The sequence below is a fragment of the Apteryx rowi genome, unplaced genomic scaffold, assembly GCF_003343035.1.
Source record: "Apteryx rowi isolate R43461 unplaced genomic scaffold, aptRow1 scaffold_207, whole genome shotgun sequence".
Taxonomy (NCBI): domain Eukaryota; kingdom Metazoa; phylum Chordata; class Aves; order Apterygiformes; family Apterygidae; genus Apteryx; species Apteryx rowi.
Genome location: NW_020448386.1, coordinates 974269 through 1046357, shown reverse-complemented (window position 1 = coordinate 1046357; position 72089 = coordinate 974269). Strand labels below are relative to the sequence as shown.

General features: G+C 37.8%; 1 protein-coding gene across 1 annotated transcript; it reads right to left on the bottom strand.

Annotated features, from left to right (window-relative positions):
- Positions 1-13506: 13506 nt before the first annotated feature.
- TMC1 (transmembrane channel like 1) lies at positions 13507-70737 on the bottom strand. Its single transcript, XM_026064034.1, has 19 exons — positions 70689-70737; positions 69619-69681; positions 69116-69491; positions 64658-64798; positions 55269-55359; positions 53599-53680; positions 45085-45191; positions 43754-43852; positions 39252-39394; positions 35669-35813; positions 33448-33642; positions 27817-27996; positions 27442-27594; positions 26000-26128; positions 20987-21054; positions 17874-18113; positions 15441-15566; positions 13638-13714; positions 13507-13535 (listed from the first exon to the last, which is right to left on the bottom strand). The coding sequence occupies exons 1-19, from the start codon at positions 70735-70737 to the stop codon at positions 13507-13509; spliced, it is 2493 nt and encodes an 830-aa protein (XP_025919819.1).
- Between the last annotated feature and the right edge of the window lie 1352 nt (positions 70738-72089).

The following is a 72089-nucleotide window of genomic DNA, read 5'->3' as shown; positions in this document are numbered from 1 at the left end:
CATTTTAAAGTGTCAATAAGTCAAACATTCCACCCTGTTCTTCTAATTTGTCAGTCATCTTCTAGAAGGTCCAGTTCCTAAGCTTTATAGGTCTTCCCTATATCCTTATATACTTCTTTAAATACCTGTCCTAGGAGGCTATAGTTCCACGTATATATTGATAAGTTAGCATTAAGGAAAAAAATTACAGAGAACAAATTCAGCAGTACAGACAGATTCAGAGATTCCATAGTTAAGATTAGACTTGAAAGAAATGCAAGTACACAATGCATAAAAGCCACAGTGGGGCATGCAAAGTTCTGTAATCTTTACAGTGATACTCTGTAGTTGCCAAAGATTTATGAAAAAGCTGTTTTAGACCCTCTGTTGCTAGGTTAAAGTCACTAATTTATTTATTTTTAAGTCATGTCTAAGTTTTTTGCATACTTTTCTCCTTGTCAGTACCTGAGAAATAGCTGTGTAACAGTGGAGTCATCCACAGTTAACCTGCTAATGGGCAGTATGCCATTCAGCTGAATCATTGATGTGGATATTAATGAGAATTTCAAGAAGGCAGTGAACAATGGCTCATCTGTGAAATATGATTCTACAGCTGTGACACTTGTGACAGATTGGCCTTGTTTTCCCCAGTAAATACATTTTTTTCCTCTGCCATAATGCAATGCAAACACTTGTTTAACAAAAACATATCAACCCATGAAGAAATATTGTCTGTCAAARGAATATCTGCAGGATTTATATAAAAGAAATCCTCCTAGCCTCTAGGAGGCGATGACACAATATTACTTAAAACTCACCTTGTCTGTCAGTGAAATAAGAAGCACAAACAGAAAATAGCTCTACAGCTCCTGCCAATAAGAAGGTTCCTGGTTTTTAACTCAGGATTGAAATAGTCTTTATTYAATTATCTGTCTGGGGGAAAATCATGCTTCTTATGCCACAATCTCATACAAATTAGGTGTAGAGCTACAGTAGCCTTGAGTTAAAATAGCGAACAAACAAATTTTTCATTTACTCTTTGTTTAAATCCCTCTGCAAACACACTTGCCAACTTCTAGGAGATTTGCAAAATGCCCTAGAAGTTATCCTACTGGTTAAGGCTGCAGTCTGTAACCTGAAGGCGCTCTGCTGCCTGCAGGTATTCCCAGTAAGGTGCCCTGAGCTCTCAGTAGTAGAGCAGACTCAATCAAGTGCTTTGGAAAGAAATCCAGAAAAACGTGCATACTGAGCACCAAGCCTCACTGCCAACAACTACAAAATAGTCGAGAGAGTTGTGGCAGCTAAACACAGCACAGACGAGAGGTCAGTTTCCCACATCTGCAGGGGATAGCCCCTACAACCACTAGGCTCCAGAGTCAACCAGGCTCACCCTCTGGCCTGAAGGCTCACTCACTGCAAGTGGAATCAGAGAAACGCAGAAAGAGCCATTCCCAGAGCCCTCTGCTGCATCCGCATTTCCTGCAGAGAGGGAACAAGCTGGGGAAAGCCTGCTCACATGCCAAAGATTTGAAACTGGTGCCATGCACAACAAAATCCTTACACCATCAGGGCCCTAGGACAGAAAAAGGTTAAGTGTCAACCTGACCTTTTATATGATGTTAGTCATTTCAAAGCTTAAGTGCTTAAACCAGGTGGGGTTTAAGCCTGAATCGGAGTTACTCCCAGTAGATCTTGGGTGACTTGGTGCTTGGTACAGTCAAGTCTTAAGCAGGTCTGCACATGCCCTAGTAGACATCTAGGTGACAGCGTATCTCTGGTGGTAGAAAGATACAGTCTTAGAAACTTTGATAATATCAGGCAGGGCAGCAAGAAAGTGAATTTTTTAACTCTAAAATTTTGAATACATGCAATGAAAGGGGAAGTTAAATGCCTATGCTCTTTTGCAGATCCACCTACTGCTCCTCTGTTTTGTATCTCTCAGACACTAGTGTAGCTGATACAGGAAATTTATTCACTAATTCTTTGGCCATCCTGCTGAGAGGTCTCAACAAATCACTTCAGATGGTCCTGTATTTGTTTAGACTTACCCTAGCAAGAGAAGCAGAACTACAAGGACAGTTTTGAGCAGAAGAACCTCCTGCAGCCTTACAAGGGGTGTAAGAAAAGTTCACCACCTGTGCAGAGACGGTACCATCACTTGAAACATAGGAAGAGGGATTCTGCTATATATCTTTGGCACATCATAAAACACCACAGAGCTGTAGCCTCAATAAGTAATAAACTATTCCTAGCAAAGAACACTGTAAAGAAAATTATCCTTATAGTATTCTTTTCACCCTTCCCAGGAATTAGCTTTCCTCATTTCTTGCTGCAAGATTCCTATACCATTTTAGTTTAGTCTGTGGCTCTTAGGAGACCAGAAAGCATTTATTCTACATTGCACAGTGGCAGCTAGAGTTAAGGCAATATTTGTCTTCTCCTGAGTAATGCTGGAGGTTGTCTAGAGGGAGTATTATTTACCACTGCATAAGTATTTGCTGTAGTTAACTGAAATACAAAGTGCGGATTATATATGCCACATTGCTGTCCATGGAAGCTGGCTGCACCTCTGCCTTACGTTGTATTGAAAATAAGATTCTTCCCACACCTTAATACTTATCTTTTGTGTTAGGGAAAGGAAAGATATGGTCCGATCAGTCATGGTGTGGAGAAATGCCAGCAAGTACCTGCAACCTCCTGCGATGGATTTCTTGGACTTTGAACATGTATTGGACTTAACTCTACAGGCGGGTTTTGTGCAAAAGAGCAGCTTTTGCCTTTGCCCTGTTTGGTCATACCTCTTAAAAGTGTGGCTTTCTCTTCAGTCAAACCTCTGCATGTAATCTCTCTTTCCTGTTGTATTTGGACTATTACAGATGCTCCATGAGATGGAAAACTGCTGAATTCTTTGCAGCACTCCATTCATAATCTACAATGAGAGACTAGCCGTTTACAGTTTGTCCAAAAAACTGTGCTGCACGAAACTGTCTATTGAATTATTCTGGACATGATTTGTTGTCTGAATAGTGCCACATATCTATGGATTGAGCCTGAAAAATGTAAAACCCTGCTGCATTGGTCAGTTACTTTAGACAAGACTCACTTTGATGAGCCTGCAGCTTGACCTCTCTGTGTTTTTATCAGTAATGCTTCAATCTAGATTTTTCAATGAACATTCATTGTCACGTTTGAAATGAGAGAATAAATGGAATATTTTGACCTGCACTATACCTGTTGATCAGACTATGTGATTCAGCGATGTTGGTTTTTGAAAATAGAGACCAGCAAACATACTCCCAAGTGATTATATTTCTAGTTATTTTATCTGAGATACACCCAAATGTTGGACAGACTTTTTTTTCATCAAATTTTCCCATGAGATATTTCACACAACCTTTCAAATTCTTTATTTCCATCCTTTTGTGAGAGTCACAGTACAGCAAAGCTTATATTGTGGGTATTATTCCAAAATATCACATCAACAAACTTCTGGCATTCCCATTAATTCCCATTGAGCTGAAGCCCTACGAGCATCCTTAGTTCAGTCAGCTTTTAAAGGATCAAATAGTACTGTTCTGTTTTGTTTTGTTTTGTTTTTTCCTTTCCTAATGCAGCTACTCACATGGGCACATGGCAATATGTTATGTTGTTGTGACATCTGCTGGAGAAAAGATCAAGGCACATGCTTTTTTCTTTTTTTTTTCCTCTCTGAGACAACGGAAAAGGAAAAAAACAGGACTTGACTGTAAGCTTTATAAGTATTATTTCCTTTGCAGTAGAATAAAAGACAGATTAATTCATATCTGGTGACATGTACCAAAGTGAAGTTATTGGCTAAGTACTCACACACCTAGATGCTCACTTTACTAGCAACTCTCAAAGATCCCCATCAGATTTGGACCAACTCCATAGGGGGATCCTCACAAACAGATTAGAAGGCTGCACTACCTCAGAGAGCAATCAGAAAGTCTGACAAGGAAAAATAGCTGAAAAGGAAGCAGACAGGCAGATAAAGACAGTAGTGATAAAAATGTAGATTTTTTTCATGAGTTAACTTTAGCATCAATTCAAAAGTTATTAAAGTGGGTACACAACTCTAAGAGATGCCTCTGAAGTCAGTGAAACTGCCTATTTCTTAAGTTTATGCTTAAATGCTGGATAATGAGCTATGTAGCTACAGTCTATAGTGACAGAGTGGATAGGGTAGAAGCTAAGCTATCAGCCCAGTCCTGAGGTAGCAAGGAATAAAAGCAAAGAGCAGGATTTTCGGGAGAGGGCAGAAGGTTAAAAAAAAAGACAAGGAAGAATTCGGGGTACAATTTCATTAAGTTCAGATACTGGCAAGAAAAATGTGATATATTTATTTTTGTTGAGTTAAAGCCAACAACCTACTGAGATAAATTATCTCCTAAGTAAAACACTTTGGAATACAGAAGTACAAAAGGGGTTGTATCAATTTAATTTCATTTAGCTTTAAGGAATCTTCTGATAAATAAAGAAGCTGAAGGTGGGATTCAAAGAGATACAGGGTGCCCTGAAGAAARCATTTGGAGTCATGTTGGAGACAGCATATAATCTATAAAAGAAAATCTATAGATTTTATAGCCTGAGTTGCACAGGTAAATGCAGAAGTTGGTCCCCACTGCCTAAATAACCCTACATATAACCAGTGGCTTTTTTGGAAATGGTCTGCAGAACTGCAGATCTGGGAGTAGCTCAGGACCGCCTCTGCAGAGAGAGATTTCCCCTGCCTTTGGACACCATGCTTGGAGGCAGCATCCTGTACCACCCATGTAGGCAGCCTCTGCTGGAGGGAAGGTTTCTTGAACCACATGAGACACGAGGAAGAGATGACTAGGGAAATGGTTTGGGTCACAGAGAGCCCATGGATGCATAGCGTGAGCTGAGGGGAAGCGTGAAGGTACCTTCCCTGCCCCTGCATGGGACCAGTGCTGTGGCAGGATGGGACGGTGGAAAGGGGAGGGAAGCCTCTCTCTACACAGGAAGGAGACGGTGCAGCAGTCTCAGAAGGAAGAGGTCCTGCCCCTGCCGGGTCTGGATGGGGCTGGTCCCGCAGCGCATGGCAGGACCACCTTGCTGTGACAAGGGCTGTGGGACCACAGCCGGGACTGTCGCCAGAGCTGAGGATTTAGGATAGCATGCCCATGGTGCTGCTGAACGAAGGGAAAGCACGTTAGTTCTTCCCTGTTCACCCTAGTATCAGTCTGTCCTTCTCTGTGCCTGGATCTGGAGAGAAAGGCAAGAGTCCTCTCACTAGATTTGCATTCAAGGTCAGGTGTAAAGCATAACCAAACAAGGTCTAGAGGCAGCTCTGCACCAACATCAATGTGTTTGTGTTTTCACCAAATGGAGCTGACAGAAGGCAACCCTGAAATAAACAATAAAAATTCCTTTTGGCTTCCCTGTATATCACTTACTTTAAGTTATAGTTCTTTGACTAGGGCAGAGGAGAATGATTACCTAGAGAGTACGTTCTGATGCTCCATTTGCTAAATTCTCAGATGAGGTTCTTTCGATGATGTAAAGCAGGGTTTGGAAGGTGGGTGCCATGAGCCGGAGAGCAGGATCCCCCGTGCCAGTGCCCATGCCCTGCCTGGCATTGCTCTGGTCAGGTCTGCAACGTGCTCTGACGGGGAGGGGATGGCTGGGGAGAGGGACCCTGCCACCAGAGCAAACCTCAAACACAGACAATACAGAAAACCCCTGGGAGACACCCCTGAAGTGGGAGGGGAATCAGAGATTAATCCATAATGGGCTTTGTTTTCCTTGCTGTAACCGATTTCCCATTTTCTGTGCTGTCACAAAACCCTCTACACTGTTAGAAACTTTTTTTTTATTTTTATCCTTAGTCTTGCACGGTAATGAAAGTAACGGCATGTTATTCAGGCAGCCAGTGGGCACTCAGCTCCTCTGAAAACTGCTATTTGCAGCAATGTGTCACTGTGCCCCCAGAGTATTTCACTTCAAATGCATGTTATGCCGCACTCCTGTGTGCGGGGGAAGGACAGGAGATTTGCTTTCCCTTGCGCAGCAAAGGTCATTTGGGGACAGCAAATGCCAAGTGCTAAGAAGCCTGCCTCAGCAGACAAAATCAGTGAAAACACAGCTTGTGATCCGAGACTACCCATCTGCGTGATGCTAATCCAGCACATGAGAGCAGCAGTGGCACAGGCAGAACTATCAGTCTGCTCCTGCATGCTACCTAGGAGCAAGGCTGATCTCAACAAAGAGAAACTACTTATTTAAAAAAAAAAAAAATCATATTTTTAATCTGTTTGCAGCTGGAACGGATTCAAGGTCCACCAGTGTGTGTGTCCATCAGAGATACTCTGAAGGTGCCACACTACTGCTGTAAACTGGGGACAAGAATATGCCTTTAGTGTGGGATAACAGATTTTATAGGCTTTCTTCATTAGTTGTTTACAAGCAATAACAAGACTTACAAGCTGTTTTGAAAAATATTCTGAACATTTTAAATACAATTCCTTCAAGTGAATGAATGTAGCATGCAGACTTTCTAAAATTATCTTTTATGGAAGGTACCTGAAGCTGTGGCTCTGTCTGTGCTGCATACATCACAGTGAATTTTAAAAAAGCAGAAAGGAACATTCTTCAAAACTAAAGTACAACACTGAGAGTACATTGGCTTCATCCTTCCTGCAAAAAGAGAAAGAGAAGGAAAGATAAAGGCTTTGAAATACCACATTTAACTCCAGCTGGTAAGAGAAGAGCCCCATATTGATTATGATGAAATTGTGCTTCATACTTGCACACTGTAAGGACTGAAGTATTACTTTATATAAGACAGATATATCTTACTGGTGGGTTTTGGTGTCTTGCTGAAGATCTGTCCTTCATACTTTGAGAAACTCTGAAAAGTACCAGATTTTTTTCCTATAATGTTATATTTTACTTTTTTTCTGTTTTCCCTTCATTTTTCCATTTTTTTTTTAATCTAGTTGAAAAACAGAGACACTTCCCTTATCAGAGTGCCAAGAAACGGTTTTACTTGTTCGTTATTCATTTGACTCTCTTATGGCAAAAGGCAAAACCAGCTTTTAGTTTGTGGAGCCAATCACTTGTGGTGGGCACAAGTAGACCTTTGTAGTCAGAAAGTTCAGTGTTAAATTAACAGTTTTAGTGAATAGTATTGTCTGCAAACTGCTCTAAGAATTATGCAATTTAAATATCTGTAGTATAAATATTTTGTTTCCTGATTAGAGACTATTGGATATTCTTTTGGGATATTTGGATATTGGATATTGGATTTTATTTATTTATTTATTTATTTAATCCCAAAAGACAGAAGATTACATTCTGGTTCTACTTTTATGGAGGTTCTTCACAATGGTTTAAAAACTTGAAAAGCCAAAAGCTTTTCCCACAGTCATGTATCACAGGCCAGGGCACAATTAAAGAAGCAAAAAGGTAATTGATAATCACAGCTTATTGCAAACCTATCAGTTATTATATGATAGCAGTACACAGATGATAAGAATAGATTTAAGTCAGAAATTCAACCACAAGCTTTGAACATACACTCCTTTCTTGTGTAGGTTCAAAATTAAATAGCCAATGTTTTTTAAAATGTAAGAACCTATAATATTAACCACATGGAATAGTACACAGAAACGTGCAAAACATTTTCCAAATATCAAGAAAAAAAAATCAGATAAAGTGTGTAATACTGTTTTTTTTATTATTTTGCTAACACTTCAGCAGATGTGGTTCACAGCTTTCTACGACTATGCACTGCAGCTGAGATGTTATGTCTCAAGAGAAAGAAAAAAAAATTTGATGTGACATATGAGCTCTGCTCTTCAGATTTTCATGCTAAGCAGGACAAAAGATTCCCACCCCTGATGTGTGGATCAGTACATGTCGGTGTTCCCCAGACAGGCAGGGGGCTGATATTTATTCCTGTCTTGAATTATTATTGTCATAGCTAAAGATCTTTCAGCCCTTTACAAGAACYTAAAATCTTCTAATAATGTAAATATGAGCAAATACTCCATGGTGAACTTTGAGACCAAAATACAGCACAACTGTGTCCTAACCTTAGGTGCATTTTTGCTTGCAAGAGGTCAATAGGATCTGTAACCTTCATATAGACCCTTTTATCCTAAAGGACTTGCTGGCCTCCAAGGCATTCTTTAATTTAGGGAAACATTATCTTTCACAGTTTTTTATAATCACTGGGTATGGATGCACGTGAGATAATAATGAACTTCTCTGCAGAAAGTAAGGGAACACTATTTGTGCCGCCATATTTTTATAAGCCCTTTTTTTGACTACTCAGTGATTATAAGGAATTAATACAGACAGGTTATATGGCACAGACCGTCCAAAGCTCAGAGTGAACTCACATAGCCTCATTCTTCAACAAAGGACATACACAGAGCAGATGTTACCTGCTTTGGGAGTTAATCTCCAGCCACAATTTTAACAGCCTGTTTTTTCACAGAGAACTAGGAACTGAAGCAAAGCACTCAACACAGATAACAACTGTATCTAGTTTTCCAGTGAGCATTTTATGATTTGTTTATCAGTGTAAGGTAATTAAATAATTCTTTGGATTTAAATCTCTTTCAGCTTCACAGCTGTTCTAAATTTCCATGGATTTTCTTGCAGAATGCATGTTATTTTCAGCTGCTGGCTACCACTAGCGATAGTGTTGAAAAAGATATGTTATAAAAAGACCTGTCTCCCAGTTTCTGTGAATTTGGTCAAGGCCTGACTTTATTTTCATTCTTGCGCTTCCACTCCTTCTGAGAGCATTTCAGAGTCCCGGGGTATGATTTTGTCATTGAGTAAAAATATTTAATTCAGCATCAGAAAAAAAGATGAATAGGAGAAGGGAGATATGCTCAATAACTATAATTTTTCAGTAATTGCAATTTTCACAGATCAGTGTGAAATTGAATTTTTGACAGGGACTTCAAAATATTTTGAAGGCCCCTTTGTGGCAGTACACGAATATAGTGAAATGCACTTTTATTATGCAGAAAGTTACATGAAATGCTCAGCCAAATATTGTGAAGACAGCATGTAAATTGTGCAGAGGAAGCCATGGGACATGGGAAGATGCACTGAGCCCATTTGATGGTAGGGCTCTGAGACATTCCCAAAACAATTTGCAGGTCTTAGGCAACAGCACAGAAGAAAGAAAATGATACATGTGTCACTGCCGAGAACAAAATATATTCTGTCTCTATAAGCAAGATCATCTGGCATGATCTGAAACACAGTAAGCATTATTCCTGCTGTCAAGATTGTTTGTTACTTGTTCAGCACTGTTCAGGACTTAAATAAAGGCATAGATGGGTAGGTCCTGGGATGGAGGTTGCATGAGGTGTTTTTTTAAAGAAAGCAGAGAGAGAAAAGATTTGAACTGAAAGATTCACAATACAGAAGCAATGGGAAAAGGCTATACAGAAAGGAAACGTGAGTGGAAATCTGATCACACAAAATTATTGTAACAATCCTGAAACCAGTTTTGCCAAGAAAAAAGCAGGTTTTCTTAAAGATGGATTTAGTATAGAACATTTAATATTATAGCATTAGATCTTCTCTGCTAAATTCCTGTTATTTTATCAGTAAGACGGCAGACAATTAAACAGAACTAAGGTAGCATTGAAAGCACAGGCTCGTGAAAAACAGTGCCAAAAGATCTTTACTTAAAAGCACCAAGGAATATGAATAAATATTTCATTTTCAGTCACAGCAGTTTGATGCTGATCTCAAGACATGCACAACATCTAGTCTTATTGTTATTCATGTTAGCTATTACATGCTCATCAATGCATGTACAGATGCATTCTGAGAACACATTTATTGTTGAAAATCCATACAACATATAGACCTAGCAGAAAGTTTTTCAGAATAATTTCAACTGGCGTTTTTATTGTTGTCTCTCTCTTCCATTCACTGATGTAAAACAATCATGCAGAACAGAATATGAAGCCCACTAATAATGGAAAAGCCTTTTATACCAACAGAAAATTTCCACTCCTAATAGAAACAGAAATCTTTATTAAGATCAGTGTATATGGCATAAACACCCCTCTACACTTCCGGGAAGTAGGCTGCACCTAAACCAGTTTACAACTCCAATTTATTCCAATACCTTTGAAAAATGCAATTCTATTTGATCTCCTCTTGAAGGATCATCAGGACATAAAGCATCTCTGAAATCAGTTTATTCATCTGTTGTATATATCAGCACGCAATCTGCAGGTTTGATTGCAAAGTAGCTTTTTTCCTTTTTCTAAGGAATATCCCGTGTTTTCTCATCTAAAGTTTTCTCATTTTGAAATCTCTCTTCCAGATAACAAAAGATGAGCTAAAATCTCTATACAAACCAATGACAGAAAAATCACAGCTCGTAGGAATCMTAATCTTATTTTAAAAGCACAGATGAGACGAAGATTTAGAGCATTGGGGCCCATGTTTAACTTTGAAATCACTGAGAATACTTACAGTCTTATAGGTTTATGGGTTAAAAACATGCACACTTTAAAAATTAGTCTTGTTAGAAAAAGGTTTGAACCTTCCACTTAAAACACAGATTGAATTACTGCACTGTTTTCAATACATCTGAAGTCCATGGATTAGAAATCTTATCTGAGAAAGAAACAAATTATGTTACAGTGAGCCATACTTCATCTAATTTAACAGTATAAGACCCACTGCACCCCAAATGCGGTCGTGCCTTGGGATCCAGTCTTGGTGTGTTTGTCCCCTCATCTAGTAGCAATTTGCTTCCAGTCTATTCTCTAGAAAAGACCCTCTCTTGTTATCATTGTGATTCACTTATCTCTTGATTTGGTTAACGTTGCTCCATGTTTTCATGCAGAACAGCCGTGCTCATGCTGACTAAATGTCTGTTTGATCTAATATCTTATCTCCAGCTGATAGCAGATGCTTATGGAAGCAGTACAAGAGTCAAGTCAAGTATAAAGGGAACTTTCCCTTCCTTCATCCAGCAGCAGCTGACAACTGATTTAAAGACTTATTCTACTGGAATTTGCACCTGGATCATTGTGTACTATGGGGATTTTTTATAATCCTTTTCTGACTCCTTTTATATCTTTATATCCATGACTTCCTGTGTCAACAGGATCCACAGTTTTATTATATGTAAGTTGATTAGTGATGTCACAGGTTTGCCTTATATTGAGATATGGTTAAAGTTTTTTTGACTGTAGAAAATATACCTGTATTACACAAAAGGCCCCCCATGAAATTATATTCATTTTTTTAACAAGAGTCTATTGACTAATTTTGTTGTTATTATTCTTATGGGTCTTAAAATAAATGTCATGGCCCAAACTCTGGATAATGGAATAAAATCAGAACACAAAAATAAATCTACCTTATAGGAATAGGTAGTAACAGYTTGCATATACACTTGTGTCCATTCTGTGTTTGTACAAGACCTATGACACTAAAGTCCTATTCCACCCTGGACTCTGTGGAAGTCATTACAATGTAAGCATACAATAATAAGTTCACAGAGCTGTTGTGTTTAATTATACAGCACATGTTCTTATGCAAACTAAATGTCTTTATGCAATGACACAATCTTCGTGAGTATCTGGGGAAAATATTACAAAAACAGTCTTACCTCTCTTCCCCAAATACTTTTTTTGCATAGGAAATATTCCTTCCTCTCTTTGATTTTTCAAATTTATTTTTAGTCTTTCAGAATGTCATAAAATTCATTATTACTGTATTGACTAAAAGTGGTACTGTAATAGGAGTGAAGTTTTCTTCATTGCAACTGCCAGAATATTCCTTGTCCTTTACCTCTTTATTACTTTCCCAAAGACTTCAGAGGTAACCATCTGCCTTTTGAAAAAATCCCAGTTTCCCATGCAATCTGAACTCTTTGGGTAAGCATGTTGGACCAGCAGAAGACAAGCTATATGCTTTGTTTAAGTAAAAATGACTGATACACGTTGTGAGAAGTTATGTTTCCAGTCAACTGGACTTTTAAGCCTAAGAAAAAAGATACTGGAGAAACACTTTCAGGGTTTTAGGCAAAATAACCAACTAAATAAAAAATAATTTTTGTTCCTCTAATAAATATCTGTAACTTTAGGAACATATTGACACAGAAAACACATTTTTGCAATGCCTTCAAATGCAAGCAGACAGATGCAATGGTTCCTACTGAACTTAAATATTGAAGCCTCCTATTCTGCAAATGCTGAAGCATGAGTAACTTCTACGCACATAAGGATTTACAGTGAACGCAAAAGAGTTCTGCACTTATGGGAGTGTTTTGGGGGTTAAAACCACTCTTTGCTCCCTCAGCGTCCTTCATCGTATTACAGAGCATTTTTTCTCAAGGAGAGGGAAGAAGAGCCCCCTCATCGGTAGTTTGGAGGGCCCCTGGGCACTCCTGGCTGTGCCCCCGGAAAGCATGGGTTTCCAGGTGGATAGCCTGGTGCTCCGTACCCTCGGGGCCCCGGAGGCCGTGTCACAGCCACATGTGGGGGAGGAAGGTTTCCTCCTCTGCTCTGGGGGGGAAAGTGCCCATTTGGGGCCAGACCCGGATGCTGGAGGGACTGCAAGGAGCTTGCTTCCTGCTGCTGGCTTGTCTTCTTTGATTCATTGTCTCCTTGTCCTTTCTTGTTATCTGAAACATATTTGGAGAACAGCATTAAAGGATGAAAATGCAAAACAGAAATTCTTTCCTAGACAGATTCTGCTGCATCCTACCCTCTCCCAAATAGGAAGGCAGCAGACATGCTTTCCACAAGGTTCTTCCGAAGATGATCATTTCTAATGCATTTCTAAGCCTTTCTCTCTCAGTCACGAGCTTCTAAGTGTTTTGTGGCACACATGGAGAGGAAAGCCTAGCAATGTTCAGGAGTAAGGAAACAGTCTGTGAAGTTCTTCAGGATGGTTGAAACCTGCCTGGCCAAGCGAGGCTTTCTGATAAGGACTGCTACCATACTGTGTTCTCAGTGCATCTTCTCCTGTTGAACCTTGGCTTACAGGCCATACACTGTCCTGAATGGTCCTGGATCGAAGAAATATAATAGGAGGATACAATATTTGAACCATACTGATTTGCAATATGTAAGAGGGATCACTGACTTTCAGATCAGACTTTAGGCAACTTTTTTGGACTGGGACCTCACAATATGCTACAGCTGCACTACAGTTTTATTACTTCGGTAAAAAGTTTTGCATGGAATGATGTTACAGTATTTCTTAAAAAAGACACAGAAAGAAAAACGGACTGGCGATTAGGCTAATAATTGTAAGACAGTATTGTGACTGTCATTGAAGGTATTATTTCAAGTGAAGCAATAAAGGCAGCAAAGACAACTATAGTCTGACATACAAATATTCCTCAACCTGAAGAATTCAAAACAGTCCTTACCTTGATTTGGAGTGGATTCATCTTGCTTGTTGTTTTCTTTTTTCTTTGGCTGTGGTGGTTCTGTCTCAAATGGGTTTTCCTCTTGTTCATTTGATTTTTGTGCTTTTTGTTTATTTCTTCTTTTGTTTTCTTCTGCTTGCTAGAGGTGGAGAGAGAGAGAGAGAGGTCACATTTCAGTGAGTTGAATGGTTTCTCTAATATTTAGTAGAAACAAAAATAAACAGTTCTCTATTCCTTACACTTTGTAGTTTCTTTTTAAGCTCCAAGTTAGCTTCCTTGTAGGATTTGGATGTAGCATTGAGATAATAAATACTCAGGCTAAATGTAAAGAAAAAGAATATATCTCGTTAGGTAACGATTTAAATATAAAGAATTTTACAACATTCCTGTAGCAATAACTACAATTGTGTGAATACGAAAATTGTATCCTTTCCTCATTTATACTGCCTTATCAGTAGTAATATTTTGATAATTAACAATGCGCTTCCTCACAGTGTGAAGAAGGCACTCTTATTTTGGGGAAAAAAAGGCTGAAAGAAATTGTTCCATCTATTAATATCTCACATGCAGTATTATGGTAGTTAAGGAAGATGCTCCATAAAGCTATGCCTCGCTATGAAGTGTGTTCTAGACAATAACTTGTGAAAGTTAATTAACTTGTATGACATATTTAAAAATGACTACACGATATTTATAAAAGCTTTTTAACTTACACAATAGGCAAACTCATGTACTGCCAAGAAAACAACCTAAAGCATAGGTTTTAATTTTTGCTCTAAATTACAATATCTTTCTACCAAATAGAAACATGACTGCATAATGAAATTTTCATTTGTCAATGTATTGTATTACTTTTGCGATAACTCTATGAAATTAGCATTTTTTCACCATCCTGATTTAATTAGAGACATCCTTATGTGATGTCTTTTACTGATGTAAGCAGTAAATAATCAATCTGAATATGTTGTTTTCTCTGCTTTGCCTGATTTTGCCTGGAATTTTCTTTTCTTTTTTTTCAATCTTTGCCTTGAGCAATTCCAAAGATAAGAATAGTACTCAAGACAATCAGTGGAAGCTGAGACCATGTATTTCAGAGGACAGTCTGTGCTCTTTATTTTTCTAGCCAAGGGTTAAACAGAACATGATTTTAAGTGAATCTTGACCAAATTCCATCTCAATATTTCAGTTTGCTCACATAACATTGTTCTGTAATTTCTGTTGTATTCTATAATCTTCTGTTGGCAGTGCTGCAATGCAGGGTTAAATCCCAGCTCATTTCCACCAAGAATTAACTTTTAGTTCAGCAGTATACTAAGTTATCCTGTATATGCATATATAGGCATCATCATCAATCATCAGTTTGCAATGATTTTATCTTGAAGGACTTTATACAGTCTCTGAGAAATGTTATTCAATGATCATTATTCTTTAACAGCTTCTGAAATATAGAAAATTCCTACTAGCCCTATTCCACAAAGCAGCTTTGGACATGAGGGATTTCAGACAGATAGTTGAGATAGGAACGTCTCCATATATTATGTCCCCCACCCTTTCTCACACTCCAGGCCCAATGGCATAGAGTGTTCTTTTTATCAAGGAAAGTCTCAGGCACTCAGGATCAGACTTACTGAGAGTTACTGAGAAATAACTGTTTCATAGGGGGTCACAGTTCTAAGAGCCTTCTATTGAAATATTTAAGGATTTATGATGTGTTGTTCTGCCTACTAAATAGGCTGAGCAAAGTCATTGCACTTCAGATTCCTTACAGGCTTTTGCATTTTAATAGTTTGGCTATTATGGTAGCAACAAAAAAATTAATAAAAAAGCAATAACAAAAACAAAAATAAAGCCATTGAACAAAAAAGAGATTGCCCTTTGTGCACAGGCACATTGATCAAATAAAAGGCTCATGAATTCTTCAAGTCCCTCACCATGGGGCAATCAGTATTGTTTTTAATTAGATACCCAGGCAGCGAAGACAGAATGAAAAGAACTTAATAGACTTTAGACTAGGCAAGCATTGAGTTAATATTCTAATACGTACACCATCAGCAAAATGAAAGGTAGGATGAGTCCAGGGTTAGAGGCATACCCAAATACCTTCCCAAACCAAGAAGGGAAGTCATGCTCCAGAGTTTCTGATATGACTTCAAACATTCTAGTTTTCCCACTATTAAATAGAAAAGGTGACAATGTATCACATACAAATATTCTGACAGTGGCAGTGCAGTAGTTTGAATACTTAGATGAATCACATCACAACAAACTTGGGGCAAGAACAACAAACTGTATAAGTCAGCATTATTTAAATCTTAAAACTGTACAACTGTCATTATTTAAAGCAGTATTTATGCATTTTAAAGAGAACAATGGATACCAATATTTTTAATTGCTAACAGGTTCTGCCTGCAGTTTCCAACAGGTGTTTGTTCTATCACCAAGATTAGTACTCCAAGGATCAGTGTACTGATCTGTGAACGCCATATCACCATCAAAGTGTAGAGGGTTATTTGTGCTCAGATCCCATCTTCATGTGATTGATAAGAGAAATACAGTCCACTAGCAAATAGTGCCTATTCAGCAGTGCACAGGGATAAATTCTCCTCTCTCTTTGCTCTGTATCAATCCTATGGAGGTCAATGGCTGTGTTTTAGGACATTTTGGTTATTCTTCTAGCAAACTAAAAACTTTCATGCTAAATTGTCCCATGACCAACTTATCTAAAGTATTTTTTCACTCGATCTTTAACACACAAGTTTTTCTTGCAGAACCATTTTAATAGATGTTCCAAATGTTCCTGCCTTTTTATTTTGCTTTTGGCTGTGCCTCACAAGGTAGAGTTTGACACTGTTTACCTGAATGCTGCCAGCTACATGGCTTTTTATATGCATTGAGATCAATTGGGGCAGGTTTACTTGTTTAAAAGAATTGCCACTAAATTCACCAAATTGCCTCCAGATATTCCAGCCATTGAGGTTCTCTATCTCCTATTTTTAGTTCTTGTAAAACACTTCTTCCAATCAGATCTTTTTCTTAATTTAATGATCTCAACCTTTATGCTCATCCTGCAAATATAACAAGATTACAGGCAGAATTCTTCCTTCAGATCAGCTCTTCCTCTCCACTTCCTCTCCACCATTGGTAGATGTGAAATACCACTCTATGTCCTCTTTTTTGTCTCACCAGCACACACAAGACTTCTGTTCCAACTTTGCTAGTCCTGTCCTGGCTCTCCTGCTCCTGGCAGATCTAGAAATCTCTGCTGAGTTGTATATGTTGACTTTAAATTCAGGATTAAAAAAAAGAATTGGAATTTTCATAACGGATAAGCCATTGATTTACCAACAGGATTTTTTTTTTTTTTTAATATATAGCCACACGTTGCTGGTATTTATCTGCTCAACAGTAGTATTACCTATATAAAGGTTGAATCAAGCTTCTTTAGTTTATAGCCCTTCCCCATTAAAAGCTGTATCAAGGATTTTACATTTTTGATTAAGAAGAAAATAACTTTGCATTTGATAGAGAAAAAGTTACAGGTTAAGTTTAAGGCCTAAGTTAATGTGTCAAGACTTCTGCTGCTTTACAAAGTGTACTGGGGATTATGCAGAGATCATTTTATCCATGACAGTAATGTATTATTCAAGACCTTCACTGGAATCAGGAAGCCTCTTTTATTGTTCTACTGTTCTTGCCCTACTGATACTTTGTTCAAAAGCAAGGACTGAAGCCTTTTAAAAATCTGAATTTTATGTATTAACTGCTGTTGTGTACTCATTAAAGTTGTATCTCATGCTAAGAGGTAAGCAGAGACACTGAGAATGGTCCTGGATTTTCCAGCGGTAGCGTGCACAGAAGGAGGCACTGTGGCAGCGCCTCAGCTAGCTCGTATGCAAGGCACGTGTTTGCCCAGGTACAGAAGGCCTGTTTTTTCAGAAGAGACTAGCAAATGTGGAGGTCTTGAAACCTGAGAAACAGATTCAGCATCACAGAGGTAATACTTCAGCTGCATGAAATGAAATACTGTGCCACTGCAGAAATTCAGAGCAACCAGACCRAAGCGCCTCCTTGGCGCACCACCACTCACCAATGCTCCAGTATTCCTCTCCTGGCAAGGCATGTGCAGATATTTCCTGTAACCATCACTCTCAAGCCAATAGACAAGAGATGCCTAATAGGTCACTGCCCTACTCCCTAAGAATTACGTAACGACAAAATTTTTCATTAAAACCAAAACAAACAAAAAAATTTTTATCTTCTACGTTTCAGGAAAAACTTTAAAAAAACTAGCCAGTTTTCTAGGATTTCACCTTCAAGCATTATGCATGATTTAAAAATGACACATAATTAAATATTCAGCCTATCAGATACTAAAACTTCTTAAGGAAGCTCCTTTTCATTATTGGATCATTCACTGTGATGCTATGAGGCAGTTCATTTCATTGGTAACAAAACACGGACATAAAATACRAAAGACCTGAAAGGACCACAGTCAAAAGATGGTGGGATGGAGACAATAGTGTACACAGCAGGCAGCGTGGACAGAAAGAGAATGAAGAGCAGCATGGCCATGTAGAAGTTGTTGGATCTGGAAGCCTTGAAGACCCTCTCCTGGGGGACATTGCAGCACATCACTGCCCAGCACTGCAGGTACATGGAAGTATGGAGGCGGAAAACRTTGATCGCTGGTAGGCATGGAGCATAAAAAGATCCCATCCTAGAAACCAACCAAACAAAATATCACCAGTTTGTTGCAGAATTTCTGCCTTGCTACATAGGCCATCCATTCCCTTCTTCCATGTTCTTGTTTTACAGCCACACACACTGTGCATGCAGAAATCTAGTTCATAAAACATTTACATCTTTTTACTGGTCTTGTCTCTCCAGTGTTTTCTTAAAAAGAACTCTAGGCATATGGAGAAAACTCTCTATATGAAATTTTCAAAGTTCCAAAGCCCTTTTTCTCTGTAAATAAAATGACCACTTAATGAAATATTATCCACTTTTACTGTGACTCTTTAATTCAGGTAACATCTCACTTCTATTGTGTACAGAAAGATAACCCAAACTTAGATAATTATCAAAATAATCTTTTTCTTTATTATTGTCTTATATATATTAGCACCATTTTAGGAAGGATATTTTTGCTAAGTTGACATTTATTTTACTTCTGTTACCATGGTTATTTAGTGTCTCATTCCAAMGAACTGTTTATTGATTTGCCAAAATTGTGTGTTTTCCTTATTATCTACAGTTCCATGGTTATGACACTGAAACAGCTGAGACCATTTTATTTTTATCTGACCTTGTTTGTTGTGCCATGCTGACTGAAGAGCAATCATTTTCATCAGCCTGGCGAAATGATACAGAATGTAAGGAAACAGGAATCGACTTCTTTCTTGACCACTGGCCAGTCACCAGGGCTGAGCTACTTTGCCTCTGAGTGCCTCAGTTCTTCTATTTATAAAATGGGAAATAGATCTACTTCTCTACAGGGTTGGAAAGACCTTCAAAGTACAGTGATATCATTACAGAATGAATATATGATATTAATATCTCTTCTTCCTCATTTCATACATCTTTAATGAAAAGAGATAGTAAAGACTTTGGTAGTCTATGGGTGAAGGCAGAGAGCACTTCATCGCCCTGTTTCTTATGCTCACAGAAAACATTGCAAAACACTCAGCTTTGGCAAGTTGAAACTCTGAGTAATTCATGGCTGCTATCATAAGATCCAGGTATAACATTTATTATAAGGTAGAAATATTCTTGCCAATGCCACATTAATATGGAGAAAACTTTCAAATGACTTGCAGTCCACTCACTTTGTGAAAAAAAAGAAGAAAGGAAATTTCCTAAACACATGGTCTCTCTCTCATACAGAAATATAAATGCACACACATACATGCTTCTCAAATCCTTTCTAACTCTGTGATACAGCCAACTCACCAGGTGCACCTTAAACTTGTTATTCTGTTTCAGATGAGCACAAGCATGTGCAGTGGAATATGTAAAACCATATAAAACAGAAACAAATTTATCCTATTTATAATACCATAGTTTCTGAAGTATATATTTACTATAATTCAGTCACCTTTTTTTTTTTTACTATTCTATTACTATGTTTACTCCAGAACTTTTTTTAAAAAAACACCACAGCTCTAGTGCCTTACGTGGCCCAGCAAATATCAATTGGCATGTAAATGTGATCCCAGCTCTGCAATTAGTCGTAACATAGACAGTACAGTAAAATAGATGATAGATAGATAGTAAGATAGATGCTGTATTTATATAGCATCACTAAGACACAAGTCACAGATTCTGTGATGGAACATATATATTGGAACATTGTGCCATGGAAGTGCACAAAGTCTGTATGTGTAATGAAGTATAAAATGATAGCTGCTACGTATAGAAGTTTTCTTAGACAGCAATCAGGAATCTCCTCCCTCATCCAGTCCCCAACTTCTTTCACCTACAGAGTGATTTCTAAAGTGTTAATTACAGCAGCAGAAAGTGTGAGCGTGATCAATTGTGTATAAAGTGTGCAAGCACAGGTTACACTGCAGCCTCATCATTTTGACAAACAGCAGCCTGAGAAATGCTTCCTGTTAGAAACTAGGACGCCACTCTTAAGGCAGACAGGAACATATTGATGGTAAAGCTAAGCTGATTATTCAACTCGAAGTGTCATGTGCAGTGCAGGTCCCATGTACTTTAGCAGCAGGCTGGACTCACTCTGCCCATGCTTCAATGGCACGTGGCAGATACGTGGCAATGGCTGATGACACTCTCGTCCTACCAATGCATCCTTCATCTGAGCAAGCCAGTGGGCTTGTAATGCTTCTTGGGCATTACAGACCTGGGGGCTTGCACCAAGCAAAAAGTCTAATCAGCAGAGTTCTATTAAAGTTAAATAAATTGGGTCTAAATGATAATCAGTTCAGAGAAGCAGTCAATATTGCTTGAGGAGGACAGTTCCTGAGAAAGACAGAGCATTTCACATGAGGAGTCGACAATTTGCTTTCTCAGCAAATCCAACTAATATAAAGACCAGAAATGTGATGAAACTTAGATCACTCATGCAGCAGGGTTGAGCGCTAATACTGCAGTGAGAGCATTTCATGAACAGACACACACACACACACACACACACACACACACACACACACGTATATACAAATTTGTTTTAAGGCTTTTTTTCACAGGGTACATGGGAAAAAGAGTATAAGATATTTTGAAAGACTGAAATTCAAAGCAAAACAATACAGGCCGGCTGCTTGATGTGCTGTCACAAAGGACCGCAGTCACGAACCCAGCTTTATACTGTTTGGTCTTACCTGCTCATTGCAAAATACTGATGCRTCTGACCCCACAGTCTTAGCCCAGAACTGGTTTTGGAACAATTCCACTGATTTCAGTGTGCCTCASTTTGATATATATTGTATTACACTTCTATCAGACTAGAGTAATGAGGCAGGATCAGCATTTCAGAAGAACCTTTTACAAATACTGCTAATTCTTGCACCCCTGCTAGGAATGCTGACCCATAAGAGACCATTAGGACACAACACCCTTTGACACACCTACCAGATCATGCCTTGGTTAAAGATTAGTCCCAACACATTCCCACTTATATCAAACTCTGAATATGACGGCTGAAAGAAATAACACAAATGCTTTCATTAGGCTTGCACAGAGCATTTTAAGATGAGTTACAGTAGATTAAAGCTGTCACTTCCAACAGCACAAACATACCGGCATTGTCTTGTCAAGACTCTTGTTGCATATTATCAGTGAAACATGAAACAAATTAATATGACTCAAAGACAGCAGGCAGACTTTAATACAGCTTGCAGCATTTTATTGAAGATCCTTTCGAGCTGTTTGTACAGAGTAAGGTGCTAAAAGAGAATAAAAATAATTCTGGGTACTGGGTAAATTTTGAAATAATAATTTGTCAGCTTCCAATTGAAGTGGCTAATAGAGATTGTGGTGGTCATCTAGTCTGCTCTCCAATAAAGTACAAGCCACGAGGCTTCCCTGAACTAATTCCTGTTTGAACTATAACATATCTTTCATATTTTAAATTTAACAATTGTGCTGTTGAAGAATCCATTTTAAGCATTGATAGATGGTGCCAATGGTTAACTGGCTTTCCTGTTTAACATGTATGTCTTATTTTGTTCAATTTTTACTTCAAAACCCAGTCATTGGGTCTCATTATTGCTTTGTCTGCTAAATTGAAGAGCACCATGTTGCAAATTTTTCTTTCCAGATACATAGTGCAGATACATAGACTGTCATCAAATTATTCCTTAGTCTTCTCTGAACTATTCATCTCATTCTGTTTTTCTAAACCCTAAATCACTTCCACAAATCTTCTCTTACCCTGTTTACTAGTGTCGCTCTAATTCATGAACACTTTTCAATTGCAAACACTGAATACACTGCACTTGAGCAAGGACTGAGATGCACAAGCATTCATTTGTCTGCACACGGTTGCGTGTGTGCACACCTGAACAAAACTTTCTGGTAGGAAATAAAAGCTGTAAATTTTTGGTTCACACCAAAATGTTTGATTCAAGCATATTATCCATAGGGTTTCACCTTGTCACAAGATTTTGTTTAATCAGCTCTCTCATAATTGTCAGTATACTACACCACAGCTGGTGACTTGCATGAGTCACTGTAGTGGGTGGGCAAGAAGATCATGAATGATATATACCATCCAGGTAATAATTACTGATGACTGATAGAGGGAGTAAGGGCATGAGGTACAAAAATAACTATTCCCTTGAGGTTGAACCAAGTCAAAGATATTCTATTAAAAGGGCCAAATTAAAGTCACTCTTTTGGATTGTACTGTTGGAATGTCTGCAGTCCCTGTGCTCTTTCTACATAGTTTTCTGTGCATGTACAGATATTTATGTGTATGTTTGCATCAAACTGCTATATTTATGTTGTGTGTATTTATGAATTTTCTTCCATACAAGGAAAGATGAAATAGACTGGTAGTCCTTGACCAGGCAATAGTTGACTAAAGGGAGCTATACAGAGGGGTAGAATATCATAAATGATGTGGAGAAGGTAAATAGCATCAAACGGACCTGAATAATGTGTCACTTTTTCATAACATAGGAGCTAGCAGTATCAGATGAAACTATCTGAAATGAATTTTTAAACAAACAAAAGGAAGTACCTTTTTACACTGCATGCAAATTAATTTGTGGAATTCATTGCCAAAGGAGGTTTTGGTTGTCAAAAATATTTAAGGGTTTAAAAAAAGTCTGAAAATGAATGAACAAAAGCTACTTTTGTACTACTTTTGTAGCTTTTGTCACAGCTACTAACCACAATGGCACAGGTACAGACTCTTGCTTAGGAAGATTTTAAGATCAGAGCCTGCTAGAGATTCAATGGTTTTCAGTCTGCACTTCCACTGCTGGCTGCTGGCTGAGAGAGGATACTGGACCTGAGGAATCCAGTATAGCCACTCTTACATACTGCCAAACAAAAATTTCATTGTTTTATTAATAATAAATTGGATTCCATAGTACCAATGGAAAATATCAGTTGAGTTTGCTAAATATGTATTGCTGATCAGGGCATAAACTGTCAAGTGAACACAGGGTGATTTTCAAATTTAACTCTGTCAACAAAAAGAAAAATCTGGACTTGACTCATCCATGGATTCCTAGTTCCTTATAGTCTCTGACAATGTAAAGACTTAGAAAAAATTGCATTTCAAATGTTCCTTTAAATCAATTTCTAGCGCTTTTTGCACAGAAAGAGCAGCACAAAGATTCCAGGCTACAGCACCGACTCTGAATCCTTAAATCAGGAATCTCTGAGCCTTTTAAATGAAACAGATCTAATTSTATTCTTTCTGTACAACTAATATATTCCTAGCACCCCCTACCAACAAATGCATTGTTGATGCTCTGAGAACAATAATATAGCATGGAAACGAGTCATCCCCTCACTGATGGATAAATACGCTGCAGCTCCCATTAGCAGTGCTTGAACCCTTCTCAGGTGGGCTGTGAGGTTCACTGTCCCTCCTTCCTGACAGTCAAGAGCCGCTCCCTATACTATCACTCTCTATCTGTAGGCAGCTGGCTGGCTGGAAAGAAGGATGGTATCTATGCAGCTCTTTAGCCCAGTACTTCAATTAAAACACTCCGCTTTATAGGCTTTGCTCTATCGATTCAATTACCATAGCATATTCCTTTAATATAACTACTGACAAAAGAGCAAACAGCAAGAATTAAGCCTGAAGTGTTAATGGGCAAACTGGTGTTTCTCCAACTGGCAACCCCAATTCAAGCCATACTGTCCTACAGCGCACTGCATGGCTCTCAGCTCTGGGAAGCTGGAAGCATCGCACAGATCATGCAGTTAGTAGCCCCATTCAGTTGCTCTGGATATCCTAGGGCATCTCGAAGAGCACTAGACACTGTATTTCAGCAGCTGAACTCTACCCTTAGTGAATGCTTTAAACCTTGTGAGTAAGGTTTGTACCTTACTGTAAAATTCAGGATGCTAACTTTTGTGCTACCCTGAAAAGAGTGAGGGGAAAATACCAACTGAGTTTCTGTGGCAGCATGCTCTGTCTCTCTGCCAAGTCAAATGCACAATGGGCAATAGCACTTTGCAACACATAAGGATATCACTTTAAATGTATGAGTAATCCCATTGGAAATTTGCATGCTCCAGTAGCTTGCTGACTGGAGTATTGAAGAGAAATATCCTTTGACCCCTTAGAGCCTCCCTATTGCATAGCTTGCTAGCTTTGAGCACCCCCTTACCCAAAGACATCTTCACTGAGTTCTTCATTATGGATACACCAAAGGGTACAGTGAAAGAGAAGGTTCCCTGTAGCCTACTCCTCTCAGATACATCAACACAGACCAAACCATAACTAAATCTGAAAGCTTTTTCTAAAGCCTACATGGACATTTGTAATTCCTGCATTTCTCAGCTATGCAGTAAAACTTAAAGGTTGTCAACTTTGGCTTTGGATGCCAGCAATATGGAGATCGTACTCTGCTCTGCATCACCTTCAACATCCTTCTCCAAAAACAAATACTGCTACCCCTCATCTTTCTCAGTCATAAAGAGCAGCTGATTCAGAGTAAATGGCAACAGAGAAGCAACTTCAGGAAGCTCAAAAGGCAACAAAAGGAAAGCGAAGCCACCTTAAGTAAATGGTCTGTCCTACAGTCATCAGAATGACTTTCAGGCTTGCATCCATTTAGGCTCTTTCATTGATCTTGGATATCTTACTAGGGAAAATGTCCAGACTACCACTTCAGCATCTTTGGAAAATATGAAATCTGAGCTATTTCTGGTCAGATGTAGCCTTGGCTACAGAGATTCGTGCATTCTCCACATCCAGACTCAGCTATTACAATGCCTGCAGTACATATGAAAATATGAGAAAGCTCCAGAGGCAATTTAAGTATATGAAAATACATTGTTCCAGAGCTCTACAAACTGTGCTGGCTCTCTGCCCATACTATGTTCAAATTCCAACATTTGATATTGGTATTGCAAAGGATATGACTTGTTTGTCCACAAGCTGTCTGGCTGGTTGTTTCTCCCCAGCCCTATACCAGCCCTGGTTGAGACTCCCTGTCTCAATTAACAGTGAGAAAGCTGAACCTTGCTATAACAGCTGAAATTTCATAGTGGTTCAACAGTAACAGTGAGATTGTAATACCAGAAACCACAAAAACAACAAAATTTGTCCCTGAGTACTAATCATTTCCCTAAAGATGGCTCTCAGTAAAAGAAGAAAAGCATGTACTTGTGAAGGTAAAACTCTGAGGAAGCGAGGACAAATAAAAGGATGTCAGGACAGCTATGACAGCTGTTCACACACACATAATAGAGAGAGCTTCATGTGACTTAGCTCTTTTCCATAACAGTTAGTATGTACAAGATAGGCTTCAGGAGGGGCTTCACAAACTTTCCTGGTACCCTGGTAAGTGCCTCACAGGTGAAAACTGCAGCCATCAGTGCAGCTATCTTAGCTGGCTAATTTAAACCTAGCTCAGATCTGCTTAAAAGAAAGAAAGTCTCTCCAGAGTGAGGAGCTGGCATACCCACATGCTTATGCTATGGGACTCATTAACTTTGTTTCAGCTMAACTAATTCCAGCAGAAAATATAACTAATAAAATTTCTAGAGCAACTTCTTTCATATTTTTCCCCACAAACACTGGCTGCCTTAGTATGTTAGAAACCATTTAAGAGCCTGACTGAAAGTCCACAAAAATAAATGAGAACCTCTCCATTGTTTTCTGTAGAACTGAGGATGAGGCTTTAAAATGGAAACAAGTCAAAAATGTGTACCCAGTTTGCTTACACAATCAAATGAATAAAAACATATTTCCTAAGGTTACCAAAGCCTATGGAACAAGGTAGATATAAAGACAAAAGTGAGAAAAGCTAACACTTAATGTTGTTCTGGGATTTTGAAGGTGTCATGTCTAGTCAACTATAAACTCTGGAGGCTTGATAGGAAAATGTAATTCAGTACAAAAATGTCAAGTGATAATCTGACGAAGACATTTAATATAGCAAATCAGATACTTACAAATCCATACTCTAAGTCCCAGCACCAGCAGTAATTGAAAAACCTAACGAAGACAGCTCTCAAGAAATCACCAATTAGAATCGTGATATATGTTGTCATCGTGTCAGAGACTGTCAATCGCACAAACTCCTGTTAAAGCAATATTGTCTTTTAAGAATATGTTTAGGCAATTAATAATTATAATAATAATGAAATAACAGACTAGATCCCTAAATGTGCTTACCCCAATTCAACAAAGAAAAGACTCTCTGCTCCTCCTCTACATTAATCAATTCTGAGAGATGCCAGGAGAAAAACTACCTCTCATTTGTTGCTCTAATTTGTATTCATATTTTCTCGGTCAAGACTTCCAGAGTATAATCAGGTTGGGAAAAACTTCCACCCAAAACTGCTGCTAAAACGGAATTCTTTGCTGATATCTTAAATCCCTTTTGATCCCTATAACATCGGGAAGATTCATGAAAAAAAAGGGCTTACTTCCTATAGGAGTACCAACTCTCATGAGAGAGATATGGAGAGGAAGTATGGAGAGGAAAGAAGAAATTCCTGACAAAAATCCCCATTTCTCTAATATCCTTTCACTAAACCCCAGTAAACCCTACTGTATCAGGCCTTATCCCCAATTGTGCAGAAGACTCTTATTCTCTCTGATCTCAAGGAGAAAGTTAACACAGTGATGAGCTTTTGGTGTTCGTCGCTTGTCACTCAGTGCTAGYTGGAAGACCAGAGAGGCTGTTTTCTCCTGCCTGTCTGCTCCCAACCAGTGCCTTCTCCAGGACTGGAGATAACCAGATAGGGAGACTGAGAGAGTGATGGAGCAACAGCAAAAGGTTGTGATTTAATAGTTTATTCAGTCTYAGGAACAAAACAACAACAACAAGAATGAGGTATGATCGAACAGAGGAATAGGAGATGTTGGGAAAGTCTTTGGAAATGGCTTATTATATGAATAGGTCAAAAAGTATGGATGTCCAATTGAATCAAATAAAATGTCTGGGCAGATTTACCATTACACCACTGCTGTTGTATTGCAGCACGCTACTTGGCTAAAGATAGAGATACCTTCTCAAATGCACACTGCTGGCAAGATCTGATTTTATGTATATTTCCCTGCTGAGCTACTCATTTTTTCTCTTTGATATAGGCCTATTTTAGTCAGAAATTGATCTTGTCTGATCAACATTCTAATATCAGATGCTGTCAGCTATCAGGAGAAACAAATGAGTTTTTACTAGACAGGGTTCAAAGAAACTAAAATAACTTTTTCTCAGCTTTGTAGCTAAGGAAAACATAGGACCTTGTCATTATCTTGTCCCATATCTTCATTTCACCACATCTTTTTCTGCCTTAATGGCACCCAAAAACTAAAATAGAGAGGGATTTTATATGATATCTTGTAACAGATTATGATCTATTTTCAAATATTAGCTCAGTTGCATTACCTGCCCTACCATTGTTTCCCAGCATGGCCCTCTGGGGACATCTGCAGGGTCCACCTGTATTGGAGGAGCAGTCGAATTTTCTGGAATAGTACCATTGTATAGACTAGCTTCCCATATTGTCATGTTATATTTGACTATCTTCTCTTCTTCCAACTGAAAAATAAATAAATAAGAAAACAACATTATGAGCTTGTGTTACCAATTCTCAACCCTTTCTACCCCAAGACTCCCATTTCCAGCTCAGGCATGGACATGTTTCACAATATAAGAGAAGAAATTATCTGCTTGACAAGTCTGCAACATGGCTGGAAATCCATGTCATTGCCCTGCTACATGCTAAAAATGGTGAAAGGAGGTCCACTGTAAATAGCTTGCCTTGAGATTGATTTCATCCATCAGGGCAATAATGAAAGTGTAGAGATTGCCAAGGAAAAGAGCAAAGATGCGTCCCAGCTGCCATCTTAGAGCTATTCGAGGGTGGTAGTTTTCCAGAGAACTGATTACATCAAAAAGTGTTGGACAGAACATTCCTAAAAGTGACATCACCATGTTCACCTAGGTAAAAAGAAAAAAAAGAAATGTACCGTGAAATGTTAGAGGCATGTTCTTTGATTATTGATTTGAGAGAAAAGTATTTATTTCCACTACTACTTTTTAGTTGGTATTTGATTTAATGAGAAACAAAATCAGTTTGGGGAGTCACAGGATGTTTTCACAAAAAAAAGAAAGGGGTAAAAAATCAGTAGTAGTCTACCATAGATGGATATATGAGGTCTTTTTTTTATACTGTACTAAATTAAATTTATCTGATATCTCACCCCAAATTAATTCTATGTGTCTTTGCTGCATAGGCAGATTTAAGTCAATCCTTCTTCTGCCTGCCTGTTGTTCTTTGAAGCCTCTAACAACATTAACTCATCAGCATAGCAGTATGGAAATGGAATGAGTTTACCAAATGCAAACTTAGAAAAAAAGAATAGCTAGCTTTCATAAAAAAGTTTGAAATTCAACATGGATTATACATCCAACAGAGAACAAGGCATTCCAAGGATCTAACATTCCTAAGTGGTTGCTAAAATTTATTTCACATCTGCTTGAAACTTTTGGTGAAATAGTGTAAAGTCTAATTAATTGTGTCTGCCAAAAATGAAAATAACTGAAAAGGTGTAAAAGTGCAGTTTTTCAATTTCAAATAAAATTTCATTACAAAAAGTGTATTTTCAAGGGATTAAAAAAACCCCAATCAACAGAAAACACTGTTTCAAGCTAAATGACACAGGTTAGTGGAAAACACAGAGATGTTTATTTAAGATGACTCATATATGAAACAAGTAAGAAGAAAAGGGTTGATTTAGTCACAAAAAACATAATTGTTCACAGCACTCTAATCTTCCAATTGCTACGAAACTAGCATATCTTAGCCATTCTAGAATCCTTCTTGCTAAAACTGATACAAATTTTAATGCATTTCGAACTTCCTACTATCACGAGAGTTAAGACTGGATCTCGGTTCTCAGAAGTCATGTGACAGCAGTAAGGCACTRTGCCAACAGATAAATTCATCCGGTTCCAAATTTGCACATTCTCACTCTTACAAAACTTTTTCTGTTGGACTGGTGATTTTAATTAAAAGAAATAAATGTCTTTCCTTTTCCTGTTTTTCMATTATTTTTTTTAATGAGTTCTATCTAGAGCTAATTACTGGATTTTTGTATTTATAGGCAATCAGTAGTACATTCTGAACATGTCTTGTGGCACTGTGTAAGAAATAGTCATAGGCAGATTTTTAATGATCACAGGAATTCATTGATGTTTCCTATGTATTTAGACAGTGTTATTTGTCACTGGGATTAGTTTGTTAAAATAACAATAAGTTACTATTCTTTCATAACAGTCAAAAAGAAAGAAACGAACAAAAACATGTAGCTGCCATCACCTGCAGTATTTGGCTTTATAACTGAAAAGGTAGGATTTATATTTAAAGCTCCTGTAACCTTGACCTTATTGTTTTAACAGCTGATGGGTTTCATACCTTAATCTGTTTAAAAAATTTTTTTCTCTTTTATGGAAATTGTGGATCTTTTTGTTTTTTGGTACCTCTAGAAGACAGTATTAAGCACTAGAATATTAAGCTCTAGATGAAATGTTAGTGCTTAATACATTGGTTATTTTTTCATAACAGTAAAGTATGCAAACATTTTTATCTTAAAATCTTCAAAATATCTAACATATTGTTTCTAACATACTTTGTCTCAGTCTCCACTAAGCCAAACAATTAATGCCCAATATAGCGGCAGATGGCAAATACAGACTTTCCTGCTGGAGCCAGCTACAGCCAACATGACCAATCATGAATCCCTAAAATATAAACTTATTGTAACAGGCTGCATATCCCAGTTATCAACTGAAATACTCAGTCCTGTTGTGATCCTGGTGAGTCTCAAATCAAAATCTTTGCTAAGTCTGGTCTGTYGTATCCTCTTGTGGCATTGAGTACCAGGGGGCAAATACAAACATAACATAGGAATAGACATTCTGGTTCACACCAGAGGTTGGTCTAGCCTGACAGGTGTCTAGAGCACAGCAAGAACAGGGCAAACACATTGCTTTCCTTTTTTGTTTGTTTGTTTTTTAACCTGAATCCTACTTGACTCATTTGATGTCACTTAGTTCTAGTGCTAGAAGACTTAGTGATGTGCATTTTGGAAGAAAAGGTATGTCCTACAGTAAGTTTTAAATATAGCACCTGCTAACCTTACTGAAAGTTTCCTTGCTGCATTATTTCAAAGGCAGGACAGAAGTCACTAGTTTTCTTTGTCCTTAACATTCAGTATTTTCTATATTTTTATTATGTTCTCACTTTTTTACTGCTTATCTAAAGCATGCATGTTCCTTTGCTTTCTATATTAGTATTTTTCTATGCCTTGATTATTCATGTTCCTCATCTTGGGAACACTTCTAATTCTGGAGAAAAAAATATTATTGGGATGGGAGGTGAAACAAGGCACAGAAACTTGCCAAGCTGAAAAGTGGSGAATGATTGTAACCAAAAGTGCAAGGTTTTACTGAGAAAAATGTAACCTATTGAATTTTCAAAATCCAAAAATTTTGATGGGTTATGTGTTTCAAAAGCATAAGCATTTCTCATACAAGATTCATAGATATATTTTCATATTTTTTTTTAGTTTGTTGTAAAGGATTTTGTTGGACAGACAAGAAAAGCAAAAGTACATCTTCCAATGAATTTTAGCCACATCAAGGGTGATTTCAGAAAGGGGCCAATTTATATTCTGGATTTTTTGTCAACTCCAAGCTCAGGTGCTGGAGCCAGATTTTCTTCTGCTGCTTATATCGGGGACACTGCCAGTGTTCTGTGTGACTTAAAAATTATAGAATGATATGCCAGAAGAGGGGCAACATGCCAGCATGCATGCCGGATAGAGTTATACTYGATAGGCAACATCATCTTTTATTCAGTATCTGCTGAGTGAATCTCAGAAACACTCTCTGCCCCATGGAGATGACATTTCTCAGTAAGAAGGGAACAACAATCAAGAGGCACCCACTAATTAGCGAAAACTGTGGTTCCAAACACATTTTTTTATTCTTTTATCTCTCTGAGAGATTAACTACTGTAGAGACCAAGCCCCTGCATGACACTTTGAAAGCTAGAAAATTACAGCTTATACAAGCCTTTCTGTTTTTCCAGCTGCTGTGAATTTGATAAGAAATGCTGCAACTGAAGTCACGTCTAAACACCAGCCCCCCCAGCACGTTAAACTGTGCCAACACAATATTAAACACGGAACACTGTCTGCTTGTTGGTTAAATGGTAAGTTCATTAAGAGTAAGCAGTTTAGTTAAAATAAATCATTTCTTCCACCAACAATGATTGTGGTTTGTTTAGTATCTGCTGCAGGAGGCAGTAATAGAGATCTGTTTTTCTAGTAAATACAGTTTCATTTTAAAAAGTAATTAGAGTAGAATTTATATTTCATAATAATAAAAGTTGTCTGATGATTTCTAGAATTAAAACTGAGCATTGGTTTAACAACTTCAGTATAAATGCACTGATCTACTTCATCTCCACTGCTAGGAACTCTAAGATAAATAGCAGGATATTTTTGGCAAAAATTCTATGGAGTCATTTAAGCTTGCAAGATATGAAATGTGAAATCTATATATTTTTGCACCTAGAAATTTTTTTTATGTATATCACCTACCTTCGCCTTTCCCAAATGATTTGTGATTTGTCCACAATTACCCACCAGGCCACAGCCATGCATGGGGAGAGATGCAAAGCCTGATGAAATCCCGTAAGAGCCCTGGTCTGCCTTTTTCCCATAATTTCCTTTCCCCATCGTGGGCTGTTTCATATAAGCCATGACCCCACAGGACTAGGTACTGCTGCGATGGAGAGGAAGTTAAGTCTCACTGAACCTGAGACTAGTTTTGTGTAGTTTTGCAGGAGTGTGCCAGAGGAGAATAACCAGAGAGAAATATGGCATATGTAAGACATGTACTTCAACTGTATGTAAGAGGTATACTTTCATTTGCTCTAAACAGTACATCAAGTGTTAATGGTCTTTTTTTGATTAAAATCTCAGTGTTTCTTCATGATACAAACATAATCTGGATTTAGATCAATCTAGAAAATAAGAAAAAAATGTTWAAATGGCTATTAGGTAGAAGGCAAAATCATTTATTTAATTAATCATTAGCCTCCAATCAAGAGCAATATTGTGTACCTCACTAGCGTGTTCATTACCTGCCAATAGGTAGCTCTAGTCAAACCCTGGCAAAGCTGCCTTATCCACCCTTCTTCAGAAAGACATGCTCTATATCTTAGCTCTGTGATACAGAGCCTCCTTAGCAGGATTTTTTTGTAAAGCATACAAACAAAAAATCCCCTGAAATGTAAACATGCATATGTTTAACTGCTTTGCAGATTGCAACATAAGCTAATATAACARCTTTTGGTAGCACAGTTCTCGTTATCACAGATCTGTTACCACACCTTTTGAACAAAAGAAAACTGAATTCCTCCTGAATTGCCTTCATTTGAGAGTCTGTTGTCACACTTAGAGCTCATGTTGCTGACTTCTGTTTCCCATTAGAGAAAAATGAAGTAATTTTTTTCAAGTAATTTCATCCAATGTCAACAGCCTCATTTCCAAAGACAGATTGCTAGTGTTTTTTATGTTAGTTTCTCGTTTGGTTTTTGATGTTCAAAATTAGGGAGTGACCTTCCTTATTCCACCATTATTCCATCCCAGCAGCTTTGGCAGGTTGGCATCCTTTTGCCTTACCTTAAATCAGGTATCTATTTTACCTACTAGTTCAGAATATGAGCTTTAAATAATGAACAGCTAGTTTCACAACATACACAACCGTGTGTTTGTTAAGAAAGTAAAATCTGCCCAGGTTTCCGTATGGCAATGCTGACTTCAGGTGCTTACTGCAAATCATCGTAACACAATTTCTTTCACTATATACCTCCATTAGGCAGGGCTAGATCTGTCCAAGAGGCGGTCACCCTAAAAATGACATTGGATTMTTGAATTGGGCTGTTGGAGCAGGAAGGTATAAGTTTCACCCTGTTGCTGCACTGCAAAGTTATGTTCATGAGGCCCCAGACAACTTTGGGCACAACCACACACCAGTCAGTTTGCCTGTACCAGACTCAAGAGGAAATCAAGAGGACAATAGGCTCTTTGGAGGGATCTTGTGAATCCACAGAGCAGCTGAAAAACCATCTTAGTAGTACAGAGAAGAAAAGGCAAAAGCATCAAATGAAAACTAAATATCAAGGGACATTTGAAAGAAACAACAAAAGAGTAATCATTCTAATGAAGCAGGAAGCAGGGAGACATGAAGAATTGCTTTGTTAGACATTTGCCACCCACACCCAAAGTATTTAAATTCCAGGAGAAAAAAAAGGCAACATGCAGAGCATAGGAACACAGTTTCAAACCACATCTATTATAAAAATGTGCTAGCACGAACTTCATTTCTTTCCCACCACCCGTAGTTCTCCAGACCTTCCAGGGCAAATTTCTGGGATCTTCTCACAACAAAAAAGATGAGGTAGCCACTCCCAGCAAGTGTGCACAGGGCCAAGAAGTTAGCAAGAACCCTCAGAAATCGAGTCAAGTGAATATTTTCTTCTTTTCGGCTCTCCTGCTCCTCCACAATAGCTTCCTGCGCTTGTTAGAAACAAAAGAGTGTTATTAGCAGCACTTTCAGAGTCAGTCTCAACAATGTCTCTTTAGCTGTTAGAAGTCAGTTAAATAAATTGTGAAGATGCCAATGCACGCCTGGTCACCATGTGTGGAGAACAGCTTATATTGTCTCAGAAAATCTCTTTTGGACCCTGGTGGACCCTGGGGTTTTGGCTCCCCAGAGTTTGTTTTGCCTCCAGTGACCATGTCTCCATGGAGTCTTGTTACACCTGCACTCGTGCGCCAAAAAGCAACCAACGCTTTCTSTCAGCTTGTGAGGTGCTGTAAGGCTGAGTGACCCAGAAGGATAAATGTGTGACTAGCTGCCACAAAAGGAACTGTCACACTTAAAAATATGTGCATCTGTGAGAAATGGCAAAATGTTTCATTTTTAGAGTAAGCAGTTCAGGAGGAATAAAGACAGGAATCCCAAACAAGGCAAAAAGTGCATAGCTATATACTGCAGAATAAAATGTTTGCCCCACATTTACCCTTGGCCAGGACTGATAAATATCAGGACTGTGGTGTAACTTTAATGTCTAGCTCCCACTTGGCCAGCAAAAAGAGCTTTTGCTCTGAGATGTCCTTGTGAAAAGGGGGTTTAATTACAGCTTCTCACTTCAGAGAGGGAGATCGGTTGCCCAGTGGAGAAGCTAAACTCCTGCACTGTAATTATTATTATGTAAGTCTCTGCTTTTCTTACCACTTTTGTTTGTTACATAAATGAAAGGCAACTGCAGCAGCTCTTGAGCAAAACTCCCATGGCCTCACTCAGGCCCAAACTTCACACTTTCTCTCTCTGGTTCCTTGCTTGTTTGCAAAGATCATGGTAAAGCTGTGTGGGTTTATTTCTCAAGAATAAGTCTATCTCAACCAGTTTATATTATTCCCCATATAGCTTTCAGCAACTAACCCTAATAGCTGTGCAGGGAAAGCTCACAGACCTCGAGTTTTTCCAATCAGTATTTCTTCAATATTTGTTTTCCTGGGACCTTTTCTTTCCACTGTCTTTGACTGAATTTGTTGTTTTCTGCCTGCAGTTGGGAAGGTGGGCAGGGTGAGGTGGTATACCGGCTCTAACATCACTAATGCAGAACAGAAGGGTGAGGTGGGCAACTGGAAAACGCAACTACTGTTTGGTCCTCCAGCCCCCGTGTCGTATGTTGTCAGTGTGACCACAAGTCACACTCACTCATTGCCTCGTAACACCCTGCTGGAGTATTCCCTGTACATTATTATACTGAAAATTACAGTTTCCTTTAGAAATTGCTTTGGCATGTCCCAGTGACTCTGGTGTAGTAGCATTTTCTTCAACCTTCAACAAGTAATGTACCTTCTCTCCACCATTTTCACTGTGGTGCACCTCATATCCTGTCCCAGATCCCTCACAGAGTTACTGAGAAAATCATCATAGCCTAAAACTGAAAACAAGCCTGAGAATGCCTTGTATTGCATTGCAGACTGAGCTATGTTTCATAATTCATCTGAAAATAAAGCTTTCTCTTATGCAAGGAAGGCAACCTTTTTTTCTCATTGAAGTGAAAGTATAGACTCAAAATTCTGAAGCAAATTCTTTTGATAGGATGAATAGCCCTTTTTAGACAATGATATTGCTATCAAATGATATCTCATCAGAATAGAAAGAGAAGATGATAATGACAGCTTGGCAAAATGTCACCAGCATTAAAAAAGAAAACTGATATAAGCATCATAGATACCGGAAGCCACCAAAGATGAAGACAAGGAAAACATTATTTTACAGTAGAAACATTTTGCTAATACTGCAGTCACAGAGGACACAAAGGATGCTTCTTCCCCCACAACCAAAACAAAAGAGTTGTGACGGCAAGACACAAAGACCCCATCCCACAAAGGTATATAGCTTCCCAGTTCAAATTTAAGCACCTAAATCCCAGACACACTTGATATTTGACATTAGTTCTGTCTGGTTCGCATCACTGTGAAAGACAAATCAGTTTACCTCTCCTTAATAAGCTCTATTTTACCTTAAAGCTTGTTGTGATGGAAGCAAACTTATTATCTGCTGTCTCAGGATTGCCTATCAGGTAGTCCCAGCTTGTGAACATTTTCCAGCTGAAATTAAAACTAGTATCATCCCCACCACCATCTTCATTTGCATTTCTTGCCATTCTACAAAAGCCAGAAAGACACAAAAAAGCCCTGTTAGAACTAGTTTTGCTATCTGAGCTTAATTTTCAAATTGCTCCTAAAATTCTAACTTTGTTCTTAAAGAGCTACATTATTATTGCTGTCAGTCATGTTATACTAAATCCAGAAAGTTCAGTTTGAAACCAGAATGGAGAAAGATGGAGAAAGGATTTTCATTTTTTTAGACAATTCATGTCATCATTGCACACATTTTTGTGTGCTTCTTTCATCAGCATTGCAGAGGAACTCTGCTGGATGAGAAAGTCAATAGAAAACAAGATGTCAAGAAGATCTCTCAAATAGAAAGCTGTAGAACATCCTGAACTGCTGTAGATTTGATTAAAGACTTCACAAAGAGAAAAAAAATAAGTCTAAAATAACTAGCCAGAACAAAAGCTGGTCATACTAAACCAAGAATTCCCTAATACAGCTATCTATCTTGCTTTTCATCTCCTATGCACTTATAAATAAGATTTATAACAATATCCACAAACACGGAATTATTTCCTCAGTGATTTGACTTCATCTGGACTACTAGATTCTCTATTTCAAGGTGTAATAACATGCATTATACATACACACACACACACACATACAAACACACAAAACATACATGTATTATATTTTTTTTATATATATATATATATAAAAAACAATAATTCATGCAATAACAGTTGTCCTATTTCTGCATAATTTATCTCTTAATTCAACTCATTAAGGACAAAGGTGGAATATATTGGTAGAGTATAAACCATTTAGCCCTGGGTTCTTCATTGCTTTCTTGCTTAGGAAAATCCACTGCTTTTTTAAAGTTGACTAATGCAGCAGAGTTACGTTATTAAAACCAATATGTTCTATCATCAGGTTTCTAACATCACAGTGAAATATATATTCTCAAATACAGTCAGAGAACAATAAATAAATAATACTGAGCTGGCATAAACCCATGCCACTATTTTTGTTGTTATGGCCTAAATACGGTGGGACAAGGATCGTGAAAGGGTGTTGGGAGGATCTGCCCCACTGCTGCTTTCTAGACTAAGATAATTCCTTCTCAAGAGTTTCTAAAAGATAGCAAACAATCCAGCGGTAAGAAAATCTATTTCCTAGAAAAAAACAGGCCAAAACAATCGTTTACAAGTTGGTCAACAACAGGAATTTGGATATTTAACTGCATATTTGTGTTTACTATTGCCATTCAGCATGCCAGTATAACTGGCTGTTAGCGTATATAAATAGTATAACTTAGGTAATTTTTAGGATGAGACTAGATGTATTAGGTACATGTTCAGTGTTCAGATTCTCCAGAACACYGCTCCATCTTAAATTGTTTCATAAGTCATACCTTCTATCTTTTTTAGATGTAAAGATGCCCTTTTTATTCCTAAATACTCAAGAAAATGCTCTCCAAAATCATATTTCACAACTTCTGATCTGAACAATATGGAATCTAAATGTTGCCCTCAGTTAAATAGAATTAATTCCAACTAATGTGTTTATATTAACAATTACTGAGGAGCAAGCAGAGAAAGGAGTTAAAACCTTCTTCAAAACTTTCTTCATTTCAGTTTCTCAAAACATCTCTATGATGAGCCAAGAACACAAGGTGCCTGAAGGAGTTGCACAGGTCCCTCCCTTGGAATTAAAACAAACTGATAACTTTGAGACCAGAAATATTTCCACTTTATATTATGCACTGGTAGGGTTGCAGAGAGGGGCCTTAAATCTAAATGTTTTCCCCAAACATAGTAAAATTCCTCGTACTTCTTCCTCCCTCTTGCATGGGGTTATGCCCTTTCCCAGGTCCCAGTCACATGCAGAGCAATGCTAGCACCCCCAGTACACCACCTTTTAGCCTGTGTGCCAACTGTGCTGCTTTCTGGGGAAATGGCAACAAGCAGAAGATTGTAACAACCACTCTTGAGATTAGCTAAATATAGATCAGCACTAGACTCATGCGGCCAGGTAGAAAGTCAGTACATACAGTGTATGTTTTCCCAAGGGTATTTCCTTTGTTTGGGCCTTAGGGACTCTCTGCTGGAAGGACTTTTTTCTTTTTTTCCTGGTCTGGGTGGCAGTCGCTGAAATTTAATTCTCTGAGACTAAGATAATTCTAACCTTCACAGCTAGGCTATCGAAGAAATATTTTAAAAGATGCTCGCCAGCTAAACCAATGACTTTTTCACTGAAGTAGGTTGTTCTTTCTCCAGATATACACATGTGTAATTGAAGAAATTATTCTTCTTCCAAAATGCCTCTCACCCTATGCAGGAAACCATGAATTATTTGAAAAATGGAACATGAATTTATCCAATGCTCATGAAAGTGAAAAATACTGGCTTCAGCACAATACAGTTCAAACAGATTATCTGCAATTTTCTACTCTATATTCACAAGTGTCCTTGAATCTTAACCTGCAATGTTCTGAATTTTTTCACCCTAGGCATATTCTAAAGCCACCTTACTACCAAACTGCATTTATTGTGGTAGGTGGTTGTCTCACTTGAATCAAGGATATTAAAGATTATACTCAGTAGTGACATATCTCCTTTGAAATTAGCAGAATTACCACAGTTTATTCCAACAGTGAAACTAGCTATAAAGTATGACTGAATAAGTATTCTTTTTATTTCTGATCCTAGGACAAAATTGAAGTCCAGAATGCAAGATTGAAAAGGCCAGTGTCTCACAAATTGTACTGCTGAAGCCCTGTTTCACTTACCCATATGCTTCCTACTGTTTTTAATGTTATGTTATTAACATTATATTAAATATAGTTTTCCTTGGGAAAGTACTGTTGGAGATTATTTTGTCTGCCACAGGACACTAAGCCTTTACTATGACCAATAGCATTAATTCTTCTACACCACTGTGCAAATATGAGCTAACTGCTATAGTCTTGCTGAGAATCATTTACTGCTGCCTGTGAGTTATACACAGAATTATTTGCCATATGTTTCTTCCTTTCCTGTCGTCTTCCTTCTTAAAAGAATTTAACTCCAATAAGGTATTGTTAAAGGAAGAACAACTGAATTTCCTCGATGTAAGCTGACATTCTGCTCAATGGAGAGTACTACGAAAAGACRGGCCAACAGCTCTGTTCCTTACCTTATGTATTCATTTTACACATTTAAGTTGCAGGAGGGTTGTGCTATGTTATTTCAGTAAAGATTTTTCCCACTTCTGTGAGACTGTGACATGCTTGCTGGTGCAAGAAAAAATATATACATAGGCCTAAGGAATCTCATGAGACTTTGACGTAAACTAGCCTTTCCTTGCAATATAGTTCTATTGACCTTGCATTTGTCCTGTTCTTAAAATTATCATACTCCACGCATTAAAAAAAAAAATCTCAGTAATTCAACACTGGAATTATCTCTTTTTTAACACATCTTTACTCCAGAGCCAAAGAGAACTTACGTTCGAATGACAATCATAAAGCTGTAGCCAATAGTCCCAACKCCAACAAGGAAATATGAAAGAGGCATTCTGAACTTTAGCCATCCAATTGTCCTCTGGTTATTGTAATAGCCATAAAAGAGCACAGAATATTGTGCAAAACCCTGAAAAGTCAACAAAAATTAAGTAACATCACCAGTCTGTAAAATATGCAGATAAACAGAAATTGTATCAATAGCAATGAACTGAAACATGCATTTCCATGCATTTGAGGCAGTTATAAGCATACTATAATAAATTTTGAAATATATAAAAAAATCTCCTTTTGAAGTTTTTAAAAATACTTTGAATATTTCATGTTTATTTTCAGATCTCTTATCCTTAAAACTTTTCTTGGGCATTACAGTTTAATGAGTCAAAACTTTTTTATCCACATACCTCTTGTTGAAAAGAAAACTTTTTCATCCACGTACTTTTTGTTGTAAAGACAGAAACACTTTGTTTTACAAAATTTGTTTCACGAAGCATAAAAGTATGAGAAATATGAAAGTATGAAAGTAATTTCAACAAAAATGTCAGATTAGTAATTTATTTTCCACATTTGTAAAATTTCCTTGCATGTCCTGTTTGGTATAACATTCTCATACACTTTCTACCCACACTACTCTGTCAAGAAATGTTATTTGCTGTTCACARGTGATATACATTATTCAACAGGTAGCTGCATTTTATTGAATGATTATTATGTATGCACAGGATTTTTTAAGCCTATCTTCCAAAGCTATAAAAAGTGCAATGTGAGTGTATCATCTTTTTCAGAAATTCAAATTTATTCCCTTTTTTAAAAATCTTAATGTGAATGACCTTTTCTTTGGGTCAGATTGTTGATTTTGCAAAATAATTTACTGGTGTACAGTCAACTACAGGTAATTTCTGGGTTCTAAAAGTAATCAGAATAGTTAAAGCTTACTGATAATCTTCAGGTTACAGCAAGAATTCACCACCTTGGAAGGACACCATATTCAGAAACCTTTACAAGGACAGCTCAGGTTATGCACAGCAGTGGCAAAGCTCTTGCTGGACATAATGAATTCAAGTCAAATGCAGAGTTCAGTGAAAATGTAATTGGTGGATAGATTGAGCATTATTTTGACACTAATACAGTGAGCTTAGGATTTCTTGAGTTAAAACAGCCATTCACTTCTCTTCTGCTGCTAGTATTTCTTAAAATAAATCCTTTAGATTGTCATGCCATTAGACTAATATCCTTGTATATTATCAAAGACATGCATATGATTTATTGTAGCTCTTACTATATCTGAAAAAAGTCTTGGTGTTATCTGCAAAACCTCATCTGCAATTCTYGTTAAGGTGAAAATAAATTATTAATATATGATAAATAACAGGAGTATTCAAAATGTCTTGGTTTGATAATAAATATATTTCATTTTCATTAATATCGGACTAACTTTTAGAGATGTRCAAGGATATAACAGATAATAGTATTTGCTTCTCTGATAAGGGAAATATTATTATAGAACAATTTTATTACTAATTACTAGTAGAACACCTACACTGATCAGGGCACACTCAGATGCAATAGCTTGCCTTTTGCATCTTTATGTTTATTACAGCATCTTATAATTCTGTGTTAGCCTGTGTTTCTGTACAGCCAGTGCAGTTCTGGAAAGCCTTTTGGATCCCTCAAAGTATTAAAATATCTTTTAAGTCACTGTGCTCTGTCAAGTCAGAGATAATCCCTCTACTGTGCATAATTCAGTATGTTGTTTCCTGGCCTTTGCCTACAGCACTTCACCATGAAACTTGAAATATTTTTAGCTGTGTAAAGGTAAGCATACATGGAAGATCATTTTCACTCCTTCCTCAGTCTAACATAAAAGAAGAGTGAAATAATAATATTGGTCAAAAACATTATTATAATGAGCCTTGAGAGTCTGATTCCTTTAGATTTGGACTATTGTCTGATCTGTAGAATATACAGTGTTAAAATTGAATTCCAGGTAGAATATGCATGAATCCAAAACTACTTCTCTTTGCCATGTCAATAAAATGAGTGCAATATTAAGGACAACAAAGCAAAGAACATTTTGAGCTCATCTTTTGTTCCCCATTTTGAAGATTGGTGGGTATTTTTAGAATGTGAAATGATGTTTGGTGATATGTATTCAGTCACTTATAACTTACTTTGTAGCATACAAAAGTTGCTATCAGATAAACAATAATATTTCCTACTATGTTTAACTAAAGATGTCATTGCCTTTGGAGAATGTTTGTCAATCTGACATGCCTCAAGAAAGTTCTTTTGAATCTGAACACTTCAGGGGATTTATCTCTTTCATTGCCCTATTCTACATTTTTATTGCCATCAGATTTGCTCCCTGTGTTAACTGCTGCTGTTATTTGCTAGACTTTCTTCTTCAGAGCTGTCAGACCCTGTTTCTCTCATTTATTATAAAATTCCCTTCTCCTTCCACCATCTGTCTTCATTCATCTCTTTTTTCTCCAATCCATTTCTTTCAATACTTTCTTCTCATTCTCTGTATAAACCTATTCACCTTTCTACTGTCTTTACAAAAGCTCTAAGTTACTATATGATTAATTTTTCTCCAATATCTCCCTGTTGTTTTAACCTCTCATTTTAAAATGTCATCATCATTATCTAATTTCCCAGACACATCTCTAAATGTATTCTTTCCGTCACTTAAATATAACTCCTGATGAACCAAATGCAATGTTGTTTTATGTAATAGTCATTGCAAAATGTTATTCAGATGGCTCTTTAGAAAGGCCAAGAGCCCTTCTACCCTTAGTAAGCAAAGGGGGCTCACCATTTTATGTGACCAAATAGAGCAGAAGTTGTCTGATCACTTTATATACATTTACAGTCAAAAGACAGATAAACATACCACTTTATACTTGTTATATATTTTTTTTAATTCAGTGGTTTACAGTGAGTAAGCCTGAAAGAATTGCCTGTAAATGAGAAAATTAGCGTATTCAGTTCAGTTTTCTCCTACATTCTGTAGTCTTCCAACCAGATTCCTCATCTGCTGATAGATGAAGATGGAAAATAGAGCCAAGAAAAGCTAAATAAAGGACGAAAATCTGGAGTCATTTGAGGCTCTACATAAGAGTATTGAGCTACAAACAGAGGGACCTTATCTGGGCTTTTGTCCAAGATCTGTATGTCACAAGATTAGGGACCTCTACACACACTAACCGTAGTCAAAAATGGCAATAATAATGGGAGGCATAGCCACTATACCCTTTCTATGTTTTTTCAGGAGGGATAAGAGTTTTCTGTACATTGTCAGAAAAAGAGGTAGGAAAATCTGCCTCTGCCCCCTCCGAGTTGCTGACGTAGACCCTGTGCTGTTCCCTCCACCAGCACGGTGGAGTTGGACCTCATGGGCGGCAAATCCAAACGGAGAGGATACTTTTAGAAGAGCCCTTCTGCTGACAGCTGAAGCGGCTGAGGTGTAAGCTGGAGGAACCTGTGTCTGAGTTTATTTGTCCCCAAAATGGGTCTGCTTCCAACATCATATCTTTGCCTGCTGCTGTTAAAACAACTCAAGWGCTGAAAGATATGTATATGCACAGCTCATTGAAAGTCTTGGTACTCCTTATAGAAAGGAAAGAGTGCAGCAGATTGAGGGAGAAATCACACACCTAAATGGATGCTGCTTCTATTATCTGAAGGAAAATTGTAACTAGATGTGAGGAAGAGTACTTTTTGATGACAGCAACTGCAGGCCATAAAAAACTCTAACAGCCTTCTAACAAAGATACTGTAACACCAATTTTATTGTCAGCTGGCTTTATACAAAATTGTATCATCTTTGTATAAAGAGACCAACTACAGAGACATGCCATTGTGAAAAATTAGACAAAAATATGTTTTCACAGAGTAAAAGTAGTATGACATACTTAAGAAAGTACCATTAAGGAAGTATAGGAGGTGTAGTTCCCCAGGGTAGAATGGGCATCACATCAACAGTAAAGAATTAGAGCATGTGTCTCAATACATCTAAAATAGCTGCATATGCCACAAGACTGAGAAAAGCTAAAAATAATATTCTTTGTTTTAAAAAAAAGACCYACAGAGCATGTTTTGTTTTGTTTTACTTTTCTTCTTTTTTCTAATTCATACTGCTTCCTTGGATTTGGAACCTTAACTCACATAAACACAAAGGGCCACTTTCACCTGTAAGGAATGGATGGCAACCAGAGATGTGAATCCAGCCTAAAGACTTTTTCCCGTACATCTTTTTATTGCTAAAAATACTAAAATGTGCACGTGGACACTAGACTTCAGTATGATATGTTTTACCTGAAGGAAACATCTATCTTCAGAATCATGAAAAAATTAGGTAAATTATTTCTATTTCTATTTTTTCCTGAAATATTTCATACAAAATCTCTGAATATTAAATAATGAAGCAAAAGTCGACAATAAGCAAAGAGTATTGTGAATATGCAGTGTTGCAAGAATATGTACTTACACTAAAATCCCAGAGAGTAGCAAAGTTCATAGCACTTGCTTCTTCAGCTCTTGGGACAGTTTTTCTAGGTAAAGAGCCATATGGCTTTCCCATCAAAGCCTGGAACCAAGAAATGAGAGAAATTTACATTTTAAAGCAAAATACTAATAAAGGGAAGGAATATAGATCTGACAATTGTTAGGAAGACTTATTTTGTGCAACTTAACTGTTTAGTGAGTATGACCTACTTCTCCACTTCTTTCCATTCCTCCTCACGTTAATAATTGGAACTATGTTAAAAGTATGCAGTAATGGTAAGGTTTTTTAATTTAAAGTGATGTTCTGCTAGCTTCAATGGATGGTCATGCTGTGCCTCTTACATTCAGAGGCAACAAAGAGGTCTGAACTCCTCTGAGGAGTGAGCTTGTCTTACAGACCAATGGATTCATTTTTCTCCCATTATCGATTTTGCTGCTTTGTTAATAGAACTGTATGGGCAGATGCTACGGATTTAGGTTCTGGATGATGACAGTCAGGATGCTGAAAGTCTTCTTCTTGCTGGTGAGACACTTGCCCAGTATATGTCCTCACTGGGCCCTCGCAAGGCCTCACCCTGGAAATAGTTGGCATTTTCTCAGTTTTTGTTTCAGTGGAAGATAGAGCTGTTAAAATGCAGTACTAGGAAACTGTTGGAAACTCTTATCTGATCTTTTCACATCTGCTCACTAGGAGATAAGGAAAGAGGATATGAAACAGTGAAATCATGGAGATGGCACAACACTTTTAATTTCATACAAGTCCTCTTTTTAGGAAGACGCTCTAGCGGCCCAAAGGTACTAGATAAATATTACATTGCACAAAAGTGATTTTTGCTTGAATTACAGCATTTTTAACAGTGAAGCAAACAGCTCAAAATACAAGGGGCTTCTCTCATGCCTTATCCATATGTGCATGTTAAAGCTGCTGAAAAGGACCCGTGCTGCCTAACAAGCCTGGAATATATCTTCATAATGTACATTATGTCAAGATATACTCAGCTGCTGCTTAATCTCAGTCCCTCTGCTTGGTTCTCCACATACAAAAACACAACACTGGCTCCATCCCAAACCACGTGAAGTCATTTGGGGAAGATATTTTACCTGCAGATATTTTTAAGTCATGTCTATTTCAAGAGACCTCTCTAGAATCAAATGTCCATGAAGAAAGTACACCTTTACAGCCTTTGTACAACTTCATAGCTCTTAATGCATAAAGATGTTACAAAATTAGTTGATAGTCCAGTTTTATGAAATCTTACAGCAAAGACAGAAATTCATATAACAATTTTCAATGATAATTTAAAGCATTCTCACCTCAGGAACCATTACAAGTCCAAAGGTGAGTCCAAAGAGAATCATGTTTATTCCGTACATCCAGCGTAAGAATATGAAATAAGAAGCTACTGATGAGCCAAAGTGACCTATGAAAACACAAGATGTGAAAAAAGGGCAGATGGGTTAGTCCATTTGTGCTTCTCTACTTTAAGGTAAAATTGCTCAAAGTTTGTGTAAAATAAATAAAACCAGGGGAGGCTTTTCATTTTCTTTATTACTATAACCTTAATGCCATTTTTCCAGATTGCATACTAACATTCAATGACTTGACAAAAAATAAAAAACAGAAACAAAAAAGCATAAGTGTTATTTAGACACACTATTTGTAGTCATGTAAAATACTGTCATATTTACTTATTCAAAATCTTCTAATAGCAGCATTCAAAGAGAATCACCCTTTTTTCATTTTTCCTTTTTTTCTGATGTGCATGGGAGTGTTTTTGACATGTTAAGAAGTACCAGCCCAGTTTTAATGGGAAGAAGTACCAAATTAGCCAATGGGAACAGTCTTTCCAAAGGCGCAAAGTACTTGTAAGTGCTTGTCTAACCCAGTTACTGGTGTGGTAACTGGAGTTGTTCACCGGAGAAGAAAAAAAGTGTTGTATACCCTTTCCTTCTTTTACATTGCTATTGATGTACTCCACCCGCACCCAGGTGCAGAGGCAATCCCATCCAACCAAGTGCACAGAGGAAGCCTTGGACTACACCGTTGATGCAGCGCTGTGCAGGGAGGAGGAGGCTGCAGAGGAATCATAGTGCAACAAGGGCCTGATTTGACTGATATCTCTGCAAGTGAGGCCAAAGAGAAGTAGCAGTTTGAATTCGATGCCAGCTTGCTGCAGCACTGCTTCTGCTGAATATAGAACAGCTGATGGTCTTGTTCATCTGGCTGTTAGAATTAGGAAAATACCAGATTTCATTTCTATTACCAGTCATTCGCATGTAAAAACTGACCTTCTCACAAGTTTTCTCACACACACAGTCTAGTGAAGGAGTCTGATGCACTCTGATGGCAATAATGAGAGGYGAATCTCTCTGTGCATAGGAATTTAGATTGGTGTATCCACACTGTTTTGCAAAGTCCTGTAACAGATTTTTTTCTTTTGTAATATGCTGTTAACACAGCTGGTGCCATCTGTGGTTTAACTATGCACTTCTTATCATACTAACAGAATCAGTAGAAAACTTAATATGCTTAAACTGGTATAACCCCACAGTATTAGCAGACATCCATTTTTAAGAGGCATTTATCAGAGCTGCGCAAAGGRAGAAACAAGCCATTTTGTCAAGGATTTCAGCATTTCTAAAGCTGCTTGATTCACAGTTCAGATTGAAAACAATTTTGAAATTCTCCATGAAGAAGAGGACAATCTTAGCAGTTGTCTATCTACTGGGGAATCTGGGCACAGGCATAAGGCGAGAGACACTTAGTCAGTCAGCCTGGCTGTGCTATGTCAATTATCCCATTACAACCCTACAGCCCTTTGGGATGCCATGGACTCAAACAAATTAAGTGCAGGGAGTCAGGAAGGTTTCTGGTAGCAAGCAACCTTTGATGCCGTAGGACCTTCCCTGCTGTGTGTTTTGTTTTGGGTTAATCCTAATATTCCCTCCTGTCAGAAATAGCTTCCTTTCATGAATCTAGTTACAGTACAAAAAATGCCATCCTGATGAAATCACTGTTATGCATCCACCTGGAACATCTGTATTAAGACACTGCATTGGAATTACACGTATTAGTATAGTTATTGCAAATCACAATGCACAGTCTGATATTGACCTTAACTTCTTTTCATCCAAGAGGCAGGAACAGCAGCYTCTTTTAAGAGGAAGGCTCAGATGGGGATGAAGATAATTTAGCTGTGGATGCCCTCCTCCAGAATGGGCAGGTCCAAACAGGGGACAGCAGGAAATGTGGAAAATGGTACATACAGCCTGTGCCAACTGTGAACAATGGTAGTCCTAGTCTCACCAGATGTTTGAATCCACTTTGAAGTGCAACATGTTCAAGGGATGGATGAAAGTCTAATATTTTAAAATAGGCATCAGCCATCCTTTCCAGGTTGCTGGTGCATCATCCACAGCCTTGCTATACATTGGGATCCATAGTTCAAATGCCAGCTGTGGAATGAGGAGACTCACTGTCCCAAAACGGCAATGTGCACCTCCCATAAAATTCTGGTGCACAGATATTATTAAATGTCTATTCTGTAAGAAAAAAGCAGTGGCCTGGAAGAGTCAGACCCAGCTGAAGGGGGCTGTGATAAAAAGGGCATTCGTTACAGAAGGGAATATTGTGAAAGTAGGAAGAGCTAAAGAGGAAAATTTTTCTGTTAGGGCTTAGATGTAGTAGTACTTTTTCTATTCTTTTTATTAATCTCTTTACTTCTTCATTATCTGATTTATTATTAGCAGATGATATTGCTGCACAATAATCAGAGAAAGGAGAACTCTTTCAGGGATTACAGTATAGAAAAAGATCTAAACATTAGCAATCCTCCTGTCTCTTGTCCATATGCCCACCAGAGACAAGTCTTTTGTAAAGTTTAAATGTGTGGGTAATGTGACTTTGCAGTTTGGGTTATAGTATGAAACAACTATAACAAGGGTGTGTCTTCTCGTGCCAAAACAATGATTAAGATTTATTCCTCCTATAAGAAGCTTTTTTYAGCCTGTCTAAAGCACAGTGGTGTAATTGTTGAATTATCTGACTTGCTGTGGTCAAGGTGTTTCCTGGGTATCTATAAGCAGCCTTGAAATAAGAACCTGACTTGTTTTTTCAAAGCCGACAGGGACTCTTAGATTTACACAATATCGGCTGGTCTCCTTTGCAGATTACTCTGACTCATCTTAAAGAAGCCCCTTGTTTATTAAAAGCATCTTCCTGAAGTCTGTTTATAACTTCCCATCCAGACAAATCTGTGGTCAAAAAAGAAAAAGGATAAACCTTGTCTCCCTCACCATGGAAGTTTCCATGCAGAATGGCCACAACTCCAGGTACAGAGAGCTCTGACCACAACAACTACAAAGCTGCTTAGTGTGAAGTCCTGTCTTCCCTGATCTTTCTAGCATATAAGCAACGGTCCAGGGAAGCTTTCAGTTCAGTAGCACTGTCAGGCTCAGGTGTGTTATTTGCCACTGTTCAACACGTTCTTCACTTGACCTTTTTTACCTAAAGCTGTAGCTATTTCTGTTTACACGGAGTGTGTGAGGTCATTCTGTTGTTTTCATAAAGTGTGTTTATTATAGTGTTATTTTCTTCCTGTAAGTTTTCTGATSATATGTTATCAGTTAGAATTAACCCTGTACTCCAGCTATCTTAGCAACATTTGTCTGAAAGGAATGAATCTGTAGTTGTTCACTAAAGATATTGATTGGGACTGAAAAACCTATAGCCCTTGTTGTGGTATAGCTGCAATACCTTTTTCTTTTTAAATAGGCTTGAATTTGTTGGCCTTCCAACGTTAGTTGGCAATGGTTGGGTGACACAGCTACCTACCTTCTTTTGCTTGTGTGAGAGGAATCTTTTTACAACTTCTAACATTGTTTTACCAGTACAGCATATCTTTCTAAGTCAAGGGAATCTTCCCCAGAAGTACTCAGCTGATCTTTTGCTACTATATGGGACTTTCAATTATATCGTTTGCAACCTCCCTACAACCCAGGCTAATTTTGAGAATGGACCAACACCTAACAACACTAGAGTGTTAGCATCAAGTTGCTAAACAAGAGCTTCTATTACATGTTAACTTCTGACCTGCATAACAAAGGTGACAGTCAGATCTGTGTCATTTTATCAAAAATGACTTGATCTCCTTTGCTCTGTTGATCTTCTAGATTTCAAATGTAGGTATCATTATATGCCTACACTAATATTAATTTATAATGCAGAGATCATTAGTGCTGCGAAATGATTTCCTTTTGGACTGAAACTAGTCATGTTTGGTCTGTGTCCAGATACAATATTTAGAAGGACTGAAGGATAAACATTAGCTGCTCTAAGTGGATAAAAAATTTCATTTACTTGCCTCATTTTCTACTATAAACAGTTACTGCCATATTTGGTTGGGATTTTTTATAAGCAGCTCAGCTTTTAGATGAGAAAATGCAAATCATCCTCATGTAAGAGCACAGACATGACTTATGCTGAGAAGTAACTGGGTGGAAGCTAAGAGCTGTGAGGGTTTGCTGAGCATAAACAATCCTTTTGCACACGCATTTAACCAGACAGAGAGTTTCGCTATATAGAGTAGTTGCACATAAGTGTCAGTCTTTTATTCCATTCACAAACCTCTACCTTACACTTTCCGTTAATGGGATCATGTAGGATTCAAACAGAAGTTTCATAATTTTTTTCCCTCTTTCAGGCATTTTTGACATGGCCTGTTATACCCTGATAGTACCTACACTTCAGTGCTTAGTGGCTGCCTTTATGCTGAAAGAAAACAGCTCATAGCACAGCATCAAAAGTGATAATTAAGGATTATATACAAGTTTTACCTCTAGGTTTTTTTGGCCTGAAAGTGTTGCTTATTAAACTTTAATCCCATGATCCTTCTGTTGGAAGGAGCAGATCCTGTCTAGRAACATTTCCTTGCTAAATGTGTTCATCTGCCTGTTGAAGTACACCAAATCCATGTGTGTATGCATGTGTCCTAGCGGACAAAATTATCACAGAAGAAGCAAACCAGCTTAAACATGCCAAGGGGCACAATAACATGGAAGGCAGTTGTACAGACCAATCTCTGTGGCGGAGAACKGAGCCAGTGAATTTTGTTAGGTTCATGTGTTGGCAGGCTGTCGAAAGAGCAGAGGATTGGTATGCTGTGCTGAGGCTGTCTCCCACCTTACTAGTGTTTTGAAAGGTAGACTTATTGTGTGATAACTACGCTACAGGTCTGTTTGCAGCTGGCTGTTGTAACATACATTTGCAAAATTGAAAACTCTTTCTGAAAACAAAAGATTCCCAATTCCTCTTACAGGAGGACTTGCAATCTCCTTTAAATCCAGTTTGTCCTTACTACCAAGTCTATTGTTGCATGAATAACCAGGGACCACTGGGGACCATTGCTTAAAATTTCTGAATATGCAATATGATACCTAATTTTAAACTTTGACAGGATGTTTAAAATAGCTGAAGACTCCAATCAGTCACCTGGAATTCATTCTGTCTCACTTTAAAGAAATTCAGTGAATAATTACATACTAGGCAGAAAGGCCAGTCTTTGCTTTTTCTTGTATATAATTTAGAGATTATAGAAAAAGCAGTGATATTACCAGATAAACAAACTCTCCTTGTGCAACTCCAGACTGATAGATCATTCTTCAATTTTTTTTGTATAACCTGTACAGACTGAGCATTCGTTATATATATATTAGTGATTTTCCAGCTTTTGTTTCAGACTGGCTATGTTTCACAGATCTTTGGGACATCTCATATTTAACTAAAAGACAGTAGATTTAAATGGAACTTTTTCTTCGATATCAAGTTTTCTTAATTTTAAATAATCCAGGAAGATCAAGAAAATTAAAGTCCTCAATTGGCTGAGGACTTTAAATAACTCGGAAAAGGCCTGAGAAAATATATTTTATATTTTCAGTTATCACTAAATAAAATCACATTTTCCTAACTAAAGACATTTTTGTTTTCCTTCTGAAAATCTTGCCCAACTTTCTTGAGAAGTCTTTGCCTATTCTTAGTACGTAGTACAAAAGCTATGGAATCAAAGGAATTAAAAGCTATAGAATCAGAAGAATTAAGAAAAACATGAATCATCAGAATTTATTATTCTCTTCTATCTCCACACATAGCATTACTAGCCATCAGGTAATGCAGATGTTCTGCCTCATTCCTGCTCCCTCTCACAAATGGATTTCCAGGAGTGGTCCAAACAGCCTACTTTACCTGTCACAATTTGATATTTACTGCTTGTTTCACTGTTCTATCTCCTCCTGAAATGAGCTGTGGTGTAGCCAGTGCTCCAAGTGCCTTTACATTGCCCTATTTTGCCACATGAGACTACAGTTTGTGGGAACTAGCATGACTAAGCACTCACCACAAACATAATTCTGTCTAACCACAATATCTGTCTTTTAAATAATGATCCTGGTGTCCAATCATTTTCTTCAACCTTTCTTGAGTCTTTTGGGTAGACTACAGATCACAGAGTGGTTACAAGTGCTGCCGGCACCACCAAGAAGATTCTCTAAATTGTTCAATATGCCATATTTAGCACCTCTTGTGTAAAGGGAATTTTAAGCAACCAAAGATATTTTACTACCAGATTCTTTATAAACAGCATCACACATATCCTATTCCTTGTCTGATGTCAGGTGCTTAAGTCAGTAGTGTCCCTGTCATTGTACAAGTGGCTCCACTGAGCTCCAAAAGAAGAAATGGTTGGCGCAGTGACCTAGGAGTCAAAGATGAGTCCAAGCATCCTGGTCCTGGCTCAGTCCGTAGCCTCTGGAAACACACCTCCCCTTGCAGAGCTGCTTCTGTGGCTTCTTTTAACACAGCTGCACCTCTAAAGACAGCAGTTGTTAAGGACACTTCCTGGAGTTCACACATACCAGCTTGATGCTTGAAGCTTCTCCAACACGGTCTATATTTGATCTCTGCTCAAATCTGGAGATTTTGATCAGAGCTTGATATGAAAATGGTTTTACAAATGATCTCATACTGACTCTGCTAACCTGAATTTTTGAGAAGGCAGTGTAATCCTTTACTCAGACAATGCGCTTTGTTAAATGCCAAAAAATACAGGGTAACTCCTGGCCTATTACTGACTTGAAAGAGAATGAGTGATATGGTACATGTTCTATCTACGTATAAACTCAAATCACACTTAGGTTTCTATAAAATGTTGAAGCAGCAATTGTCTGGTCTCTGTGCCTCAACGGATCCTATTATCTTCTATTCTCTTTCTTCCATTTCAATCTGTCTTGCTTCTTTTTTTAATATCTAAACCACTTTTCTTTTTCCAGGACTTGGAAGACTCTTCCAGTCAAGAGGACCTTGAGCTTAGTATTGCGTATGAGGTACATGGTGAGAACTACTGCTTAGATTAACCAAGTCAAACATGTTATGACTTAAAACTATTTTCCTCAGCATTATTTCGGAGCTGTTTGTTTGAAATCAAAACTTGTTCCAGACTTTAGAGTTTTGGACCAAATTGTAGTCTAATTGCACTTCTTAAATTACTAATATTCAAAGCACAGGATTATTTCTGCAAGCAAAAGCAATTGCAACTCACCTAAGCAGTGAGCTGAGCTTATGGAACAAGTTATAACAGAAGAGCAGAGTTCACAGTCTTACTTCATCAGCTTACTAAAAGGTAATATCTTACTGTGATCTGGGAGCTTCCAGGTGACAGCAAAAATGTTGCTCATTGCAAGAGAGAAAATAAATAGATAAAGACACAGGACTAGAAAAATAACTCATATTTTACCAGGAGAGAAATGTGGCTGTTAAAAGTTATTACTAGCAGAACAGCTTGTGCCAGGACTACTCGTTTACAGAAACTAACAGAAACATCACTCATAAATCCTCAAGGTGCCTATTGCATGTCCCGACCAGTAAGAGACCATGTGCATCTTGCTGCTGGGTTTGATTTTATTTACATATATGCAGCAGCTTCTTCTAAACTCCACCCTAAACAAGTAGATAATCTGTTCAGCATTCTGTAGACCATATGTTTGAAGGCTTTATATAAATTCTCCTCAAGGGCTCTTTTGCAGTCCAAAACTCCACAAAATTCACAGTGTATTATTTTCTTGTGCTTCTGTTGTTCTAGTCATTGCATTTTGATGCAACTCACATCCAAAGGGACCAAGTCACTTTCTACTGCACTCTCAGCTGAAGCTCATCAGTAGCAGAGCTTTCCTAAAGTGCCCATGAAGTCAAGCCAAGTTTCCTTTAAAGAAAGGGCTGGAGATTAAATCTGTTACTGGAAGTGGAACATAAAGCTGACTTGTGTCAAAGAAATGCTCTCAAACATTGCTGTAGTACTAACTACAAAGTTTTGTTTACATTTATGCCTAATGTCCAAGATCATGATTTTTTCCTCTCTGTTGTATAGTGTTGTTGGAAATGAGAGAAGTAATGCCTAAAGATTCTCTTATATAAGGCTCAAAATGATGAAAAAAGTCACAGAAATAATTATATAAGACAAAGTAAAATGAAGGTAGAAAATAGCTGAATTCCAATAGCAGTTTTCCAGATTTAATTTCAGTACTGGCTTCTGATCTGTGATCTGTGTACTAGGGATTATTATGTGTAAGGTGACTAACACAGTCTCAAATATATTTTCAAATAGCTATAATATCAAACTCAATAAATATTAATGAAAGAAGAAATATTCATAACTTTTTATACTTTACACTTGATATGGACAGGTGTTTCTCAAATATAAAAAAGATATTTAAAATTCCCACATACATCAGGGCTATGATGCTAGGTACTATTCTTTATTACCTTCTATAAGTACTTACTTTCGATCTCCTTAATTTTCATTTCCCAGGGTATACAGGCTGTCTTAAAATTCTCAAAATCTCTTTGAAATTTCATCCATTTCTGAAAGGATCACAGAGAAAAAACACAATCATATCAGCATGTGCATGCCCACCCCTGGTCACTGTCTTAGATTCTCAGGGGAGATGGAAGGAGTTACCTGTAACTGATGTTTTCTACTGCAGCAAGCAATACTGCTAGCTCTGACTGAGAACTGTCTAGAAAAAAATGTGTTTTAACTATTTCTTCTTTGAAATTGGAAAAGCGATGAGGCTGGCTCAGGCCAGAGCTCTATCTATCCCTTATCTAACAACAGTCAAAAGTGGTACCTGAAGAGGATAACTGTATGTAATACTTCCATCTTAGTTCCCTCTCAGACCAGCTCTCAGCTCCTAAGCCAGATGGGGTTATTACATATTTCAAAACCCTTTGATGGATTTTCCTGCCATAAACTTTCCCTGTTACCACTTGAGCCAATGTAACCCCTTAAACATCCACAGTGTCCTCTGGCAAATAGCATTGCAGCAAAAGTGCTAGTTCGTGAAGAACCATGTCTTTTTGTTGGTTTTGAATGTGGCTCCTACTGGCTTCATTTGAAGCCCCTATTTCTTCCACAAGAAGAATGATTAAATAATCCCTTCCTTTCATATCATTCATTTTTGAGAATTGTKTCTGAGAATTTAATCTGTTCCCTCCTTTGCTATTCAAAATTCAGATCTGGATCTTAAACTGTGTTATTTAATTGAAACTACTTGAACCAGTATTTTATCTGTTGGATAAGCATAACTTTTATAATTGAGCTTCTTGTGCGCAGCTGAGTTTGAAAGTCTAATATTTTTCGTGAACGTTAATGCTAATTAAATGTGACTCCACAAAAATGTGTAGACACGAAAATGTGACAGTTGCCTGCAGAAAAGCCAGATAAACTAAGGGTAAACTTGGCCATAGCAAGTAGTCCTGCCAAATATTACTCTTAGGGTGTTTCTGCATAGCATTTGAGTTTGGAACAGGAGCATGCTTTAGAAATGAGTACAAACTTACCACACTTATTGCTTTGTTTTGCACTGCAGAGTGGTGTCAGAGCATAAAACTAAGCCAAAAGATGCGCTCTAGGAGTGCACTAATACAAATCAGTTGCTACTGGGCAGTCCACAGGACCACACTGGACTTGGCCCAAGGTAAAACCTGCCATGACACATGTAGTGTGGACACTGGGTCCTCAGCAGCAACTGCTTGGCCCTTCAATTATGCTCCTGCTGAGCCATACGGTGTGCTGGGCCAACACAGCCCTGGAGTATTGTCTCAAGGGAGATGCCGACAGCATTTCTACTGGGAGGGAAAAGGCACTTTCTGATCTTTCATGGTGGGCTGGCTCACAGAAAACACCAGGCTTCGGATCCGGTTCACAGAGGAAAGCCAATGTACACCCGTATGAAATTAAACTCACAAAAAAAGTTGACTTTTGTCTAGATGATAAGTCTCAATCAAACTGTGTGTTTGCATTGGAAATTCTGACACAGAACAGCAATGGAAAATGGGTTAAAATGCAAATAAAATAGGGAACTTTATTTGGAAAAATGTGGACATACGACAATATCTACAACAAGCTCTCTGTCTGCATTACCTGAAGCTAATGAAATAATATATTTACCTTGGTCATCATCACTTTGTACGCGTAGAACTTTTTTCCTTTTCCTTTCCCAAGGGCACCTTCAAACTTTTCAACAAAAAGCTGGGCTTCCCTGGGAAATGAGGGCAAAAGAGAGATACAGATGATGTGATGGTAAACTGCATATTGTCTCTACCACTGTAATGTAATTTTCTGGTGTGTCCTAACCCCTCCCTCATCACAGATTTTTGTCTAACACTGTTCCTTAGCAATATGCAAAAAAAAAGCTCTGAGAGGTTGTATTTCACAGAAGACTAGTCATCTGTAGTGCAAACAGAAAAAGCAACTTGAGCCACTGCTCTAATTCAAGTGTATTTGCTGACATCCAGTTAATGTTATCTAATATTTGTAGTTTCAGTGTCTTTCATTAAAAGTCCAACTACTGTCCATTTGCATCACTTATAAACTGTTATTCATCCTTTGGGCCACTGGTTCTTGTCCATCTACCTAATGGACTTTTTTTTTTTTTGGAGAGGTGTATACACTTATGGCCCTGGCTCCCCTGTGACTACCCTTCTCAAAACTAGTTTTAATTCAGTCCTTCAGAATTTTTGTGTAAATCATATTTAACTGTACCATTCTCAATCATTTCTTATATGTGTAGCTTCAGTGGTCCCCAAAATATTAATTTTTACCCTATAAAGATATGGAAATTAAATAATACCCTAGTGATACAAATATGAAAGGGAGATTTTTTAAATCATTTTTAAAATGCATGATGTCCATGGATTAAAACAATAAACAGATGAAATCAAGAATGCACTAATATTTCCTGCATTCCATTGTCTCTCTATGGAGAAAATATGCCATAAAGGCCATACATCCTGACCTAAAGCACTGGAAAATAAAATAAGATTTCTTAGCTCGAAATGTATGCGTCAGAGTGAATAACTACTTTACCATCAAGTGAGACTATTGCAAAGCATTGTGTATTGTATTAGTTATCACACTAAGCGCTTGGGGAAAAGTAGAGAATTCAAAAAGTGTTAATTGTGATGCACATCTTTCTAGAAGCCATGTGGATAAGTTCACTGAGTGAAATTAATTATCATGTTCCTAGCTGCATCCCACTGATTTAAGTTACATGAGGAACTGAAAAGATTGTGTCAAACTGCAAGACCTAAAAATGACATGACATTCCTGAGATGACGCAATATAAAGCTGCTGAATTCATCATTCATTCTCCAGGAGCCCTCCAAGTGCAGAGCTGCTCTGTCACCTTCTGTAGCTCACACCTTCACCATGCCGGCGAGGCATCAGCTTGAGAGCTGGCTTTTCTCACCTCCCCAGGAGATCAGCATGCATTTGCCACCATCTGATCCTCAGTTTTCTTCTTGGGAAAACAGGTTGGCAGAAGCGAAGAGGTACACACTACAACGTGGATCCCAAGCCAGTAACTCTTTGTTTTTATGTGGCACAAGGCTCACACATTGAGATGGAAAAATAAAAGACCTCTCCTCCCCCACCACCACCACTACCACGTATCCCATCATTTCACTCCTTCAAAGGGTTCTTCAGGAACCGAGTCAATGTCTTTTAAGGCTTTAGATCTCTTATTCTGAATTTTGTTCTTCCAGATCACGTGTCTTCCGGATCTTGGAGGCTGATCTTTCTATGCTTTAGCTAACTTTGTTTGACACTGACTGAGCCCTTAGCTTTCTCCTTTGAGGCAGTCCTCTGAGTACTTCAGAGATTTTCTGGCTCAGCACTAACATCTCATCCTTTCATTCTGATTCTCAAAAAATTCTCCTCTTAAATTCTAGCTGTTTCAAATAAGTTGGAGAAAATGGATTCTTCCAGCTTCAGGAAACCAGCGTTCAAGAGTCCCATTTAAATCCATGTCCTCAAGGCTTAAAATCTTGCACTGTCTGGAGAGATATAAAGCAATCCTAACAGCAGAGGGCACCTTTCTCGTAAACTCAGTAGTCAGTGGTGGAGCAGTACCATAAAAGCAGCCAGAATAAACTGGGCTTGTACCAATCCCCCAAATAATCATACCATATTTTTGACTTAAGAAGTAAAAGGAAAATCTTCTACCAACCACTTCTGTCACTAAGTGATTCAAGCACTGGAATAGGTTCATGAAAAATTACTGAAATCAAAACCTACGGAGCCATAGAAAAACTGTTCTTCCAGTCACTGATTACACATAGGTTTGCTGCAGAATATCAAGATTTTCAAAAATTTTTTTAAACTGAAGCAGTAAGTTAGAAATTCAAGAGGATAATATTAAAGCAACCATTAGCACATAACGAATCCTCCACAGTGTTTATGAACACATTTTGCATCTGTAGCCTCAAATAAGTATGTTCTGCTACAAAATTAAGCTAAGCTAGAACAAGAAGGAACTTTCCCCAATAAGAGTCATTAAAAAAATTATTTTCAGTTCTGAATCCAAGCCCTGTGTTCACTTGTGTGCAACATCTTGTTATGTTTTTCTACACATAAAAAAATATTATTTCTTATCCCTCTGTATCTCCTGGACTCTCTATCAAGGGTATATTTAAAACAATCTTTAGAGTGTTAGTAGTACAAAAGCTCCTTCTCTGTCTTCAGGCTTTCAAGACAGACCAAAACCTTGCTGTTTGATCCAGATCCCCAGGGTTAATATTGCTGACCTTCCTGAATGTTTCCCTTGTTTTCACTCTGCCAATGGCTAAGTTCTCCTCTCTCCCCCCATTCCCTCTTTGCCAAAATGAATCCCTCCAATTATGACAAGAAGGTATTTCAAACAAGCATAACAAACTATAGCTATTAGTATTGCCCATTTCTATGATGTAATAGCCAAAATCTTCATATAGCAAGTTAAACATAGCAAATGCTGTGTGACATTATTATGCAGTTGAAAGAAATGTGTAATTATTTTGTAAAATGGAGAAGAGTGAAAGTCCCTCTTATGCATCAAAAAAGTTACAAGCATGTCTTACCCTTTTTTGCATGTGGTGGATTTCTCTTTACCAATGACATTTTAAAGAGCATTTTCATACCAGAGGGTATGAGGCTACGTCTCATTTAGAGAGACTAAGTCTCATAAGAAAACCCACTACATACAAGCATATAGAGGAGTTATGTGCCCCACAGCAGCCTATCCATTAACTGTAGCCATGAATATTTGCATGAGTAACTTACAGATCTTATTTAATTGGTAGTTAAATGCAAATCTCAGTACCAATTTTATTCTATGAAAAACTCCCACTGGAGTTTAATGAAATATATGAAAAGCAAATTTATTGCAGACGCAGAGCTTGAAAGAGGGCCTGTGGGTAATGAGGCAGAGAACGTGTGTTACAGTTATGTTCAAGGCAGTAATATGGAAAGCATCACTACCAGATGATGCTGGAGCCATCAAACAGAATGTGTTTTCCTTCCCTCCCTCATCCTTTCTTCCCTCCCTAGCATGTTAGTCCCACTGGGTTGCTCCTGACTTCTCTGATTTGTAGGTTAAGTAAAACTTTCCCCCATTTCTGCTTAAGCTTCCTGGCTTTAAAAGTTCAGCAACAACACAGCAGTATTCRCTTGTGGAACAGGTTTTCAATGGCCTTTCCATGCCTGTGACACGTGCTCTTTTTTGTTAAATATAATCCAGTACGTAATTTAATTCAGCTTTCTACCTTGATGTCTACACTAAAAGACCTCTATTTGTACATCTCTGCAGACTTTTACCAGACTTTGTCCTTTCCTCCATTTCTTTTGTACTAAAATAAAATATGGAGGCAGGGGGAAAGATTGAGCAATAAAATGTAGTCTTAAACCAGGAGCCCTATTTTAGATGCCTCAACAACGGTCAAAAACCACGCACATATATATGCACACCTCCTTGGAAGTAATGCAACTTAGCTAACATGAGGACGTGTCAAAAACAACACAGAGAAACAAAACCAAGCTTTGTAATCACTGGTATCATGTGTTATAGGTAAATTATCTATATCACAAGATAGGCCAAAGTGTACCCCGTTAGCTAACTGTGAATTTAAAGAAGCTTCAGAGAAACCTTATTAATTGAATTACCGACACAAGGAACTAATAAATGTTGCATGGGGCCAGGCATTATTGTCCTGAAGAAGCCTGAGTTAATTATTAATAGTAGGTGTGGAGTTACAGCTTCCAAAGTGCTAGGTGTATGGTACTTTGAGCACTTCAGCATTGCAGAGAGAGGATGAATTACAGCTCTCAGAGGTTGTTGCTAATGAATAGGATTCAAGTGGATTGCTCACATTTTTCAGTAACAGTTCAGAAAGGTTTCAGTCTCCAAGATCTAAAAACTCATTAAAAAGAAATGTTGTATTAATATTGATCACCCAGGATCTCTCCAAGTCTTGAAAAGATTGGCTAAAAACTGACCRCAAAACAACTGTTGTCAGGCAGGAGCTTACTTGAAAAGCAGTTCAGCAGTAATAATGGGCAAATTATAGTGTTATTTAATACCCAGCTGGCCTCAGGGACTGCCAYGCTGGCCTTGGGGACTGCCAGTATGTTCACAGTAAAAGAACTGAGATACAGATACACTTGAGTATAAAGACAACATCCAAAGAGGAGAAATTTCCTCCATCTCACAAAGGCACCTTATGAATCTTTGCTTTTTGTATATTTACAGAATATTCTGTTTTTATTTGACTTGTTTTGATGGACAACCTGTGTTCTGTAACAAAACAAATGACACTAAAGAAAATATATTTAAAAATTATTGTACTATATTCTGTCCCTGACCCATGAAGAAGAGATTGCTCCTTGGATTATTTAGAAAAATTAAAAACTCCTTCTGGACCTCTTTATAGTCTGTATTTAATTGGGAGTCCTTTAAAAACCATAAGCTTGACATTTCACTGCCTTCTTTTTCATAACACTATTTTGTTTGTTTTGATAGTTTTCTAATTGGCTTGTGGTATACCTCTAAACTGAGACTACTATTAGCACTTTTCTGGGTCTTTGTGTACAATTCTCTGATTACATGGTAACTTAATAGACTTTGTTAGTAGATATAAACTACATGACTGCTAATAGTCCTTCCTATTTTATAGCATGAAGCTTTATGTAAAATGTGGAGTACACTAAGAAAGAAAGATTAGTATTCAAAAGCCAAACACAGTAGCACAGCTTTTTAAATCTTTCCTTTGCTTTCATATCTGTGCAAAATCCAACTTGGAGAAGGCCCAGAAAGGGACACAATCCTCCAAAGCAGACCCTTGGTTATAAATTGGTATAGCTTTTCCTGGAGCTTTTCCAACTTGCAGCAGCTGAAGCTGTGGCCCCATGAGTTTTATCTTTTGTCCCATTTTCTAATCCAGAAAATGTCTTAATAGTTTAGCCCTCTTCCTCTAAATCTCTTTCTGGTAAGAAACGACTGATGGCCATCACCAGCTGACAGCTCTTCAGCTAATTTTGGACAGGTGTAGGTAGCCAGTTTCAAGAGGAAATGTGCACAGAACATCATCTCCCGCAGAAAGGGCGCAACAACAGCACTCACAAGCCCTGAAAACCAGCAGGAGGAAAAAGCAGTGGGCCAGAAGGCTCTTGTGAAAGAGGGCATTTTTGCATGAAAACGGAAAACTCCGTGGGCTCCAGCACGGACTGCTGTGTCCTTTGCTCGCAGCCTGACATCTTTATGATTAGAGGTTGGGGGGAGGTGATGCTGATTTCCATGCGACACCATTTCATGCCTCTCCTTGCCTTCACGTCCCTCCTTTCCCCTCTCCGGACCTGCAAAGGTCTCAGCGTGGTGTCACCGGTGGGACTGGAGCCCGGCGGGGACCAACATCCCCCCTGCCGTCTGCAAACCGCAAGGGGAGCAGTAGAGCAGCGGCTGATCCCAGAGGCTTATCCTCGTTCGCAGGTCTTCAGAGATAGGAGGCTATTTGAAATGCATCTTCTAGATGCAGGGATGTAAACTAGAAATTAGAGCTGATCTAATTTTGTGGTGCAGCTCAATTAAGAGAACCATTTCAGCAGTGAGTATTTAAATCTGGTTTCAGCAGAAGGTATTTTCTACAAAGCAACTAATTCAGTGACTGTGTYCTAAATTAATTGCTGATTCACACATTTCAGAACAAAAGAATCAAGGAAAAGATTAACGTTTTTACAAAGCAATCACTAGAGTTGAGTAGAAATTGGCTTTCCCATCCTGTACAAAAAAAAAAAAGAAAGAAAGAAGCTCCCTCAGAAAAATCCAAAGCATTCCAAAGCATTTAGTTTCATTACTTACTCTTTAAAAAAATAATAATTTTATTATAGTTAGTCTACATTTGGACAATGAAGAGGTTTCAAATCAGAAGAGTAAGTGTATTGCTCGGTCTTGAAAATGCTTAAACAAAATTCTCTAACAATTTTAAATTTCTTATTCACTTTTTTAAAATGGACAATTTAGTGAAAATTAAACCTTTTGTTAAAAAATGTTTGCTTTGACAAATTAACATTTTCTGATAAATAATATTTAAACAAAAAAATCCTTAACAGCCCTATCAATTACTCTTAAAATAATGTGAGAAATATTTTTTTCTCTCTTTTTTGTCATGAATATGTAACTAATCCTTAAGCATTCTTTGGGAGGTTTTTTCTCCTTCTTGGAAAAATATAGGTGCTAATAGAGAACAAATAGAGAACTGGGGTTCATGCCAAATGACATTCCTTAAAATGCTGAGGAGGAACCTCCTCCAGTGAAGCATCTCCCTTTTGTGGAAGCTGAAAGGCAAAGAATAGGAAAGCTTGTTCTTCTATCTTTGAAGCCTTTTTTGCTTTCTGCACATCCCATAGCATTCAAACATCTGCCCAAGCAAAGAAGCAGATGATACAGGGAAAGAATGACTAATAATAGTTGCTGACCAAAACCTCCAAGAGTAAGAAATGACTGAGGCGTTTAAGACACTTTAAGCCAGTATGTGCCTATTTTTCATATGTACAAGAATAATGCCAATCTATAAACCTAATGATGCCAGGATAACAGTCAAATAAGTTCCTTTAATCCAAAACAAATTTACAGATATCTTAAACTGTGTGAATATATGTTCATAATACAGCAGCCACTGCTATAACAGCATTAGTTCTTAGATTTTAAGCAATATAAATACACGAGGTCTTTCATTGCAACTCATTTGGACTTAGGCTCCAAAGAGCCGGTTATGAAAACAAGACTCTAGAAAACATTGTTTATATCTGTATTATGGTACCTAAATGATTGGTTTTGATTTTTTTAAAGGTATTGAGTACTCACAAGTTCCATGATTTTCATCTAAGATGCAAAACATAGGTTTAAACACTTAATTCTCAGCACACATTTGAAAACATGACCAAATATTAGTTTTTCTTTTATATTTTTTCTTCCAGCAGTTTTCTGGATTTGTTGGTTTTTGTCTGCCAAGATATGCATGATTCTGCGCAGAACTGTGACAATCTAAAATGAGATTGTCCAGAGTAAATGGTGACTATTTTTGGAATGTTATTTGATAGAGGTACAGTGCAATAAATGTAATTCTTCCGTTAATAAAAGTAGATTCAAAATAAAGAAGCTAATCTGAAGAACTGTCATTTCCACTTGGAATACAAATTTTTCTAGGGTAAATAAGCTACTAAAGTGCTTCTAAGCCTACTTCAAAGAGAGCTGTAGCAAAGTATAGAAAAAAACATTGTTTTGCAAAACCCCCAGAGAATACATTGATGCATGTATTGTATTAACATAAACCTTCTGATGTGAGCAAATAAAATTGAATGCAAGTCTAGTCACTCAGTCAGAATTTCAGGAATAAAATAATTTAAAAGTTGGTGAAGTTAATGGACATTCAGATAAAATTGCTGCCCATGCGAAAATATATAAGGACAACTTAATACTGAATATTAACACAGAAATGATTTTCACTTCTTGGACAGATAGTAAGAGCGAGATTTTGAACACTTACTGTTGGTTTAACTGTGAAAGCCCACCTCAGAGTATAAAAAGTTGTAATTGGCTGTCACCCAATCACAAACATTTCACAGTAACGTAGATTTTTAAGGCCAGAATGGACTGATATTCTCTCTCACTCTGACCAGGAGGGGAGCTGCAGAAGTTCATCGAGGGTCCTGATTCAAACCCAGAGCTAGTGGCTGAACTAATTATATCATGTAAAATTTACACATCTGATTTAAAGACTTCTATCTGTACTTAATTGACACTGTCCCTGAAGACACTGCTGTAATCTACTCTCACCATAAATGTGCGCCAGTTGTCTTCAAACACTTCTTTTTTTGTAATGCCATAAAAGCAAACTGAGAGAACCAGCTGATGTCAAAGCTAGAATAGAAAAACAACTATAAAAATAGAAGCTCCGTTCATAATAAGGATACAACTGTAAAAATTTTATTTTTTGTTGGTGAGGATCCTATAATTTTAGACTACAAAAAATAAAATAACTCTTACATAATTATCTAATCTGCTTATTTACTTTTCCTGAAATTTCTCTCATCTTCACAATATTTTCTCTTTACATCTGCCGCATACTCTGTTCTCTTTTGCTCTACGTCCCCTTCTTTCAGAATAAACATTCAATTTCCTCATTGGTATATCTTTCACAAAACGACTTTACCTTCCAGAGGGGAAAAAAAAATCATAGACCTTCCACCCTTCATTTTTCCATCACTGTTGATTCAACCTGTGTTATGTTCTCTCTTCCCAACATGTTTGTGTTTTCTATCAATATTGAAAACTCACTGGAGCAGGGACCATCTTTTCTCTGTTAGTTGTGTCTAACAAAACCCAGTCATATCTTTTGTTGGTGTTTGGGCAGTACCACAGTGACTGATGAGCTATTTAAAACAGACGAGCGTAGCAGCTTTTGCGAAAGAATAAATTTTTCTACATTAACACAGTTTCCTGTGCCCTAGTGGATTTGCTAGGGCAAAACACAATTTTACATGTGGCATACCTAAAAATGTATAAAAAGTCAAGCTCAGTTTCCAATCAGAAAAAAAAGGATTGTTTTTTTCTTAATTTCAAAAAATCTGTTCTTTCCCCAAGAAGGTTAAGACAGAAAAGAAAATCTGCTCTTCCCATCCCACTAATCTTGAGGTATTGTTGAAATTCAACATTTGGCTTGCATCAGATCTAATAAAAACTTATCAACTGAAGAAAATGAAAGCTTTTACTGGGGTGTAKGATGCAAACCTAAAACAAAGATCTAAGTTTTCCATATTTGATTTCAGGTCTGCAGAGATGAAAAAAGCACTGATCTGCAATACCATCTAAATCCACTCTCTCTGAAAGCACATACTGGGAAGGAAATAGAGATCAGAAATGGCTTGAAGTTGATTGTGTCAGTAGATCTAGAAATAAAGGGAAAGTTCAGGAGAAAAGTGCACAGTGCAAATCAGGATGGCATATATTCATCATGAAAATCAAACCATACTTCAGGACAGACAGCTTCTTTTTCATCTTCCATGGCTTGTTTCGTAGCGTGGCAATTAGCTTCTTTTTTTCTTCTACCTCTTCTTTCAGCTTGGCCAGTTCCTCTTCTGTAATCGGCTCCTCCTCGGAATCAGAATCAGAGCTGCAAGTAAAAACAGGGAGAAAACAGTTACTAAAACTCTGGAGAGACAGAAGTTTTCACCGATGTGTGTACTTGGTGCTAACTCCTGTTGTCTTTAAGACCTAAGTATATGTCTTCCCTGCTGTTCAGCAGGGAAGATGGAGTTACTCAACTGGGTGGAAATTACAGTATAAAAGGCAGAGCCGCACGCGAAGTGCCRTATAGCAGAGCCCCGGCTGAACCAGCATCACACTCAGAGCAATCCCATCACAGACAGAGAACAGGCAGCTCTTTTGGAGATGTATCTGACAGCTGGTGATTGCTCCCATAGGAGTAACCAACCTCCTCAGGGTTCAGCCCAAACTCAGAGCGGACAAATAAGGACGCTGTAACGGCAGCATTTAAAATTAAGCTGTCCAGCCCACTCCACCATGCCTCAAGAGAGAAGAGACACCACACCTCCACAAAGATRCATTTAAACCAGATGAAAGCCCATGGCTGTCTCCACTAATCAAGGCAGTAACATTTCAGAGCTGGGAAAGTTTCAAAGCTACATTGCAGAACAACTGCCATGTGTCCTGGTGCTGTTAGTAAGCTGAGGCAATAGTAATGGTATCTCCAGATGTGTTTTGTTTACAAGGTGAACATATTATTCATGCACCGATTTGTAGCATCAATGAAAAACCTTGTTGATGGAGGCAATGTCTACTTTCCTAAAACCTATGCAGATCTTTTCTTCTGTGAGCAATCTTATAATGGCAGAAAATCAATAGCAACAGGTGTTTCCTCTGTTTATGCCAGCTAACAGGAAAATAGTTAAAAAGAAAACATTAGACTCCAACTTCCTGCCCTAAAAAGCTGACAGGGATGACTACCATTAAGCAAGTTCTTACTAAAAACAAATTGTTTGATTTTTTTTATTTGTTTTTTAGGGGGTTGTTTATTTTGCCCTTTTTTTCTGTCTGGAATGTTTAAAAATGTACTGCAGTTTTTTGGAAACAGCTTTCCATTTTTTATTGCTTTGGGAACAGTTCATTCAAACTTTATCAAGCTAGCAGTTTTTAGGCAGTTTTGCTTACAATTCACCTTCTTGAGTGTTTGATATTCAAAACCTGATGTCCAAGCTGAATGATTAGTTACCTAACTCACCTAATAGTATGGCCTATGTGCTTCAGATAGCTAAGGAATTATAAACTTTTGCTTCTGTCAAAACAGATAACACAGCTACAGTAAAAGATCTCTGGAATGTGTTTTCTACTACCAAAAGGACTTGTCAGCATGAATGTTTATGAAAAAATTCAAAACAACCAAATGCGATAAAACCAAAATTCTTTTGCAGCACATCAAAATATAAATTTCTTATTGGTCATCTATCTTTAGCTTTGGTGAAATAGACATAGTTTCAGCAAATGCTACAGGGAAAGAGTTTAAAAACTCCAGGCACACAGGAGCAAATCAGCAGAGGAAAGAAGGAGACTCATGTTTATCAAAAGGCCTGCTATCAAAGACTCAAATGTTATTTTTTGAAGAGGCTGTCACGTTAAAAAGTTGAAATCATCAGCCATAAAATTTCAGGACTTCATGTGTTAAGAAACAATGTCACAGAAAATATAAATCTCCTGGAAGAAAGATCCTTCCAGAAAGCCACTGAGACAAATTTATTGCTATTCTGGTATTGCAATGAGCAAATGGAAGACCTATATAAAAACTTAGGTCAAATGGTTGAAGGTCAATAAAAAGATTTGTATATACAATTGAGAGGCATTTTAATGTGCACAGGGTCAAGAAAAAGAACAGAAGGATTAAAGGAGACTATTTTCATGTTTATGAGAGGGCTCTAAATCTTTAGTTGTTTCATCAGCTGCTTTGTGCTATACAAAGCAGACAGCAACCTGCCTGATACTGAGGATTTCCTTTGACATAAGAAAATTGCTGGGTTGTGCAAATGTGAAATACTCAGTTTTACAAGAAAGTAGTGAGAATAGTGGGAAATATGAGTGGTAGGTAATAAATAATACAGTGAGAAAAGAAGCTGTGCGTAACAGAAGGGGTAAAGCAGGGATAATACTGGTTCTTGTGCCCATAGCCTATTAGTGCTTTATTTAACTTTGCAAACACATCTGCTCTGAAACTAAACATCTCATCTTTCATTTTTCACTTTCCTTTGGAACTAAGAAAATAATCAGAATTCCAGTTTTCTAGACACCTTTAAGGTGTTGGATTTTTTTTATTTAACCAGATCTGTCCAAGAATGGTGCAATCAAACTTGATACAGTTGCAGCAGATTTTTGCTTTAGCTGAAATGATGGAGCACTGTGAGATTTCAGCTAGGAAACTGGAATTCTGTCTTCTTCTGCAAAATGCACAGGGTGACATTGACAAATACAATATTATCCTTCTTTGAAATAATATCATATTCAATGCATTGTCTATATTAATTTTACTTTCATTTTTCTTGTTTAATTTTTCTTTCCCAACTTCTTATTTTCTTTTAGTACGCTTTTCCAGACTGTCTGAAATGCCAAGAGCAAGATGCGCTTTTAAGCAGTGCGTAGCCTTTGTTGTGATGAGTCTTCATGGACATACTAGACAGCTTATATTTCTATCCTCCCACCCTTCTGTTCCATCCTCAAGGTTTGCCTGAATCATAGCTGAACTGATCACCAGCATATTTTCCTTTGTTCTTACATTATTTTTTGTTCTGTTATTAAAAAACCCTATGAATGCTCTTGGTTATTTATAGAAAGCTGTCTGAACAATAGGTCACTTAAAGAGAGAAAGAAAGAAACATCCTTTCAACCTTCTTACAATTCCTTTTTAAATGTCACTTTGTGATGTATCTTTTCAGCTTCTACTTTAAAATGAAGGATCACCCTTCTATGTGCTGCAGAGTTGTTACCTTACTTATAATTGCTTGTTCATTCAAAATGAGGTCAAAGCAAAGCCTGTAATCTTGTCAGTTGGTCTCCTAAATGTCTAAGAATATAATGTTCTTAAGTACCTTCCGGAGTAATTAGCTGTCCTCAGCTATTCCTCAGGTGTTATGCTCACTGCCTCAAGAATGTCCCGATCTGGTTAACAGTTTCTAATTATTTAGCCTAAAAGTATGCATTCTAATGTTCAGTTGTTTGGAAGACGATCAAAAGTGTTTTGCTTTCATTGTTTTATATTTTCAGTGGTCTTTTTTTAATTAACACTCAGTAAATGTTTATGATAAAAGACAATAACAATAAGCAAAGGAACATGGATTGGCAGAATCGGAAATGTTGCCATATGACTACAGGAGATTGCACAGAGGAGTATAATTGGCACTATAGTGAAGAGCTCACACAAGGAGGGGAAATGAAGTTGAAGTATATTAAAATGGGACCATGGACAAATTAATACAACAGCATGTCTCACCATATTTTTTTCCCTCTCAGTCCTGCTGTGTTCTCCAAGGGTACCTCTGGAAACACAAACAGCTGCAGCAGGTGCTGACTGGGGGAAGGGGAATCTCTCTCCCTGTTCACTGAGATAAGTATTTCTAGCTCCATTTGCTCCATGATACATTACTTCCAGAAGCTGTTTCCTTTCAAAAACACGAGAAAGGACAAGGAGCAAGAAAAAAAGTACAAAGAAATTTTCAGAAGTGCTCAATACCTGTGGGATCTCCCAAAGACCCCCACTTAAAATGCTTTGGAAAAGTGACTATGTATATTTCAGTGGGAGTGGTGGCAGATGAACTTTGGACAGTCCCAGCTCAGTTCCTGGTTCTGACTCCCTCAAGCTGTGGCACAGATCTTTTGTGAAAAGTTGGCCCCAACCAGGCTTGGAAACAAGAACTCCATTTTGTGTAAAGCTTCAAGATTTTAGTTCCACACCAGAAATAAAACTAGACCTTGGGTGCTCGTTGGGTTTTGAGCTCCACCATGACCATCCTTTTCTCATTCAGTCCACTCCTCTGGCATCTTCCCTTCCCCATCTCCAGAGACCAACTCATAAACTTAGGGCATCTAACACCATAAGGAGCAGCCAGGCTCAAGTCACTGGATTTTTTTTTGATCAGGTATCGGTGGTCCCGGAAGGGTATGGCTGATCGTTTCCAGGAGTTACACCCTGGACCCATGACACCTTCCTGACTTCATTCCATTGCAACAGATACAGTTTTTGTGGAAAGTTTCCATTTCACTAAGCCAGAATTTCCTTGCTTCAAAAAAACATTCTGTGCAGCTCATATTGGGCTCTAATGAGAAAAGGAGTCATATTGACTCCTGATATTTCACAGCTGTAAATGAAAACAGGTTTTACATGAGATAAAAATAGGTTTCATATAAAAAAAGGAATATACTGAATTACCCTGAACCTGATTTCTTTTTGTCCTTTTTCTTCTTGTTGGCCTTCTCTTTTTTCCCTTTCTTATCAGACTTTTTATCCTGTTTCTTCTCATTTTTGCCTTTCCCACTTTTACATCCTTTCTCATCTTCCTCTTCTTCACCATCTTCCTTGGATTTCTGATTTGCCTGGTTCTTCCTGGTTTTGCGGGGTTCCACCTCAGAATCACTGCCCTCATTTCCAGATGCTCTTCCCCGTCCTCTCCTGTTTCTGTGCCTGCGATGCCCAGCTCTCCTTGGTCCATCTTCATCATCGTCCCCATCTTCCTCACCACCACGTCTGGCTCTCCCTCTGGCATGCCCCCGTCTGGTTCTGGGTGTTGCTTTCTTCCTCTCTTTATCTGTGATGGGGATAAAAACACAAGAGAAAGCAGCATGCTGAAGGGAAATTTTCCCTTCCCTCTTGTTTCATAATTTGTAACCCAAAAATTTCTGACTGTAGCCTCAAAGATATCCACGCATAGTTACCTGTATCTTTGACATTTTCTTCATTCTCGGCTTCACTGCCTTCTTTGTCAACATCACTGCTCTCTGTGAAACCAAAAAAAGGCCCTGTTTAGTGAGGAGTAGTCATTAGGGATACAGATCTTTCATGAAATGCTTAGAAATTGCTCCATTTCACCATTTCAGAAACCCAACTTTTTGGAACACCATGAACAGTTTTCAAGAAATAAGGTGAAGACAGAAACAATACAGTTACACTGTCCTCTAGTACTCAGATAAGTAAGCCTGAAAGTGATGCCATGAAGAACTTCCTCATTATCTTGCAGAAATAAGTAGGACAGTAAGACCCATGAAAAAAAACACCATGTTCAGCAACATCCCACAATATGGAAAAAAGAAGAAGGGAGATGAAAAGTGCTTCTTAGCCTGGTTAAAAACATTTTTGTTTTGTGTGGGATGTCTTGCTTAAGTTGTTCAGTCTCTAACAATTAATACTAAGTTCAATGAGAGAGGCTCTTCTACTACTGATTCATAACCAGGAAAGTAGCCAAATCATTTACCTTGTACACTTTGAAATCGGGATCAGGCACATATGGAGAAGAAAGAAAAATACTCCTCTTTTTCATATATATTATAGCCACAAGAATGCTATGTATATATGGGGAAGATATGCATACATTATATTTAATTAATACTCTCTCTGGAAATATTTGTATGAACATATTACATAGCGTGTCACTACTGGAACTGCCAGTGGACATTTCCTCAGAAGCAATACACTTAATATCTGAGAAGCCAGAAACTAATAGGCTTTCTTGAAGTAAATTTGAGTTTGTAGATATAGGTCAGCATTTGAGATACATCAGTGAAATATATGAAGAGATACGTAGTAGTAGGGGATTAATGAGAACACTAAAAAATATTAGTCTGAATAGAAATAGGCAGCTGTCATTCCACTCCTATATGTCATACATTTTCGGACACATGTCATCTAACTTCTCCTCTGTACACACAGGACGGGTAAAATGTCATGGTCCATATGGCTCTGTTTTTCAGGCAACAAGAAATTGCATTTATCTTTCATTTTCACTTACCTGTAGTTTTTTTGATTTTTTTCTTTATATTCCATTTTTCTCCACCCATTCTTTAGTTCCTTTCATAAATTTTACTAAGTCACTAGTGATTTCTTGAAAATTTATATGCATGTTGATCTATTTGGTGACTGTTGTAGCTAAACTATCAAGCACATCTTATTAGCTTTACCCAGACAGGAAGGTATCAAGCAAAAATGGTAAAATACATAAGGCTGCAAACAAGAAATAACCTCGAGATTTGTTTCATTGCGTGCAATAATGTGCAAAGGATTTTTATACAGAATTTGACAGGCATTTTAAAACAGGAACATATGCAGAGTTTAAATTCCCTCCACAAAGAATTTCATTGTAATAGCATTTTCTAGCATTTCCACAGCATCTGCACAATAATTTTTTTAAGGTTATGCAAAAATGTTATCATTCAATATCATCAGTAGAATGTGAAAATAAGTGCTCTTTTGTTCTTTCTGCCTTCTGTTGCTGACAGTAACTAGATCTGCATTTGACAAAGATCATTACGTTGCTATAGAAAGCTTGCAAAGACAGAGACAGACACTTCTAAAGAGATACTCTGCATGCAACAATAGGGAACGGTCTTTTATTTGCAGCTAATGCTTTTGCTGATCTCCTCCAGCCAAACAAAAATTCCTGGGAAGCACTTTAATGATACAAGATTGGCTTCACTGCAGCTTCTGATGATTGAACACAATAAGCAAACAGCTGGGGGCTTATCATATACACTGAAACAGGCATTAGCACTGGAAGTATATCATGCAGAAATTGACATAACATTGACATAATAGTGAAAGAAACAAGGGACTGTGCAACACCCAGGCTTAAACCCAACAGAATGTAGTTGTTTGAGTTTAATTAACTATGATCACATACGGTAACAAATGTGTAAGTCTGAATCCAACATTTCAGGCAAAATAAAGTGTTAAGCTAAATAAGGAATTCAGACTGCTTCATGAAAGTACTGTGAGTACTACTTAAGGGGAGTGTATCTGAATTACTAATCAGAACTAGTCCTGTGTGCTTGTACTTTTTATCTATGCGTTCAGCCATCTGAGTGATAAAGAACACATTTTAAAAAAAGTGAAGACAAAAGCATAAAACCAACTGGAAGTGGATATTACCATGGAAGGAGCCTAGAAAACAACCAGTGATTACATGGAATCACACAACTAGAAGAACAGTGGCTACTACAGACAAATGCAAGAAGCACCAGTCCAGCTTCAATGATGATTTTTGCAAAAGCTGAAAATTATAGCACCAGACTGAACTTCAGGTCATTCCTGACTCCAGGGTGCTGTGCTCATCCAGAGATATGAAACATACCCATTTTAAGTGTCTGAGCATACTAAAAAAAAAAAAAACACCTCGTTACACCCCTTCAGTGTT